The 71311-nt window shown below is 48.8% G+C and overlaps 2 protein-coding genes across 4 annotated transcripts; both read right to left on the bottom strand.

Annotated features, from left to right (window-relative positions):
* Nucleotides 1-43130: 43130 nt before the first annotated feature.
* CHST14 (carbohydrate sulfotransferase 14) lies at nt 43131-45239 on the bottom strand. The gene has a single exon (XM_060003556.1). The coding sequence runs from the start codon at nt 45036-45038 to the stop codon at nt 43908-43910; it is 1131 nt and encodes a 376-aa protein (XP_059859539.1). The 5' UTR covers nt 45039-45239; the 3' UTR covers nt 43131-43907.
* A 2423-nt stretch (nt 45240-47662) lies between these two features.
* On the bottom strand, nt 47663-71062 carry BAHD1 (bromo adjacent homology domain containing 1). 3 transcript variants are annotated; one of them, XM_060004994.1, is made up of 7 exons: nt 70768-71062; nt 55036-56475; nt 52887-53269; nt 51744-51903; nt 51264-51340; nt 50417-50517; nt 47663-49932 (listed from the first exon to the last, which is right to left on the bottom strand). In XM_060004994.1, the coding sequence occupies exons 2-7, from the start codon at nt 56459-56461 to the stop codon at nt 49743-49745; spliced, it is 2337 nt and encodes a 778-aa protein (XP_059860977.1). In that variant the 5' UTR covers nt 56462-56475; nt 70768-71062; the 3' UTR covers nt 47663-49742. The 3 variants fall into 3 exon arrangements, with proteins under 3 accessions (XP_059860977.1, XP_059860979.1, XP_059860978.1); XM_060004996.1 differs by having other exon boundaries at nt 50417-50508; XM_060004995.1 differs by lacking the exon at nt 70768-71062 and adding an exon at nt 70497-70524.
* Nucleotides 71063-71311: the final 249 nt, after the last annotated feature.

Raw genomic sequence — 71311 nt, 5'->3', positions numbered from 1 at the left:
AGAACTCTTACAATAATAAAATTACAAGTAATCCAACTAAAAAATGAGCAAAGGATCTGAATAGACATTTCTCCAAAGAAGATATGCAAATGGCCACTAGCCATCAGGGAAATGCAAATCAAAACCACAACGAGAGGGACTTCCCTAGTGGCGCAGTGGTTAAGAATCTGCCTGCCAATGCAGGAGACATGGGTTCGAGCCCTGGTCCGGGAAGATCTGACATGCCATGGAGCAACTAAGCCAGTGTGCCACAACTACTGAGCCTGCACTCTAGAGTCTGCGAGCCACAACTACTGAAGCCCGCATGCCTAGAGCTTGTGCTCCGCAACAATAGAAGCCACCGCAATGAGAAGACCCCGCACCACAAGGTAGAGTGGCCCCTGCTCGCTGCAACTAGAGAAAGCCCGCGCACAGCAAGAAAAGACCCAACGCAGCCAAAAAATAAATAAATAAATAAAATGTATTAAAAACAAAAACATAATGAGATACCACTTCATACCTACCAGGATGACTATGACCAAGAAGACAGATAACAACAATCATTGTCTAGGATGTGGAGAAACTGGAACCCACATACATTGCTACTGGGAAACATCCTGCTGGTTCCTCAAAAGTTAAACACAGAGTTACCAGGGTATATACCCAGGAGAAATGAAAACATATATCCATACAAAAACATGTACATGAATAATGTTCATAACAGCTTTATTTATAATAACCAAAAAGTGGAAACAACCCAAATATCCATCAGCTGATGAAGATAAGTAAAACTCCATACAATGGAATATTATTTAGCAATAAAAAGGACTTTATTACTGATACATGTGACAACATACATGAACTTTGAAAACATTATGCCAAATCAGTCACAAAAGACCATATATTGCATAATTCCATTTGTATGAAATGTCCAGAACAGGTAAATATATAGAGACAGCAGATTGGTGCTTGTTTAGGGAGGGAATTGGGGGGGAAATGGGGAATGACTACTAATGCATACAGAGTTTCTTTTGAGGATGATAAAAATATCCTAAAATTGATTGTGGTGATGGTTGCAGAACTCTGTGAATATACTAAAAAACATTAAATTTTACACTTTAAACAACTGAGTTGTATTTAGAAAACATTGAGCAAATGTCAAATTCTATAAATTATTAAATATTTTCTTAATTGGGAAACGATTTTATAAATATAGTTACATTGTTGTTTTATAGATAAAGTACTTTTATGATAAGCTCACAGAGCATAATGCAAAATGATACCATTATTCAATACATTGGATATTGGTTGTTTGCTGAAATTTTTATCAGTATAGTACAATGATCCTGCTTCAGGGGCAGGTATAGGATGGATTTCCAACATGATGAACAATGTGTGGACTGAAGCAGAAGAAATATGCATGGAATTGGGTACTAAATAAATGTGTTTTTGTCAAGATTCTATCCACGTTGTTCTGAAATAAAAAACAGGTTCTAAACATTAAAACACACACACAAACAAGGAAAATGACACAATCAGTAAAACACGCAGAACATATTATTAAACACAGAGTTACACACACACACACACACACACACACACACACACACACACACACACACACGCTCAATCTGGCAGTCACTGCCACATCTAGAGACAACTAGACAAGCTCTAGTGGGGAAGGCTTACCAGTTTCCCCAAGGAAAGGAACATTTCCTGATTAGCCATCTCCACTCCCCTCCCCCGCACCATTTGCATCCCTAACCTAGGTGCACACCAGGTTGTCTTTCTTCTTCCAGGGGGTGCCCCTGGGTTTTCAGGGTAAGAGGGGAGCCAAGGGCGAAGGACAGTTTATGGGGTACGGCAGGGTGCTCAACCCAAGGAGGGCGGCCTCAGCAAGCAGCACTGCCACCTTGTGGCCGGGGATGGTCCTACCTCTGGATAAGGCCCCAGAGACCCTCAGTGGGGCTCCTTCAGACTCCTCAAAGGAACACATTTGGTAACTCAGCAACATTCCTTCAAATTTCATTTTTATTGCTTTCTTAGTATAAAAGTAATTCATGTTTGCCTTATAAATTTTAGAAAGAGGAAATAAGGAAAAAGAAAATAATAAAAATTACCTGTAAACCCAACCCCCGGAGGTAAGCAAGGTAAGGCCACTTGGGTGTATATTTTTCCAGTTTTTCTTCTAAGTTTTTTTTTTTAAGCAAAAATGGGATTATATAGTATATACAGGTTTTTTTCATAAACTAAATATATTGTACAAATATCTTTCCACTCACTTGTTCAACATTGTTCTGCAACATTCTTTTTTTTTTTAATTAAGGAAAATTCCAAAAATGTATGAAGGTAGAGAGCCTAGTATAATTGGCTCCTATATACAAATTACCCAGCCTCAACTATTGTCAACACATGGCTGACCCCACAACATTTTTGATGGCTGCATTATATTCCTTTCTTTGGCTGACTGGGCCATAGTTTATTTGACCAACTCCTTATTGTTGAGCATTTAAATTATACCCAGTTTTACACTAACATATTGTTATACTGGGGTGAACATCTTTATTGTTGAATCTTTACAGAAATACATTATTTTCTTGGTTAAATTTCCAAGTCAAAGGTGATATGAAGTTTGTAAGGTGTTTCTTTCTTTCTTTTTTTGATTTTAATGTTTATGTTTATTGCCTTTTCTTACTTGGAAACAGAGCCAGGACCTAATGAGCACTGAATATTCCCAATTAATTTAACAAGCAAGCAAAACAACCCATATATATTTTTGTCTTGATATTATCCACATATATTGTAAGGAGTTTCTTATATCACCCAGACACTTTCCAGAAAGGCTGAATTAGGAGGCTTTTTAAATATAAAAAAATTGAGGACCTTCTCCTCATACCATAGTGAAGAAAAATTGGTAGAGAAAACTTACAATGATAAAAAAAAATACCTACTATAAGTTCAGCAATGTTTAAAGGGGAGTTTTATTTTTATTAATCACAATCACACCTATATAGTTTTCCTTCAAATTTTATTTTCAAAATTGCAAAACCACAGAAAAGTTGAAAAAATAGTACTATGAGCACCCTTACACTCTCTACCAAGCTTTAACAATTTACCATTTTGCTTTCTCTCTATATATGAATACATTTTTTGAAAATAAATTGCAAACATCATGCCACTTCACCCCTAAATTAGCACTATTTAGCATGCATCTCCTAAAATAAGGGCATTTCCTTATATAACTACAAAACCACTATCACATCTAAGTAAACTAACAATAATTCCATAACATCATCTAAGTCTACAAGAAAATTTCCCCAATTGTCCCCAATTATATCTTTTTATTTATTTAATATCTTAAAAAAATCAGATTCAAAGTTCATGAATTGTTGTACCATTTAATCTAGATTAGTCACTACTTTTTCCATGACCTTGTCCTTTTGAAGACCACAGGTCAGCTTTCTTACAGAATGTTCCACATTCTGAATTTAGTGACTGTTTCCTCCAACTGTTGTTCAACTTGTTCCTCTGCCCACTGTGTTTTCCACAAATTGGAAGTTAGGTCCAGAGCCCACAAAAGAGGTGGACTATAGCTGATTGCATTATTTATTGGTCCTGATTGTATTCCATCCTTTCCTCTGAGGTGCCTGGCATATATAGTACTCAAGTATTTGTTAGATAGATGAATGACTTGCTTGCATCCTTGTGCAGTGATTTTCAAGAGACAGTGTATGGATCACTGATGATCTTGAAGATATTTTCACTAGACAAGTGCAAATGAGGAAAATAAGGACTCTGAGTTTTCTAAAAAGCCAATCATATTTCATTTCAAAGACTTGTTACTTCACCTTACAAATTACTTACCAATTCCAAAGGGAAAAACAGTAACATAACAGTAGAGAAACATAGTCGTCACCATTCTAACTGTGTGATCAAAGTTAACATCTCTCAACATAGGACAAACCAATGTCATGTGCTTCTTGCTGTGATATACTGAGAAAGGACACATTATTGCTGTGGTATTCTTGGCAGAAATGCATTACTTGAATATACTCATGAGGAAACATCAGACAAATTCCAACTGAGGGACATTCTACATAAAAACTAGCCAGTACTTAAAAAAAAAAAAAATCAATGTCATGAAAGACAAAGAAAGGCTGAGGAGCTGTTCCAGTTTGAAGGAGACTGAAGATACATGACAACTAAGTGCAACATGTGATCCTGGGCTGGATCCTGGACCAGAGAAAACAACAGCTCTTAGAAGAAGAAGGAGGAGGAGGAGGAGGAGGAGAGGGAGGAGGAAAGAAAGGATGAGAAAGAGGAGGAGGAGGAGGAGAGGAGGAAGAGAGGGAGGAGAGAGGAAAGGAGGAGAAGGAGAAGGAGGGAGAGGAGGAGGAGGAGGATGGGGGAGGAGACATTATTGGGACAATTGGCAAAATTTGAAGAAGGTATGTAGACTAGATAATAGTATTGTACCAAAGATGTTAAATTTCCTGATTTTGATAATAGTATTGTGGTATTTCAGGGTTAAGAGATGCCATATCTACAATTTACTCTCAAACAGTTTAGATAAGAAATGTATGTATCTAGACTATTTTCTCTCTGCACATATGCGTGTGTGTGTGTGTGTGTGTGTGTGTGTGTGTGTGGAAAATGACAAACCAAATACAGCAAAATCTTTAGTAATTGGCAAATCTGAGTGAAGAGTTTATTGTACTACTCTTGCAACTTTTCTGTCTCTAAGTTTGAAATCATTTCAAAGCAAAAAGTAAAAACAAGCAAAATCTATTAGTAATCCTTCAATGATGTCCTTACCATATTTTTAGAATTAAAGAGTTTGTTTATGAATGAAATGATGGTGATGGTAGTTGGTAATTATTATCAATGAACTTCCTGGAAAAGTGAAAAGTTAGCCACTTCCTGTTGGCCCCTTCTCCAATGTTTTTCCTGGTAGAAAAAATATCCTAAAATGTGAGAAGCACTATTTTAGTGTGTATCGCTGAAAGAACGGACTCCTGCCTTCATACAGAGGCAGGACACACTGTGTCCTCAGTCACGAGCCAAGACGAGCTCTGTGGAGGCTTCATGGGGCCTGAGAGACCTGCACACACACATCTTCTTGGGCACTCATCCACGGTACACATCCTGAGTGTCTCTGGAAAGCAAAGTCCAGCCTCTCTTGGCATGCCACTGGCTGTCTAGCCTAAGGTGTGATGGGATGCTCCAGAGCTGACCAAAGGGACAGAGTTAACATTATTGGCTCTTTCTCAAGAAAGCAAGGACAGAGTGAGAAAATCATGGCAAGTTACAAAGGCAGGCTCTTAATTAAGCCCTCAGCCCCATGGTGCTTGGGCCTTGATGGAAGGGGTAGGATTTAGCTAAGCCAGGGGAGAGGGTGATTATCTTCCCTTAATACACTCAGTAGGTGCTCAGAAAGTGGATATGTTTTCATCATCAACTTCAGGAAACAGAGGCAGTTGAGACTCTGGATCAAACCAGCCCTCGCTTCCTTTACCAATTCTTGGTGGGAATGTTTAGCTGACCAAAGAGCATCCCTGGCTGTGCTGGGAGGGTAGGCACGCTCTCCTCCACTTCCATCATCCCAGGACGTCCTTGGAGGATGCAGGACCCTCAATGGCAGGTGAGATTAAGAAACAGGGCTCCAAATTGTCATTATATACAGATGACATGATACTATACATAGAAAACTTTAAAGACTACACATAAAAACTACTAGAACTGATAAATGAATTCAGCAAGGTAGCAGGATACAAGATTAACATACAGAAATCTGTTGCATTTCTTTACACTAGCAATGAAATATCAGAAAGGGAATGCAAACAATCCCTTTTAAAATCACAGGAAAAAAATAAAATACTTAGGAATAAACCTCACCAAGGAGGAGAAAGACTTATATGCTGAGAACTACAAAACATTAATAAAGGAAATTGAAGATGATTCAAAGAAATGGGAAGTTATCCCATGCTCTTGGATTGGAAGAATTAATATTGTTAAAATGGCCATACTACCCAAAGCAATTTAATGCGATCCCTATTAAATTACCCATGACATTTTTCACAGAACTAGAATGAATAATTCTAAAATTTACATGGACTCAAAAAAGACCCAGAATTGCCAAAGCAATCCTTAGGAAAAAGAACAAAGCAGGAGGCATAACCCTCTCAGACTTCAGACAATACTACAAAGCTACAGTAATAAAAACAGCATGGTATTGGCACAAAAACAGACATATGGCTCAATGGAACAGAATAGAGAGCCCAGAAATAAACCCACACACCTATGGACTATGAATCTTGGACAAAGGAGGCAAGAATATACAATGGGGAAAAGAAAGCCTCTTCAGAAAGTGGTGTTGCAAAAGTTGAACAGCCACATGTAAATCAATGTGTTAGAACACACCTTCACACTATACACAAAAATAAATTCAGAATGGCTTAAAGACTTAAATATAAGACATGACACCATAAAACTCCTAGAAGAGAACAAAGGCAGAACATTCTCTGACATAAATCATACCAATGTTTTCTTAAGTCAATCTCCCAAGGCAATAGAAATAAAAGCAAAAATAAACAAATGGGACCTAATGAAACTTACAAGCTTCTACAGCAAAGGAAACCATAAACAAAACGAAAAGACAACCTATGGACTAGGAGAAAATATTTGCAAATGATGCGACCGACAAAGGCTTAACTTCCAAAATATACAAACAGCTCATATAACTCAATAACAGAAAAACAACCCAATCTAAAAATGGGTAGAAGACCTAAATAGACATTTCTCCAAAGAAGACATACAGATGGCCAATAGGTACATGAAAAGATGCTCACATCACTAATTATTAGAGAAATGCAAATCAAAACTACAATGAGGTACCACCTCACACCGGTCAGAGTTGCTGTTATTAAAAAGTCTACAAATAATAAATGTTGGAGAGGGTGTGGAGAAAAGGTAACCCTCTTAACTGCTTTTGGGAATGAAAATTGGTGCAGCCATTATGGAAAACAGTATGGAGATTCCTCAAAAAACTAAAAATAGGTTTGCCATATGATCCAGCAATCCCACTCCTGGGCATAGTCCCAGACAAAACTATAATTTGAAAAGATACATGCACCCCTATGTTCATAGTAGCACGATTTACAATAGCCAAGACATGGAAACAACCTAAATGTCCATCGACAGATGAATGGATAAAGAAGATGTGGTATATGTATATACAATGGAATATTACTCAGCCATAAAAAAGAATGAAATAATGCCATTTGCAGGAACATGGATGGACCTAGAGATTGTCATACGAAGTGAAGTAAGTCAGGAAGAGAAAGACAAAGACCATATGATATCACTTATATGTGGAATCCAAAATACGACACAAATGAACATATCTACAAAACAAAAACAGACTCACAGACATAGAGAACAGACTAGTGGTTGCTAAGGGGGACAGAGGCTGGGGGAGGGAAGGACTGGGAGTTTGGGATTAGCAGATGCAAACTAGTATGTATAGGATGGATAAACAACAAGGTCCTACTGTATAGCAAGGAAACTATATTCCATATCCTGTGATAAACCATAATGGAAAAGAATGTGAAAAAGACTATATATATATGTATAACTGAGTCACTTTGCTGTACGGCAGAAATTAACACAACATTGTAAATCAACTATACTTCAATAAAATTTTAAAAAATGAAAAAAGAAACAGGGCTTCAAACCTTTGGACAAAAAAAGCAGGAACCTGAATCTGCTCTGTGGACCCCAGCAGGCCTGCTGGACAAGAAGAATGGATTCAGCCAGACCTCCAGATGCCACTGATAACTCTGTGAGCACAAGTGAGGACACAGCTGCGAATGGGGCCCAGGCCAGGACAGGAGCTGGAGGCTCACCTGGGGACACCAGTGGGTCACACAAATTCCATCAGGCTGGGTCAGAAGTTCCTGTGCTGAACTGGGACACTGATTCCAGATTCAAGGGAGGTGTGGCGGAAGCCTGAGTCAGAACCTTGATGACAGCTGGGGGAGGGCATGGTTTGGGGCACATGTTAAGGATGGAGATTAGTGAGGTGGGGGAATAGGGAGCCAGAAATAGCCACAGAGTTGTGAAGACTGGGAAACAGGGATGAGAATGGGGATGGGAGTTGACTACCTACTAGCGTTATTGCTAAAGCTTCTGAGTGAGCTTGAGCTGTGATGAGGGTCAGGGGTGGGGCTGAGGAAAGATCTGGGGGAGACTGGGTCACTGGGGAAGACAAGGTGATGGGAGGGAGGAGGAGGGCAGGGCAGGAGGACAAAGACCAAGAGGGCAAACCCCAGGTCCGTACAGATGGACACTCAACAGGTGAGGGTGTCAGAGCCAGGAGAGTTCATGACTAGCCCCCAAATAGAGGTCTGCGGGACAGAGGGGCAGGGCAGAGGAGGGTGGGGTGCGGACATGGGGAGAGGTCAAGAACTCCTGACCTCCTCGGTGGGTTGGAGGGCTGGTCTGAGACCTGCTCGGAAGAAGGCTTGGCTCTCGTCACCAGCTGAGCTCACTGAAGCTGTTGCCCCTAGTTAACACACTGCTGTCCAATCCAAGCAACATCGGAGCGTCGTCTTAAAACTCGGGTCTAAAACATTCTGTTCCGACCTGGCAGAGCGCAGGCCCCAGGGGCGGCCCCGGGCGGCCACCCAGCCGGCGGCCCCGCCCCTCGCGGCCTCCGGGTCCAAGCGGGCGCCCAGTCTCCGCCTAGTCGGTGGCGACGGAACAGGCAGTGCGAGATCCGCTTTGGAGCTTCAGGCACGTTCCCGCCGGCTCAGCACCAGAAGGCGGCGCTGCGAGCGGACAGAGCGGAAACCTTGACCCTGGCCCGGCCCCGGGGGAGAGCGCGCGGGGCCGGGGAACGTGTCCCGGCTCACTCTCCGGCTCTCATGGTGGGGAGTCTGGGCGGCTGGCGGGCGTGAGGCCAGAGTCACGAGTAAGGGGCCGCAGCGCAGAAGGCTCGCGGAGCGCACAGGGTCCTGTCACCCGCCCGGGTTATGGGCCCCTGTGGCCAGATCCCGGAGGGGGACCTGGAGCTGCGCGGCGCACGGGAGTCACACCAGGCCGCGGCGGGGCGCGACAGCTGGGAGGTTGCTCGGTGCTCCCTGCCCAGCGCCTCCCACCAGCCTGAAGCTATGTAGGAGGGAGTAATTTGTACTCCAAAGAGGGGTTTTGCTGGTCCACTGGCGAGGCAGAACCGGTGCCTGCTGTAGCCACATCCCCACCGCCTGCGCGCCCACCTGGAGGTGCAAAGACACCCTGATTGTTACAGAAACATTTGTGTTGGAGCACTAACCCGAGCCCACAGCGCGGAGTGAGGCAGGTTCTTCCGCCAGGCGTGTACACACGCGTAATACGGCATAAAATGTGTCGTTTTTTTAAGCGCGTTACCTGAACCCAGGACTGTGCAAGGCGCATGGGTAACCCAGATTTGGATGTTTGCAGCCTATCTTTCCTCCCTGTGTCGCTCTTGAAGCAGGACTTAGCAATTCCTCTCACCCCTCTCCAAAAAAATCCACTTACACAAGAGCTTTAGTAAATCTTGTAGGGTTTTTTTTGACGGCTTACCGGGGAGACCAAGGAAAGAGGGGATTTTATACATACAGCACAGGGTGCAGCATTTCATTCCGTTAGACATCTCTTCCCTTAGTTGCCTTTTTGGCTGTTCCTCATCCACCCTTTCTCTGAGAGGCCTCTGAATCTTGCCCAACCCCAGGCACTCCCTCCAAGACCTTCCTCTGGGCTTCTGCATCTCTCCCCCTTCCTCAGGCAGAGAATAGCTGGGTAATGCCTTCCTTAACTGCTCATGGGAACACATGCTTTCAACCACACCAGACAACCTGCTCAAACAAGACCCTCTCATCACCAGCATTCACGCTCTGCAGAGATCAGCAACGGTTTTTATTTCTGAAACACATATCTTCTCTCATCCAGTTGTTCCAAAAATCCACATGGGGTTGTTCCCATTCTACAGATAAGGAAACTGAGGCTTAGAAAGATTAAATAACTTCCTCAATAGCATATGTAATAAAAGCTGAACCAGGACTTCCCTGGTGGCACAGTGGTTAAGAATCTGCCTGCCAATGCAGGAGACACAGCTCAGAAATCTGTACGTCTTCATCTTTTGTGTTTGGGGCAGTTTAAGGCTCAATTGGGAAAAGAAAAGAGTAAAATGTATATTATTTTCTGAACCCTCAGAGGGAAGCTGACCTGACCTTAGATGCCACACTCATTTCTGAAGGATCTGGGGGCACGCTGATGCAATATTTGAGATAATGTAAGTGAAAATACTTTGCAAATTAAAAAATAAAATGTAACCATGAAGTTCTATTCACATACTGTCCATGATTTCAGCAGCAGTATCTTCATCTGATACCATGGGACTCTCAAAATCAGTGTTAATGCTATGATGTAAACTTAGGTTAAGTCATATTCCCCTAAGACCTTGTGTTAAAATTCAGGTTTTTCTTTCCCTCACTGATTTTCATTTTGAATAATTTCTTACTGAAGTTTAAAATTCTGTTAGGAAGAATAATATTAAGAATAGCTAACACACAGTACTGACCCTGTGCCAGGCACTGTTCTAAGTGCTTTATACATAGTAACTCATTTAATGCTCATAACAACCCTATAAGGTAAGAGGTACTACTCCTGCTTTACAGAGCAGGAAGCTGAGGCACACACAGGTTACTCACCCAGAAACATACAACCAGTAAGTGGCAGAGCTCCTATCCCCAGTGTCAAGCACCATCCTGCTCTTTGTGGCAGAATGCCCTCTCCTCCTTTCTGCATCCAGCCCATCTGCAGATACTGTTCTCCTTTGGTATAAAACCAGACCCCAGAGGGAGCTCAATGGTCTTTCAACTCCTAAAGCACGTTGTCACTTCCACTCATCTGGCTCTTTTCTTATGCTGCCTCGTTTTGTTAGGTATGTCTACATATATATTTGTCAGCTCTCCCCACCTAGTTCTGAGGACCAAAAAAAGGCTCTAAAACGTCTTTACATCTCCCCTCCATGCCTATGACATCAAGCACAGTGCCTTCATAGTAGATGCTTAAGAAATTCATTCATCTGGTCTACACAAATTTGAGTGTCTACTCAAATTTGACAGAAATATGACAGAAACTCTGTAAGGCAGTGGAGATTGATAGGTAAGAAGACTTGGTTCCAGTTGTTGATTGATTACTACTTTCTCAAGCACAGTGTGTACTTAAAAATGAATACAATAGTTTATTCTCAACTCTGCTCAACCTGTGATCAAGATGTAGGTGGGGGGGGGGCTTCCCTGGTGGCACAGTGGTTAAGAATCCGCCTGCCAACGCAGGGGATACGGGTTCGAGCCCTGGTCCGGGAAGATCCCACATGCCACGGAGCAGCTAAGCCTGTGCACCACAACTACAGACCCTGCGCTCTAGGGCCCGCGAGCCACAACTACTGAGACCACGTGCCTAGAGCCCATGCTCCGCAATAAAGAGAAGCCACCACAATGAGAAGCCCGCGCGCCACAACGAAGAGTAGCCCTCGCTCACCGCAATTAGAGAAAAGCCCAAGTGCAGCCACAAAGACCCAGCACGGCCAAAAATAAATAAATAAATAAATTTATTTTTTAAAAAGCTGAACCAGCCTTCAAATCAAGGCCGTCAAGCTCCTTCTCCTGTCACAAGCAGCCTCTTAGAGGGGCAGTTTGAATAGCTACATCTGATGTGATGTCTTTTGGTGCATCTATGAGTATTTGTCATGGAATTCTTGCATGTGTGATGTCCCTTGCATCATTCTGTGGTTCTTTGATATGTGGACTTGAAGCAACATTTCTCAGATATAGAAATTACATCAGAAAGTTAAACTGGGTGACTTAACTATCTGTATTTATATTATTACTCAAATACAAATGTAGCTGAGATACACGGCCCCATTTAATCCTCACAACTCCCTACAAGGTTGGGACGGTGGTAAAGTGATTCCACCTCCTCCAGTGTGAATTCCTCTATAGAAAATTCTGTTGCCTCCAAGTTTAACAGTCTCTTCTGGTGCTAAGGATGAATACCTGAATGAACGTGATGTCCTATACAGTAGCTATTATCCACATTTGGCTGTCGAGCCCTTGAAACATGGCTAGTGTGACTGATAAACCACATTTTAAATTTCATTTTATTATATTTAATTTACAGTTAAAAACTGATACTTGATACAACTCTTGGAGAAATTTTAAGCCTCTTTGGAGCAACTTAGATATGTGAATCTGCTTTTTCAACTGTACCTTTTATAAAATCTAAATACAGATTAAGTATTTGTGATGAAAATTTAGTATCCAAATTGAGATGTGATGGCAAAATACACACAGGATTTTGAAGACTTATGAAAAAAGCATGTAAATAGCTCATTAATAAGTTGATGTTGATTACATATTGAAATGAAAATGTTTTGGATATATTGGGTTAAATAAAATATATTAATAAAGTAAAAAAAATTCTGACATATAGTACTTTAAAATAAAATGTCTTTCCCACAATGCCACAGATATCAGATTAATTATTAATACTATATATAAATGCTACATGTATATACTACTATAAATACTATATAAATACTTATATGGTAATATCCATGTGCCAAACATTGCTCTAAACACTTTACATAGTCACTCATTTAATAATTACAACAACCCTGTAAGGTAGGTCCTATTATTTTTCCAAAGATATTTTTAACTTGAAGTTTAATTGACATAAAATACAACACACAAAATTTAAAGTACAATTATATGATTTTTGACTAATGTATATACTCAGGTAACCTTCACCTCAATCAAGATATAGAACATTTCCATCACTCCAGAAAGTTCCCTCTGCCCTTCTCAGTCTTTACCATCCAAAGAAACCACTGTTCTGATTCCTTAGACCATAGATCCACTTTGCTTTTTCTAGAAACTTCCTATAAATGGAATCATAGAGTCTGGCTTATTTAGTATAATCCTTTTGAGATTCGCTCATGCTGAACCATGTATCAGTAGTTGTTCCTTTTATTGCTGAGTAGTATTCTATTGCATGAATACATTACAATGTGTTTCCAGTTTACTCGCTGATGGACATTCGAGTTGTTTCTAGTCTTTGGCTATTGTGAATTAAGCTGCTATGAACATTTGTAGACAAGTGTTTCAGTGAACGCAGATTTTAGTTTCTCTTGGGTAAATACTTAGGAGTTGAATAGAGTAAGTGTATATTTAACTTTATAGGAAACTACCCAATAGTTTTCTAAAGGTTGTAAAGTTTGATATTACTATAAAAAAACAGGAAACTGAGTCCCAGCCAGATTAATTAATTGACCCCAAATAGCTTGCCCGAGCATATGTGTTCTAGAGTTTCTCTAGTGGGAAATGAATTAGAAAAAGGGAACCCTGGGGCTGGGAAAAGAAAAGGTTGTGAAGTGGGAGGGAAGAGGGTGCTAAAACCTGGGGATCCAGCCCTGAGCGCCCTCTTTCTGCCCTGGCGGAGGGGCCATGTGCGGCCAGGGGACTGGGTTGTCCAGGCTGAGCCCTGAGGATCCAGCCTGGGGGGTGGCAGATGACATCCTTCTCACCACACTTCTCTGCCCCCCTGGCTCGCTACTGCTCGCCCAAACTCCCCCACCAGGAAGCAGCGGGCGGGCAGGGCTGTAAGCTGCCCTTTACACCCGGACTCCGGAGACGCACGAGGCTAGGACGCTTTGCCTAGAACGATTCTCTGCGGATCCTGAGGGCGGGACCCACTCCCTCCACCAAAGGTAGAGGGCGGGTTTCCACCTCTTGGAGGGGATCCGGGAGCCCCCTCCGCCCGTGGCGGGAGTATTTCAGACTTGGCTGCCTCTGCCGCCGCCAAACCCAGCGGTCAGCACAGCACTTGCTGGACTCTTCATGACTTTTTCTCTTTGCTCTACTAAGTGATTTTTCAGGAAGCAGCTCACACGGAGGAGTGAGATCACATTTATATCGTAAAATCAAACATCTCATCTGAATTATCTTTTGGCTGGAAAGACACCAACTTGCAGATTCTAACAATAGAGTTGTCGACATTGAAACAGGAGCGGAGGAAATAGATTTTTTATTATAGCGAGGAAATAGATTTTTAAATGTTGGCATTTGATATAGACAGCCATTTGAACCAGAAAATACCATCCAACATACAATAGGTAATTGAACAGAAAGCAAACACATTTTCATCAGTGAGATGGAGACTGCCCTTATTTTCAACCTGAAGATATACACTGAGGAGGCCAAATTTACCGGGCAACTTTCTACGTCACTTGTCCTTTCACTCTAATATTTTGATTTACTTGAAAGGAAGAAGTGGAAACGCATAACAGGTGCTCATGATGAAAAAAGATGAAAGTCAGAGGCCTAATCAATGGACAAGTTGTCCTCAGACCCCGGACGGGTGCCTAGGTTAGACCCTGTAGAGGCTCCAGAAGAGGCGAGGGCCGTGGGTTTCACTGGGGAGACAAGATTTGAGCAGAAGAAGTGATCAGTGAGCCATACAAGACGGTCTGTACCACACAGTTATGTCACTAGTCATGAAAATTCACATTTTCCTTAGACCATCATCATCCCACCAAAGCTGAATTAAAAGTTCACTGAGATCTTGTTACTTCTAAAAATTTAACTTATTGCATAGACAATACATTAACAAGGCTAAAACATCAGGAGAAATTTGAAACATTTTCACAAAAGTCTCCCTTCTAGGGCATCTCTTAGCCACCGGTTCCCATCTGTTCTCCTCCATTGTTATTAGCCTGAGTTTCTTTATGTGCCAATGAGCACATAGGAATAATCTCTCTTTTACACAGTGTAGCATACAGTTCACACTGGTCTGCATCTTGCTTTTCCCCCTTAATATATAGGTTGAGGATCTTTCTGTATCAGCTCACAGAGAGCTTCCTCATTAAAAAAATGTCTTTTCATAATATGAGAGTGTTTCACTGTATGAATGAGCCATAAATTAATTATCCAGTCCTCTTATCTATGAACATTTAAGTTGTTCACAACATTTTTGCTGTTACAAACAATAATGCAATGAATAACCTAGTATACATGTCACTATGCACATAAGTTATATCTCTAAGGTAAATTCCTAGAAGTAGAATTGCTGGGTGGAAAGTTAAATGCATTTTCAGTTTTGAGAGATATTGTCAAGTTGCTCTCTGCAGAGGTTGTCCCACATTATCCTCCTAATTTTCTCCACACCCTCACCTACAGCGTGTGTTATCGTAAGTTTAAAAGTCTTAGTGAAATATGTTTTCAGTGTAGTTTTAATTTACACTTATTTGATGAATGAGATTGTACATCTTTTCATACATTTAAGGCCCACTGTATTTCTTTTCTCTGTGTGGTCTTTTATATTCTTTGCTCATGTTTCTATTGGGTTATTAGTGGGGTTTTGTTTTTGTTTTATTTCTAAGAGTTCTTTATATAAGAGTTCTTTGTTGCATTTTGCAACAATGCAAGTTGCAAAAATTTCCCCAAATTTTACATTGTTTTATGACTTTGCTTATAGTATTTTTGTCATGTGGGGATATTTTCTTTTCAATGTGGTTAAATATACCAATCTTTTTGGTGTGTGTGGCTGCTGGAATTTAGTTATAGATAAAAATATTTTCCCACTTTAAGACAGGAGCTTATTAAAACAGCTCAACATATTATATTTTTATAAGACTATTTACAACAAGGCATTTATTACGTAAAATTGATCCCCTCCCCTGCCCCACGTTAGTACATTAGATAAATAAGAATGATATGATCAAAAGTGACTACTATTTAAAATAGAAAATGTCTGTATTCAGATATTTTTAGACATTTTTATTTATTATAGTCTAGTCATATATAGAACAGAAATTCAGTACCTTAACTAATTGTCACATTCAGAGCTGGAGAGCAGATTCAAAACTAGAGACAATGAGAAGACCTTAATTTAGGGTACATTTTCAAAAAAATAATAATAAATTAAATTTTAAAAATAAGTAAAAAGGGAATTCCCTGGTGGTCCAGTGGTTAGGACTGTGCGCTTTCACTGCTGAGGGCCCAGATTCAGTCCCTGGTTGGGGAACTAAGATCCCACAAGCCACGCAGCCTGGCCCAAAAAATAAAACTAAAAATTAAAAAAATTTTTTTAGTTAAAAAATAGGGTACATTTTCACATCAAAGAAAGAGTGTCCATGAAGGGGATTGCTGCCTATAATATATACAAAAGTATTAAAATAAATATTTTAGAACAGAATACTCAGGTAAGGCACAGTCATAGCAAACTCTGGATCCACCTTAATCCATCAAAAATCAATATCTACTTAGCAGGGGCCTGCCGTGGCAAGGCACTGCCAGGCCCTGTGGGGAATATAAAGAGATTGAGACGCATTGTTCATGTTTACCCTTCAAAGTTTCACATTATTTTTCACATATGTATATGATCATTTAGGTATTAAGGCATCTTTCTAAGGTATTTAGCTGGCAAGTCATCCAGAAACTTTGGCCAAAAGAGAACAAACATGAGTAACCATGTGATTTTTGTTACTAAAATTAAAAAAAGAAAACAGTTGACATTTCACTTCTTCTTTATCAACTTGAAGGGCCACAAGAAGGAGACCAGACTGCTGCCTCCCTCACATTGATTTATCTTGCCCTCTCTCTGTATCTGCCCCCCACAATGGAGTGAAGAGAGGTGAAGGTTGGTCATCTTGCCACTCTCTATGGCCAACTCTTTCCATCCTGGGGGTACAGTTTTATGACCATTGCCTTTCATGCAATAGTGTAGTATCCCTATAAAACATAAATGATTACACAGTCTTTTATTATTTCTATTATTTTATGCCATGCATTTTAAGTGTTATTTAATGTGTTTTGTGGGCAGTGATAATGGGTAAAGATTTGTGAAGTCTGAAAATACATCTAGATTATTTTGCATGCATTTTTGCAGCCTTATGGAAATAATTACCATTTAGAAGATAGCAGAGACAGAGAGCTATAGACCAGACTTCATGCTCCTCTTTCATAGTGTAATATATTTCTAGAAAGGGGCTTCCCATCCTGGATCTGTATTTCCAGCTCCCCTTATGGGAGGGACCACGTGCTAAATTTGCATTGGTAGAATATGAACAGAAGTCATTTTATACCATTTTCAGGCCAGGTTTAAGAAATGTGGGTGCCTTCTCCAAGTTCTTTCTTTGCTGATTGGCTGCAGGGAGTGACAAGGCCCTGGGAGATGGCAGAGCCACGTGAGGGAAGGAATCACCAGAGGAAAGACAGGTACCCACTGAGCAGGAACGTTAACACCAGACTGTTTTATGAGGAAGAAATAAACTTCTGTTGTGTTAAACCTCTGAGATGTTGGGATTTATGTGTTACAGCAGCTAGTGTTACCCTAAATAAAACAAAAATCCTTTCATTATAAGTTGCGTTTTTTTTGTAATATAACTCCAGTATGGAATGTAGATCACTCCTCTATTTCGGCTGTGTAAGTTTGGTCCCTCTGTCCTTATGGAGGTTATAATTTAGTTGACTGTTCTGTCTTTAGCCATGTTCTCATTTAGTGACCTCAATGAACAATACAGGGTCTAAAAAGAAATTTGCAGACAGACGCAAAGCTGAAAGGGATAGCATGATGTTCAATGAAAGAATCAAGATCAAAAAGTTATCTAGATTGATCAAAAGGAACAAGATGAAATTTAGGCATGCATTAAAATGATATACTTTCATAGACAGTGGTTTGAAACAGTTGTAATGATTCAGACATTATTATGAATTGGGATAGGGAACATTTGATAAGTAATGGAAGAAAAAAGGGATCATTTCTATCATGTGTAAGGAAAAAGCAGCTCTTGTGAGATGCAGCTTACTCTCCAGTTACCTGAATAAAAAATCTGGGGCAGAATGTTTTAAATTGTCATCTATATACTTTAAGTGTATATGGCTCAGACATAGAGACTTCCCTCCACTTGGAAGACCTTGTTTACTTGAAAAACAACAATAAAACACACATCAGAAAGACTGGGTTCAAAAGATTCAAACCTACAGTTTTTAAAATTCATTAGAACTCACGTTTGTAGAAAGAGGAGAACTCATTCTAAGTCAGACTCTGTCTAGGTGTCTAGGGGAAATGGAATAGAGTTCTGTGTGAAATTACCATCACAATAATCCCTCATCTTTATAGTACTCCAGAGCAGGGATCCCCAGCCCTTGGGGACTGGTACCAGTCCGAGGCCTGTTAGGAACCAGGCCCCACAGCAGGAGCGAAGCTTCATCTGCCGCTCCCCATTGCTCGCGTTACCGCCTGAACCATTCCCCCCATGCCCGCCTCCCAATCCGTGGAAAAATTGTCTTCCACAAAACCAGCCCCTGGTGCCAAAAATGTTGGGGACCGCTGCTCTAGAGCAGTTCTGTCCAGTAGAAATATAATGTGAGTCACATACGTAATTTTAATTTTTTTAGCAGCCACATTAAAAAAGTAATAGAAACAGGTGAAATTAATTTTAGTGTTAGCTCTTATTTAACTGGTCATTTCCACATATATTCCACATACAAAATTATTAATGAGCTATTTTGCATTCTTTTTTTCAGACAAAGTATTCAAAATCCAGTGTATATGTTACGCTAGCAGCACATCTCAGTTCAGACCAGCCACATTCCAAGAGTTAGTAGCCCCGTGTGGCGAGTCGCTCCTGTATTAGCACAGTTCTGAAGAGTTCATTGTCTTGTTTAATCTTCACAGAAACCCTCCACCATAGGTATTATTATTCACATTTTACAGATAATAAAACTTTTACAGGAGTGAAGTAATTACCCCAAGACACCCAGCCATAAGGGAAGATTCACTTTCTGATGGGCAGCGTATCTCAGGGTTAAGTGGGCCAGTGTGAAGTCAAACAGAACTCCGGCTTCAAATCCTGGCTCTGACATTTTCTTAGCTGTGTTACCTCAGGCACATTTCTTTCAACATGTGATTTCATTAATCGAAACCTGGTGATAATAAGAACCCTCATAGGCTATTGTGGGATTAAATGAGATAATGCCTGCAAGGTCCTCAGCCCAGCACCCACCATAGCAAGTGCTCCCTGGATGTTAATGGTTATCACCTTGACAACAAGCCCATTGCTCCTCCCACCTTCCCACACTGCTTCCCGGGAGCCTCATCTCCATTCACCCAGGGTTCATTCTCCATGTGTGCCTTTTACCAGGAACCAGGGAACCGAATGTTGGTTCTGACTCCAAGACCAGACTCATCCCAATACATCACAGCTGCTTTGTTGTCGTTTTTTTGGTCAAACATATTGTTGTCATCTTCCAACAGCACAGGGTGTGATGACTTGACAAACCACAAAGTAAATCCGGAAATGTTGAAAGGCAGCCACGGAGTCTCATTCTGAGACCCCTCCAAAGCAACCCCTCACAACGGCGGGCATTGTAGGAATACCTGTCACTTGGTTCTGGGACTGTTCCACCCCTCTTCATGCCCTTTGCAATCTGCACAGCTGAAGGGAGGAGATAGAATGTCTCTAGGCAGGAGCTGGGGCGTTCTCACAGCCTCCTCCCTGCCTGGCACCAGTATCCCCACTTATCTGTAGTGTCGTAACATGACCCCTTCCCCCAGAGCCAGGTTGAACTTCCCGCAAGCCAGTAACAGAGTGTTTTTTACCACCCTGAACGACATACTTTAATAAAATATGGGGTTGGAGTATTGAACCCACAAATAGTAATATGGTGGCGCTCACACATGCAATGCACGCTGGTTAGTGACTGCCCCCCAAAGTGCTTTCTTTGCCGTCGTAGAGCAATGGTTTCACCGAAGACAGGCTCTCAAAAGATTGACACATAATGAAGTGAATCTTAGTTCATTCACTCATTCAACAGATATTTATTGAGCCCCTACCACGGACCAGGTGTCGTGCAGGGTGCTGGGGACGCGATGGTGGGCAAAAAAGACAGAATTACCGCCTTCAATGAACTTATCTTCTAGAGGGGGATGTAGATAGAAATCAAATATAGAATTACAAACTGTAGTAAGAGCTGGAGGAGAGGGAGCAAACCGCAGAGAGATCTGATCTGGTCTGCAGGTCAGAGGAGGCTGCCCTGAGAAAGTAAGGACTGAGCTGAGGAGGCTTAGACTGTGTGAGAGCCTGAGGGGATAGGGGAGGTATATTGGCAGAGGGGAAAGTGTAGCAAGGATTATGCTGGGGTCATCTCAGGTCTAGGATAATGGAGCTGGCTATCAAGAACCTCTTTTATATATATATATAGTTGTTTTTGTTTTTGTTTTGCAGTACGCGGGCCTCTCACTGCTGTGGCCTCTCCCGTTGCGGAGCACAGGCTCCGGATGCGCAGGCTCAGCGGCCATGGCTCACGGGCCCAGCCGCTCCGCGGCACGTGGGATCCTCCCGGACCGGGGCACGAACCCGCATCCCCTGCATTGGCAGGCAGACTCCCAACCACTGCACCACCAGGGAAGCCCAAGAACCTCTTTTATACAAAGGCCCACTGTGTATCCTGCGGAAATGGCAGAGGGATTTGGGGGTTCAAGGTTGGACTCCGGAGGTTCCAAAATCATCTCTCCTATGGAATTCCCTGGTGATTCAGTGGTTAGGACTCCACATCTCCACTGCAGGGGGCCGGGGTTCGATCCCTGGTTCAGAAACTAAAGTCCTGCAAGCCACACAGCGTGGCCAAACAAAACAAAACAAAACACAAAATCAACTCTCCTAAATAAGAAAGAGAAAAATGCTGCCCCAAACTTCTGAGAGAAACAAACCGGGTGGGCAGGTATGAGAGGGTTAGGCCACTTGAACACACCATCCCGGGGCACTAGCTGTCCCACTCGGTTCAGGGTTTGCCCAGACGTGAGAAAGCTGAGCGTGGTGACAGTGGAGGAAACATCCTCCCACCCCTGCCTTGATGGCAGCAGCAGTTGAATGTCATGAGGGCCAGGGTGGTGGCCCTGGCTTCTTTTTGTCACCGGGTGGCTGGAGCAATAAGGAAATGGCAGCTACAGAATGTAGTAGGGTGGGAGAGGCAAGCACAGCGGGGGCAGCTTCAGCTGAGCTGAAGAGGGTGGATCAGAGGTGCTGGGATCTCACCCAGTGATGTCAATGTATTGGGAGCTTGTCACGAGAGATCATTGCATTTTTAATGCCTATGACTGACCTCCAGGTTGTCAGGTTGTGAGAACATAATGATAAAGCTCAAAAAATGTCCAGACTCGGGAGGTGTGTTCCTCTTCTCCCCCCCTTCTCTCTTTCTCTTCTCTTCTTTTCCCTTCGCTTCTCTTTTCTTCCTCCTTCTCCTTTTTCTTAGGGAAAAACCATGAGTTTTGGACATGTTGAGTTGGAAGTAGCTTTGAGACATCCAAGTAGTGATGTTAATTACCAGCTGGACATGTAACTCTGTAACTTAGAGGGCGAGACCTGGGCTAGAGATCTGTGTGTGAGCTCATTGACATACATGGTATTTGAAACACTGGGCATGAATGCATGGCTGCGGGAGAAAGCAAGAGAGAAAGGGGCCCAGGAAAGGTCTTGAAGAGCCTCAACATGCAATGACTGAATGAAGATGAGTCCACAAAGCAGCCAGAGCAGTAGGGTCAGAAAGTGAGGAGGGACACCAGTAGAGGGAGTTGTCCAGAAATCTAAGGGAGGAGTGTGTTTCAGGAAAGAGTGTGGTCCACAGGGTTGAATACTCCTGGGAGGTCAAGAATGGAGCCTGAAGATGCCCACTGGATCTAGTGAGTCAGAGGTCATTGGTGATCTTGGGGAAAGATGTTTCTATGGAGTTATGGGGGCTGGAGTTTAGGAATAAATAGGAAGTCCGGAAATGGAGACAACAGGTGTAAACAACTCTTTCTAGAAGCTTGATTATTCTGTTAGAGTGTGCAGTTGTGACGTTGAAATCTGTGCATTAGGATTCACTGAAGGAGGTACCATATTTCAGTGGAAAGAGAGTCATCATTTGTCCATGGGAAATCACATACTAACAGAATTGGCGCCCCCCTTAATGAATCTGTGGAGCATCGACTCTGGTGGGATTGCTACATATATCATGGCAGCAACAAGACAAATGTTCTTCACTTTGGGTATGCACCTGTAAACCTAAACAGCATGATCTGTACGTGCAGATGGTTTTGTAAACAATTACTGATATAGGGACATTTTTAGCCCATTGATCTACTAGGAACAGGAAGTGACAGGAAAAGAGACTCATCACGGTGACGGATGTGTGCATCAGAATTCCTGACTCACAGCATGCATCAGCACCCAGGTCTCAACACCATTGCCTGTGACACTTCAAACGGCACTGAGGCCACCTTAAAGCCAAGGGGGAGGGTCTGCCATGGCAACACAGGCATGTGGCATTCATTCAACTCTGACAAATGCGAACTGCGAAGGCGAGAGTGTGGGACCAGATTTTTGGAGACTGAAACATTTACTAACACCCACAGCTTTGATGCCCAAAGTCAAAGGCAGAGGATTATTTCAGTCATTTTTGATCGCAGTACTTCAGACATTTTGACCTATTTGAAGACACTGACAACACTCGCTTGGTTCTGAATAGGAATCAGCACTTTTTAAAAATCTGTGTGCATACGCCTCAAATCTCTTAACTCTAATTTCTGACACCCAAAGCACCCATTTTAGAGGAGGATACTCCTCTTTCTATTTTATCCTTTTTACCTGGAAAGGATTGGATCCTGAAAAGTTGAAATACATGTCAGAAGAAGGGAGAATGTTTGAAACTTTCAAATCAGTGTTCATTAAGGTAAGTATCTTGACGGCACATCATACTGACGGCAGAGACGCCATACACTGAGAGCGTTGGTACTCACTTAAAAATGGCTTCGGGCACATTTGAAATGTACTTATTCATAGACTGTGCATAAATTAAAGGGAAGGGTTTTCAGAAACAGTTATCTGATGGTGACAGTTATCTATGTTCAGACATCTGGTGCTTGTCTCTCCTCATGCCTGAGCTCCTCGTTGGGTTTAAGAAAGATGCCAAAGCTGCCAAAATCTCTCTTTTGCGCCCAAATTCACTTTAATAAATACTTACGTCTCCATGTCTGCGGGAGGAAGGGAATAAAGCAGGTGGGCTGAGGCAGGACACCAACGTGGGCAGCACCAGAGGAACCTGGGGTCTCCTTATTACCAGGGAGAGAAGGTGACCTCCTGCCTGGGGTGATTTTAGAATGCCTGGCAAGGACCCTCGGTGGGGGAGGGTGGGAACGATGACGGACTGCAACCACAAAACTCCCCCACCTGTAAGTCAGGAATCCCTCTAACAGGAGCTAGAGATAGAATGTAAATGCTTATGGCTCTGCAAGAGATAGTTCAGAGATTTTAATTCACCCTCAGGTGTAAATGGTGCTTCCAGAAATCTGGTCAAGCCTGAAGGAAGGAGCGTGGGAGAAAGACCCAGGCAGTAGGGCAAGGGCCGAGGTGTCCTCCGGGGGGCAGGCAGACAGGATCCCCATTTTGGCTTTGGTTCAGGGCTGGGTCTGACTGGGAGGGAGGCGGAGACAGAGAGAAACTGTGAGAGATGGGAGTGGGTTCTTTGTACTCTTGGGAACAGGGTGGTGGCTTGTCGGATAGTGGGCACGTCAAAAAGATACCACACTTTGGCTGCCTTCTCTGCAAGCCTCGGGCACTTCTTTCACAAGGACGCCTCCAATGTCTTTTCATCACTCCTGACAACTGCCATGTCAACACAGGACCTTAAAATTTGTTGCAGGACACCATTTTCGGGTATGCTCAGAAGGATCAATCCTGTCCACTACCTTCACTTTCTGAGAGAATCAAAGTGATAGTTGGTGGGGATCAAACCAGATTTAGGGGAAGGACCCCACTGAACTCTTCTATCCCTAGTTTAATATTATGGTTTTAGCATTTGCATATATCTTCTTAAATAACATTTAGGATCGTAAGTGTTTGTGTCAGTGTATACACAGACTTACCATTATTAACTTATAACTTTTATTTCTTTCAAAAAACACTTTTTTCTGAGAGGCAATATAACTTAGTGTTTAAGGGAGTAGGTCCTGGAGCCAGACGGCCAGAGTATAAATTCCAGCTCACATATTTGCTAGCCATGTGACCTCGAGCAAGTGACTAAACCTCTCTGTGCCTCACTTTCCTTATCTGCAAATTAGGCATGATAACTGTACCTGCTTCCTGGGGGTGTTATGAAGATGAAGTGAAATCATACATGGAAAGTCAGGCCAATGCCTGGCATGTAGTAGCACCTAATAAATGTCAGCCAGTTTTGTTGGTGGTTTAGGGTTTTGCTTCCTATATCCTTCCAGCTCCTTAAGCCACAGTTCAAGATGTTCCTCTGTCTCCTGTATTTCCTGCAAATTGGCCGCTGGTTATCTCAGGTTTTGTGATGTTCGTGGCTGTTGATGCTGAGTGCCTAGATCCATTAATTCATTGGGGATAGCGAAATGGTGACATTCTATCACTTATTTTTTATTTATTAATTGGGGTACTTTATTTTAAAAATGCTTCCCTTCCGCTAATACTTGGTTACCCAGTGGTAAAAGTCAATAGAAAGGCAAAATAAATGCTTTATTCTTTCTTTTTATTTACCAGTTTTGAAAAGAACAACTATCATTTTCTGAAGATGACTTTTTTTTAATTTATTTTTTTAAAGGTTTTTTTTTGATGTGGACCATTTTTAAAGTCTTTATTGAATTTGTTACAACACTGCTTCTGTTTGGCTGCGAGGCATGTGGGATCCTAGCTCCCCGACCAGGGATCCCCCTGCATTGGAAGGCGAAGCCTCAACCATTGGACTGCCAGGGGAGTCCCTAAGTTCACAGCAATATGAACTCAAGTTTGAACGCATTTAAGTTTTAATCAGTTACAATTATTATCCTTTTTGAAGTTAAAATTGTCCCATCTTTGGCTGGTGGGAGGCTGTTTAAGTTGGCTCCTGGGTCTTTTGACATGACTGAAGTAGACTTTGATCACTTCCTTGCTATCCAATAAAACAAGATGTCCAGGCTGATCTTGTGTACCTCTTACCCCAGACCTGGAATCAAACATCTCTCCAAGAAACTGTAGTTTCTTTTAGTAGAAAATGGTATTTCAAGACTACAGTCTGGGTACTATAGATGCTCATTGCTCCTAGGTTGGTCACTGTTTCTAGGCCTCTTCCGTTGACAGAGCTAGGATGGATAGATCAATTGATAGATCAATCAATAGACAGATATAAACTATCTCATGAGTTCCTACTGATACTTCAAATTCAGGACTAAAGGGTTTTTTTTTTTTGTTTGCTTTTGTTTTTGTTTTTTGGCCACACAGCTTGCAGGATCTCAGTTCCCTGACCAGCGATTGAACCTGGGTCAAGCAGTGAAAGCCCAGAATCCTAACCACTAGGCCACCAGGGAACTCCCCTGTTTTTTGTTTCTTTAATCTTAGGGGGTTTTATTAGTCATGTATACTTTAGTAAGAATTAGCTAGACCCTTTCCAAATTGACAGATGAGAACAAGTTCTCAAGTAAGCTTAGGCAGAAAAGGGAAATTTAGTATAAGGATACACAGAGCCCGAGGACAGAAATGCAGACAGACCTCAGGAAAGTGGTGAAACCAGGGACAAGAAAGTTATCAGGGATCAGGGCAGCCCTTCTCTATGGGAAGCTTCTTGTTTTTCTTTCATCAGATCTACTTTCTCCACTTCATCATCCACGTGGTTGGTAAAAGGTGTCCAAACACTTCCAGGAGATGGGCATTTTCCTGTGTTACAAACATGGCTACTGGGGGTGGAGACTAGGGAAGGAAAAGGAAGGGCTGTTCCTAGGCAAGAGGGAATCTCAATCACCTGGAGTCCATGTCATGAGGGGTGTGAGTGCATAAAGGCTGTGGGCACAAGGGAAGGTAACCATGCTCATGAAAAGAATACAGGATGGGGTTTTCACTTAACCTTTTCTGTATCACATCTGTATCTCTTTTCTTCCACTCCAAGAAGCCTGGTTCACAAAGACACAGGGCAGGATAAAATTAGAATATCACATAATTAATAATCTACTTTAGGACTTCCCTGGTGGCACAGTGGTTAAGAATCTGCCTGCCAATGCAGGGGACATGGGTTCGAGCCCTAGTCCAGGAAGATCCCACATGCCGTGGAGCAACTAAGCCCATGCGCCACAACTACTGAGCCTGTGCTCTAGAGCCCGCGAACCACAACTACTGAACCCGCCAGCCACAACTACTGAGCCCGCATGCCACAACTACTGAAGCCCGCTTGCCTAGAGCCCATGCTCCACAACAAGAAAAGCCATTGCAGTGAGAAGCCCACGCACCACAACGAAGAGTAGCCCCAGCTTGCTGCAACTAGAGAAAGCCCGTGTGCACCAATGAAGACCAGCACAGCAAAAAATAAATAAATTAATTAATTAATTTAAAAAATATATAATAATCTACTTTATCTCACTTCACACACACAATAGTCTCAGAGTAACATTAATACCACCACTATCAATGTAATTACTAAGAACAGTTAAAACTCAGTTTTCACATATGTTCTCCCCATTCTCCCATTTTTACAGTTGTCTGTAGCTACACTGTATGAGCATATGGCCTTTGTGTCCTATATTTTCTGTTTTAACCCTCACTCAGTCTTAGTTCTATGAGTAGCCCTTTATTTAATGCTCACACCAGTCCTTAGGTTGATGTTTTTCTAGTCATTTTTATTGTCTTAATTGTGAAAATTTAAGAATATCCATCAAAATTGTATTAGTATGGTTCTCCAAAGAAATACAACCAATAGAATGTGTGTGTGTGTGTGTGTGTGTGTGTGTGTGTGTGTGTGTGTATTTATTATAAGGAATTGGCTCAGGCAATTATGAAAGCTGAGAAGTCCTAAGATCTGCAGTTGGCAAGCTGAAGACCTAGGGGAGATGATGGTGTAAGTTCCAGTTCAAAGCCAGCAGGCTCAAGTCTCAAGAAAAGCTGATGTTTCCGTTTGAGTCCAAAGGCAGGAAAAGACCAATGTCCCAGCTTAAGGTAGTCAGGCAGGAGGAGCTCCCCCTTACTCTCAGGAGGGTTGGCCATTTTTTCATTCAGACCTTCAACTGATTGGATGTGGCACACCCACATTAGGGAATGTAATCTGCTTTAATCAGTCTACCCATTTAACTGTTAGTCTCATCCCCAAACACCCAGAATAATGTTTGACCAAATAGCTGGGCACAGTGTGGCCCAGGCAAGATGACACACAAAATTACCCATCACAAAAGTAGAGGGCAGGAAGACTTTTTGCTGCCCCTAAAATCAATAAGTCATTCATTCTGCCTGCTAGTTCACAAGGCCAGACCTAGTAATGGTGCTGGTATTATATGAAAGGTTGCCATTTACAGAGCATTACATGTATTATACCATGTAAATCTCCAAAACAAACCATAGTCTACAGATCCAGAAACTCAGGCTTCGAGAACTAAAGCAGTTTACCCAATGTCATACAGACAAGTAATGAAGTGGGGATTTGAATACAGATCTCCTTGATTTCCAACCCTGTGCTCTTACCACTATGCTAGATCTCCTGGAAAGAACACAGGCTTATAAGGATAGAACGCGAAGTTTTTTACTCTGTGGCACACAGTTCAGCTGAGTGATATTTACATGTGTTCCAAGCCTCACAGTCTCTTTAAGTATCCTTGGAAAAAAACAGGTTTAAAATAGTAGATAACTGAGAAAAGAATAAACCTGTCATGACCATTTTTTTTTTGGCCATGCTGTGTGGCTTGTGGGATCTTAGTTCCCCAACCAGGGATTGAACCTAGTCCCTTGGCAGTGAACGTGCCGAGTCCTAACCACTGGACTGCCAGGGAATTCCCATGACCAATTTTTAAATTTGCTTACTACAATTTAAAACTTCAGGAAGCTCATTTCTCCATTTCTAGAGTTCACACAAAATACCAAATAGTGGTATGTGGATTGTAAAAGCTATGATACTTAGAATTAAAGCAAGAGAAAAATAATTTTTGACAAAATATATATATAAAAGAGCATACATAAAATATATGTACAGTTCAAAGAGAAATAAATACTCATGGAGGCATCTTTCTACCTGAATTATATCTACTAATTTCTACTACTTCTGGAAATTAGAAGTAGATGGAAACATTTAGTACATGTGTTTATCTGCAGGAGAGAGTCAAAATTGCAAAGCTGATTTAAGAGCTGGTCTGAACTTCCTAGAGACTTGTCTTTCCCAAAATGGACTCAGAGGAACCCCAGACCTATGAAAAAAGGGATTCTATAGTCAAATAAGTTTGGAAGAGCAGTGCGTATTCCCCTGTCTCCACCTTCCACTCAGATCTACAAGGGACACATTAACATATCAGGAAAAAAAGCCCTGTAGTAATCTTTTAAATCCTGTGTAACACTGGATTTCCCCAACATATTTGACCACCAAAACTTTTCAGGAGGCCTGTTACCACCTGAATGCAACTTGTATTCCCCTGGGGAAATGCCAGCACAGGTGCCCACTGGTGACAGGGGCATGAATGGAAGCTTTCCTGACCAGTGATGCTGATGAGAGCACAGTCTGAATGGTCAAATACCTCTAGACTCCTGAGAAAAGTAGAGGTTCAGGAGTTAGTGGGGAATGGGAACAAAGTCATAGCTACTCTAGTCAAAGAGACGGGCAGAGACGGGAGCTAGCACGAGATGAGCAAATTTGCTTTGCTGCTCCAAGTCAACATTACCTTCAAGTTTGCAACTTAGGTGGTGGTTTCCAGGAAGCCTATGAAAAATAAAGCACAAGATCCTGTTATTTGACTTGTGTTTTAACCGGTAAGAGTCTCTGTCTTAGTTCAGGCTACTGTAACAGAAAACAATAGACCACAGGCTTAAACAACAAACTTTCATTCCTCACAGTTCTGGAGCCTGGGAAGTCCAAGTGCTGGCAGATTTGGTATCTGCTGACGGCCCTTTTCCTGGTTTGCAGATGGCCACCATCTCGCTGTGTGCTCACATGGCAGAGAGGGAGAGAGAGAAAACTCTGGTCTCCATCCCATCATGGGGGGCTCCACCCTCATGACCTCACCTAAACCTAATTACCTCCCAAAGGCCCCACTTCCTAATACTATTACATTGGGGATTAGTGCTTCAACACATGAATTTTGAGGGGAGTACAAACATTCAGTCTATAGCAGTCTCATTAGCAATGATTGCATTAGCAATTATTGTATAAAACTTTGTTGTCCCATTATGCAACAAAAACAAAAGCAAAAATAGACAAATGGGACTACAGCAAACTTAAAAACTTCTGTGCAGCAAAGGAAACAATCAGTAGAGTAAAAAGGCAACTTACAGAATGTGAGAAAATATTTGCCAAGCATATATCTGATAAAGGGTTAACATCCAGAATATATAAAGAACTCATACAACTCAACAAACAAACAAACAAAAAAACAAATGACCCTTTAAAATGAGGAAAGGACTTGAATAGATGTTTCTTCAAAGATGATATACAAATGGTCAACAAGCACATGAAAAGATGCTCAACATCACTAATCATCAGAGAAAGCAAGTCAAAACCACTATGAGATATCATCTCACATCCATTAGGATGGCCAATATGAAAAAGGAAACTCACACAAACAAACAGAAAATAACAAGTGTTGGCAGGGACGTGGAAATACTGGAATGCTTGCACACTGTTGTTGGGATTGTAAAATGGTGCAGCTGCTCTAGGAAACAGTATGGAGGTTCCACAAAAGAATAAAAATAGAACTACCACATGACTCAGCAATCCCACTTCTAGGTATATATCCAAAATAATTTAAAACAGAATCTTGGGACTTCTCTGGTGGTCCAGCGGCTAAGACTCCATGCTCCCAATGCAGGGGGCCTGGGTTCCACCCCTGGTCAGGGAACTAGATCCCACATGCCACAATTAAGAGTTCACACACCGCAACTAAAGATCCTGCATGCCACAACTAAGACCTGACGCAGCCAAATAAATAAAAAAGTAAATATTTTTTAAAAAATCAACAACCCCCCCCCAGAATCTTGAAGAGCTATTTGCACACCCACATCCATTTCAGTATTATTCACAATAATCCAAATGTGGAAGCAACCTAAATGTCCACCAACAGATGAATGGATAAACAAAATATGGTATATACATACAATGGAATATTATTCCACCTTACAAAAGAAGGAAATCCTGGCATACGCTACAACACAGACCTACCTTGAGGATATTATGTTATGTAAATAAGCCAACCACAAAAACACAAATGCTGCATGATTCCACTTATATGAGTTATCTAAAGTAGTCAAATTCATAGAAACAGAAAGTAGAATGGTGCTTACCAGGGGCTGGGGGGAAGGGAAACAGGGAGTAGTTTAATCAGCATAGTTTCAGTCATGCAAGATGAAAAAGCTGTAGAGATCTATTTTACAACAATGTGCATTTATTTGACAAGATTGTATTGTACACCTAAAAAATAAGAGGGTAAGTTTATGTTATGTGTTTTTTACCCACACACAAACAAAAAAAAAACGCTTTGTCTAGGAACCTCCTCAGATGCTGCTCGGAGTAATATTCCTCAAGCAGTATCCTCCAGCCAGGCCCCGGGAGACTTATTTTCCAAGCTTCTTCTAGAAAAGGAATGTAAAACTGAGTTTTCTGGGTACTTCAAGAGCCAGAATGATGGAAGAGAAACCATCCTGACCTCAGGGAGTCAGGCAGGGCAGTATGGGGAGCTGTATTTGCAAGTATGGACACGACAGCCCAAGGTACACACTGCTGGGGTGGGGAGGAAGCTGCCCTGAGGAGGGGCAGAGCTGGGGCCAAGAGCCACTCTACAGACTGGTGTGCGGCCTGGAAGCAGAGGAGGGTCACCAGGACAACTGGAAAAGCCCCCGCAGCAGTGGAAAGGCAATGTGAGCAGCTGGGACTCTTAGAGAGGGAGCCTTTAGTTCTGGGAATGACACTGCTAGAATGAATGGGACTCAAGAGTCCAACAAGGGCTACACACCATTTTAAAATGCCAACACTGGTAAATTGCTTGATATTTAATCCTCAAGAGGGTCAAAGTTAATCACCATTTTTGACTCCTTTGAGACAGATCTTAAAGTTGAACCCTTTGACACTGTAGGTTTTCAAATTTTTAGGTCTTACTACAGGGAAAAAAAAAAGTATATATACACACACACACACACACACACACACACATATATATATATATACACACACACACACACACACACTTTTTTCTGTAGTATATATATACATATATATTATATATAATTTTTAAACTATGGCACTATAGAAAACATGACTTAAATGCCTTCCAAAGTAGATTGGGAAAGGAGGAATATTTCATGTATACCAGATGCTCAGCCCGGCCTACCCCGTTGACTCCATGACAGGAGGGCACCCCCAACTGCCACCCATGATTAGTGCTTACATCACGAGGAAGCCATATCTTGGGAAAGTCAAACTGTCCAAAGCGCTCACCGGAATAACACCACCCACACACTTCAGTCCTCGCAATATGGGAAAGTGACTTTGAACAAATCAAGGAATCATACACTTGACATTTCTAGAAATTACTAGGTAATTTGCTATTTAATCCTGTATCCGGGAAGCCTTTGAAAAAGAGTCACTCTAATGCTTGAGACCCTAACTCAGTTACTCTTCAAAAGAAAAAGGGGTAAGCTAGAGAGGGAAACATGAAGAGTTACCAGTAAGTGCCGGAGCCCAGCATTTCCCACCCTTGAGGAACATAACCCCCTTAAAGGAGAAGAAAAATTGCCCAGCTCTCTGGTGTCCACTTGTTACTCAAGTAAGTACAAAACCTGAAGCTGAGGAGACTTATGCTAATACTTATTATACTGATGTAAAAAACAAAACAAAATTACAAGTTCAAACAAAATCACAACTAAAAACCATTCAAATTAAAGTCATTAATTTTATGTGATAAATGATATTGTGTTGCTACACTGAATTCTGCCCACCTGACTATGGTGCCGACCGCAGGACGCAGGTTCTTTGAGTTCACCTTATTTCCTTCTACCAACTTCCACACCATTTTTTTTCTTTTTTGTTTGTACTATCATCAGGGAACAGTTCTGGTGGAGCTGCTTGCGTCACCTCTGCTGTAAACGCAAACTTGGAAGCTGAGATGACATGGCAGTACTGGATTATAAGGTAGTCATTCAAACCATCAGGAATGTTATATGATAATTCGTGTAGGTTAGCATCAAAGCTGAACATTCAAAATTAGAAGATGTCCCAGAATACATCCTTGTGTCTTAAATATTTTGACAAAAACTCCCAAAGCCTAAACATGAGGCTCTTAACTTTTTTTTTTTTTGCGTTACGTGGGCCTCTCACTGTTGTGGCCTCTCCCGTTGTGGAGCACAGGCTCCGGACGCGCAGGCTCAGCGGCCATGGCTCACGGGCCCAGCCGCTCCGCGGCATGTGGGATCTTCCCGGACCAGGGCACGAACCTGTGTCCCCTGCATCGGCAGGTGGACTCTCAACCACTGCGCCACCAGGGAAGCCCGAGGCTCTTAACTTTTTTGTACCACCGCTCCCTTTGGTGGTCTGGTGAAGCCTCAGAATAATATTTTGCATAAAAAATGATAGGATTGCAAAGGAAACCAATTATATTGACATTTGGTTATCAACATATTAAAAAATGAAAATGTGGTATTGATATATGCTTCTTTATGAATATATTATTCACAGGATCTAGTGGCAGATCTGGTAACTCATAATTTCTAGGTAGTGATAAATGTAATTGATAGTTTGTGATATCTTCAATAACTGTAAAGTGGTATTAAAAAGTGCTATAGGGCTTCCCTGGTGGCGCAGTGGTTGAGAGTCCGCCTGCCGATGCAGGGGACACAGGTTTGTGCCCTGGTCCGGGAAGATCCCACATGCCACGGAGCAGCTGGGCCCGTGAGCCATGGCCGCTGGGCCTGCGCGTCCGGAGCCTGTGCTCCGCAACGGGAGAGGTCACAACAGTGAGAGGCCCACGTACAGCAAAAAAAAAAAAAAAAAAAAAAAAAAAAAGTGCTGTATACATTACCAAATGTAAAATAGATAGCTAGTGGGAAGCAACCGCATAGCACAGGGAGATCAGCTCTGTGTTTTGTGACCACCTAGAGGGGTGGGATAGGGAGGGTGGGAGGGAGACGCAAGAGGGAGGAGATATGGGGATATATGTATATGTATAGCTGATTCACTTTGTTATAAAGCAGAAACTAACGCACCATTGTAAAGCAATTATACTCCAATAAAGATGTTAAAAACTAAAATAAAGTGAGACCTCTTGGAAAGTTAAAAAAAAAAAGTTGTATTAAAAATATCTGTGGGCTTCCCTGTTGGCACAGTGGTTGAGAGTCCGCCTGCTGATGCAGGGGACACGGGTTCGTGCCCCCGTCCGGGAAGATCCCACATGCCGCGGAGCGGCTGGGCCTGTGAGCCATGGCCACTGACCCTGCGCGTCCGGAGCCTGTGCTCCGCAACGGGAGAGGCCACAACAGTGAGAGGCCCGCGTACCGCAAAAATAAATAAATAAATAAATAAATAAATAAATATATATATATATATATATATATATATCTGTGATTTCTATAAATGACAAAGTCACCAATTTTACTACTATTTCATAAAACTATGAATTTATAATATTCTATATATCTCAGAAGAAGTTAGAGAAAATAAAGATGTAACTTTCCCTCAAGTTCTTGAATTCTGTCCACAGACCTCTAAGGGGTCCCAAGGACCCCAGTCAAGGACCCTTGCTCTAAATCTTACCCAAATAAAATGGTTACAATTATGCACACATATTCAAGATTCACTGCAGGCTTAGATGATTAAGGAGCTGCCCGGGTACATGGATTATCCATCTCTCTCCCTTCACAGAGCAACTGGCCAGGACCCAAACCCAGCAGACCTCTGAACCTCTGTGGCACCATACCATGAGAAGCTGGACTGTCCTGGCATGATGATGTTCTTACCTGGATCTTCTCCTTTCACCCTCTTCTCTTTAAAGATTCACTGCAGGGTGAGATGTGTATCCTCCCCTTAGCTCTCACGAACTCCTCCCTGGGAGGAGCCCCACATTCTATAGTGCACTTGTGTGGCTTCCAAGACAGCAGGAAAGGCCCTAAAGAGATTCTGCTAATCTCCTATGAGGAAGGGAGTAACCACACAGAGCACAAGGACCACCTTAGTCGTTAGGCAACTGGTCAAGAGGAAGTAGGGCCAGGAGACCTCCTGAGCAAGAGACACCCAACCAGTCACGTGGTTGCCCTCTCTACACACCCTCTGGCTGGGAAGGGCTGAAATGCCCTAGGATTGCTAGGCAATAGGAAAGAATTCACTGATGATGGTACCCGGAAGACTGTTACACCCTTGGTAGTCGGTGGCATGTGGTATGTGTGTGTATGATGTGCCCCATCACTTCCCCTGGAGGTCTAGAAGGGGGCAGAAAGAGTCAAATTTCTAAAACAGCTTAAAGGGGCTTTTGGGTGTTCCAGCCAGGCTATGAAGGCTAGCGTTCACCACAGTATGTTGAAGGTGCCCCTCCCCTGGGGTGTCCCTCTTCTTCCCGTACTATTCTGACTTCCTGTCAAAATCTGCTCTCCATTCATGGTCAAGGCGCTAAAAGGGACTGGTAAACAAATCCATCATAAGAACCCAAGGGACAAGACTTCCCAGCTGCTCCCTGCAATGTGGAGAACGAGCACAGACTGAGAACCAAGCTCTCTGCGTCAACCCCGGCTCAGCCTCTCAGTAGCTGTGTTGTGACAGCCCTCTCTGAGCCTCAGCCTCCGTTTCTGTAAAATGGAGCAGTAAAATCCGTCAGAGAGTCACTAGGAGCGTCAAGCATGCAGGCCAACCTGAATCTAACCAGGAGGAGACCATCCGAAAATCCAAATTGAGGGACATTCTGCAAACGACTGATTCGAATGCTTCAAAATGTCAATGGCATGAAAGACCAAAGAGGGGGAAGAAAGGTGGGAGACTGTTTTAGATGAAAGCAGACTAAGAAGTCATGACAGCTAAACACAGGGCATGATCCTTGATTTGGTTCAAAAAAGAAAAAGTCAAAAGACATTATCCAGACAATTGGGAAAGTTTGAATATGGATTTAATACTGTTGTATTAATGTAAAACGGCTTAGGTTTGATTGTGGTACTGGGTTACAGAGCAGAATGCCCTTTTCCTTAGGAGATACATGCTGAAATATTTTGAGAGTGAAGTATTACGACGTCTGTAGTCTATCCTGAAATGATTCAGCAAAACTTATATACACAGAGAGATAAAGCAAATGTGGCAAAATGTGAAATGATGAATCTAGGTCTATGGGTGCTAACTGTACTATTTTTTACAACTTTCATGTAGGTTTGAACATTTTCAAAATAAAAGATAGGAGAAGAGGTATACAGACATCTCTTCACAGAGGGCCTGGCACAAGGAAATAGTTAATCAACTATGATTGTTTGACCTTTGCATCTACAAAGGGATGATTTCATAAACCAAAAGAATGACTATAGAAAATGGAATGACAGGCTCTGGCCCGGGATGGTGGCAGGACTCCGTGTGCTGGGGCCTTCCTGCTCTGCCTGCCCCTCAAGGGGTGATGACGGTGTCCCTGACACAGAGCGAGAGCTCCTCCTCTCACCTCTGGGAGGAGGACATCCTGGCTGGCCCAGCCCAGGCCATCGGCCGTGTTCACAGCCTGGCCTTGAGACTTCTCTGTGGAAGGTAAGAGATTAGAGCTGGAAAGGACACTTTTAATCCCAGGCTTGATGGCTGCAGCCTCCCAGGTGAGGAACTTGGAGAGCAGATGGTACCTTTGTGAGAATGAGAAAGAGGTGCTCCTTCCTCTGGGAGACCCAGCCCATGTCCAGGCACTGGCCATCCAGTCGCACACAGCAGCCCTGATTAATCCCGTGTATGTAATATTAGCTTCCATTAATTGAACGCCAGGCATGTTCTGTGACTTATTTTGAAACCTCACAACTCTTCAGGACAGATGTTATTTTGCTCATTTCAATTGTGGGGGAAAAGGCTCAGAGGCTTGTTCGCTTGGCCCAGCTAGTAAGTGTCTGAGCAAGAGAGCAAGCATCTGAATCTAGGACTACTGAGCTCTCATCCCACTGCCGCTCCCCAGCCTTCTGTTTGTGCAGAGTTTTATGCCATGTCGAACTCCGTTCCTCGTGTGGTCTGCAAGTCCCCATAACTCCACAAAGTAGAGAAGGTAACAAGTGAGGAAACTGAGAGAGAGGGGACTTGCTCCAGATCATCAGAGGCACGTGGCACAGTCTGGAATGTAGGAATCGGGTCACTCTGTGTCCTTAAGGGACTCCCTCCCAAATAACCATTGGAGGCTGTGACCCACCTCCTCCGGAAGCCTGAATGGGTTAGGAACAAATGAACATGGCCCCCTTTCACCTCTGCTTTAGGGAAGCCATTTGACTGTTGAAAGTTCCTCCCTTTGGGGAATTCACATGGTCACACTTTGACTCCCAGGCTCCTCTCTCCGTTTTACTCTTCATGACATCTGTCCCTCACCTATGTTCCTGCCAGCCTGCATGGCACCCCTTCCCTCCTATATCTCAGCAAGCCCAGGACCCAGCCCTGCCTCAGCTGCTTCCTCCATCTCCCAAACCTGTGCTATTGTTTCCTTAGTGGAACATCTCTCCTCCCTTCCAGGCTTCTCCTTTTATGAAGCAATATGCTAACCACCAGATAGATGTTCACTGTGATTCTTGATTTCTCTTCCTACAGAAGTTCTTCTTCCTCTATTCCCCTTGCTGCCCATCTATCCATCCATGTACTTCCTCATCCATCCATCCACCCATCCATCCATCCAACTACTTATCCTTTTAGCCATTCATCCTCCCATTCATGTATGTACACACACACACTTACTCACACATCTATCCATCCATCCATCCATTCATACATCCATGTATTCATCCATCTAATCATCTGACTTTCCACTTATTCAACCTTTATTGAGCACCTACTATGTGCTACAAATACAAAGAGAAACAAAGTCTGGCCCTTGTCTTTGGGAAACTCCCGGCCTATAGGGCAGGGGTAGACAAGTATCACCATGGGTTGAAAGCTCTCCTAGAAGTATGTATTAGGGACCATGGGATTTCAGAGGAGGAAGGGGCTAACTGGCCAGTGGCTGAGAAAAGCCTCAGGGAGGGCCAGGCATCTGAGCTGTGACTCTGAGTCCCCTTCTTTGTTCTCTTCCTCCTCTGTGCCCATCGTTCCCCCAGTTCTCCATCTATTCATTTTGTTATCTGTATGTACTTGGGCTGAGGGCAGTCTCAGTGGATAAAAATCGAAGACTCCGCCCCTAAAGTTGCACAGGTGCTGGCTTTTCCCTCCTGGCTTTCCTGCTTTAGTTAGGCCAGTCTTCTGTTTCATCTGTCAGACCAGGTCTCTTTTTATTGCTGGACACTTGCACCCAGGCACCACCACCCCCACCTTCCAGGGGATGAGCCTGCCACTGAATCCAGCAGTTTCTGTAGAAGAGGCTCATTATAGCTCCTCTCACTGGGAGGCAGGGAGGGGTGTGTGTGTGAAGGAGGTATGCCTGGACTTCCAGGGATCAGCTGGCGCCCGGTTTGGCTTAGCTCCTCAACCGGAAAGCCTTGCCCCATTCCCCCCACCCCTGCCTAGCCAAACCCACTGTTCTTGGGCCTTCCTCCAGGGAGCCTGTGGCCCTCAGCAGCACTCAGGGGCCAGCCTGGACCCCAGCTCCCATGGACTCCTCTGTTCTGATGGCCCCTCTGGTCACAGTGCCTGGACTCTTGGGACTCTGCTGGGGCTCTGGTGGCGGTTTTAGGGGCAGCTCAACTCGCCAGGGCTGCAGATGGAGAAATGATCCAGTGGATAGTTGATGACTTCCTGCCCCCTGGGCTGCTGTGAGATTGAAACCTGGCTCCCTCTAGCTGCAAACAGTCACTGAAGTAGTGGCCCAGCAGGTCTGGGGGCACTGCAGGGCCAGTGGTAGGAGTAATACAACAGGTTCCTCCTTCCTGAGCTCCTCAAGCCCCTCATGTTTTTCTGTCCCCCAAGCCCCACCCAAAGGCTGAGGCTGGCAAAGCTTTCCTGCTGGAGGGTTGAGGGGCAGAAGAAGACCTGGCGTGACCTTGGTTCTCCTTATCTCCTCACAATGGCACGATCAGGACTAATGCTGTGATTCTCTTTGTTTCTGTGCGGACTCCTGTGCAGAGGGGTCCAGGACCAGGCAGTATGAAGAGCTCAGTAGGGGGATTCTGCAGAACACCTGGTGCTCCTGGGCGTGAAGATCCCTAGAAGCTCCCTTTAGGGGAATTTTGCTTCCCTCTCAGGCTGCCTCTGGCATTTAAGTCCAGCTGGATGATAATGTTGGGAGGAAGCCTAGACTGTATCCCCTGGGAAGTCTGGGGCTCTAGCAGCCAGACTCAATTTTGGGGTGAATCTGCTCTCAGCTGAAAGGATGTGAGCCTATGAGAGATGGGAGCTAAGCTAAGGTGATCACCAATATCCACCCAATTAATCACAGTGACACAAACCAAAGATAATCAAAACCTGCAGTGAGTTGGGTAAACTGCAAAGAAAACATCCTGAAAATGACAGTATGGGCATTTGGGCACGATGATGGTACATGTTTTCCAAAGCCCAAAAAAAGAGCAGGGTCAGCAGTCCTGCTATAAAGCCAAGGAATGACCATGGGGAAGAGTTTAGTTCAAGATCCCCCAGACATCTAGAGGCTCTTGCTAGGCTAACAGCTGTTTTCTGTTTGTTGAAAAGGTCGTTATGTCAACAGAACCTATGGGACCAGTGCCCGTAAGCTGGAGTAGCCAAATTGGGTCTGTGAGGCAGCCGGGGAGGTGCCCTGCTCACATCTCCTTTCAAGAGAACCTGCTGTGAGAAGTGTTATTGGCGGATAGTCCCCAGCCGTTGCACCTTTCAGTCTGCTTCAATGTTCATGTCCCCCATTTCTGCCCAGTGGAGGACTCCTCCAATAGGCAACCTTTGCCGCTAGCCTTGCTGAGATTTTTAGAGCTGCACTGTAATCTGAGACTCTTCCCACCCAATTCTTCCTTCCCGCTCTCCTTTCACAAGTGTCAGGAGACACTTCCTGCCTATTCCTGCTCCCTTCCCCCTTTATCCTTCACAGCTGTTTTCTCCTATAAATCTATTTTATTTTATTTTTGGCTGCATTGGGTCTTCGTTGCAGTCTTAACCACTGCGCCACCAGGGAAGCCCCTCTTCTGTAAATCTCTTGCACGTCTAATTCTGCCTTGGCATCTGCTTCTTGGAAGACCCGACTGAACATCTACTATATTCATGGTCTAGGGCTTCCCTGGTGGCACAGTGGTCGAGAATCCGCCTGCCAATGCAGGGGACACGGGTTCGATCCCTGGTCCAGGAAGATCCCACATGCCACGGAGCAACTAAGCCCGTGAGCCACAACTACTGAGCCTGCGTGCCACAACTACTGAAGCCCACGCACCTAGAGCCCGTGCTCCACAATAATAGAAGCCACCGCAATAAGAAGCCTGCGCACTATAACGAAGACTGGTCCCCACTCGCCGCAACTAGAGAAAGCCCACGCACAGCAATGAAGACCCAACACAGCCAAACATAAATAAATTAAATAAATAAAATTTTAAAAAAAGAAACAGAAATACTATATTCATGGTCTGGATCTACTGGAAAGTAGATTCTCAGGGTGGGCAAATCTGGGGAATTTTATAATAGCTGGAGAGGTCTGTGGAGTGTTGGGAAAGAGGGTTGGAGAAGGACACCAAAATTAGAGAAAATGAACAAGATGCTTATCAGCAAATGCAATGAGCTGGATAATTCGTGATGCATTCGACGGAGCTGGATTTTCATCTCAATGCCACCACCTCTTTGGACAAGTCATTTAGGATTACTTTCTTCATCTATAAAATGGGAATACTTTTACTTACCTTGCTGGGCTGTTGTAAGAAGGAAGAGGATGATGCATGTAAAGCACTTCACAGCACGGCTGGCACAGGTGCTCTCAATTCAGAGTACCTATCGTTAATTCTTATTTCCCTTTAGGAAGAGAAAGAATTTCTCTCCTCTTGTTTGAAGCCAGGCAGGGACTGGTTCGATAAATAAAAGCACTGGATCCATCCTGGGAGGGGGCCCGCAGGCTTGGTCCCCTTTCAGCCTCTGGGAAAGGTGAGGGCTCTGTATTTGCCCAGAGGGCAGGTCAGCGACTCCATTTGGACCTTGTTGCTTCCTGCAGAGGGTCCGTGCGGTGGGTGTGGGACAGAGGTAGGAGGGGGAAGGGGAGGGGAAAGGACCTTAGAATCTAAGGGGAGGTGGTCTCTGGGCGGTAGCTTCAGACGCCTCCAAAGATGACCCAGAAGTGGAGCCTGGAGGTGGAGTCAGGACCCAGACCTGGAGGGCCGGGCCCCTCTGGGCTCCTCCCCTCTCCTTGTTCATCACCCTCAGCTGAGAGAAGTTAAGCTGCTAGCCTCATCCCCCTTGCCCAGGAGGACTCAGTTGTCTGGGGACTTCTTCAGAGTCACCAGGCAGTGGCGTAGGGCTTGGCTCCTGGGGATGAGGGCAGACCCAGTGAAAGGGAGAATCCCAAGAAGAAAGAGCCCAGGCATCTAGTCCCGAGAATGCCCTTGCCCCGCTCCTGGTGACCCAGAGGCTGTCACACACCCCCAGCTCTGGCCCGGGTGCCCAGTGTAAGGCAAGCCCCACTAGGGTTAGCTGGACCCGCACAACTCTCTGCCACCTCCGTGGTAGCTTCTTTTAAGAAGTCCATTCTCCTGAAAGGAAAGGTAGATGACAAATTAAGTCCCTCAGGGGCTGATTCGAGGGAGAAGAACGACGGTAGGTTGCAGTTCACCTCAGGAGGCCCTCTCCCTCTTACCTCAGACCTTCCTCCCCACACCACAGGTGTCTGGTTCTGGCTGTCAGGGTGCTCTGTGGCCTGGCACCCTTTTCCGCCTGGCCGAGAGTAGCCAAGAAGCTAACCACATCAAGCACTTCATCTGTCTCCCACTCCTCCAGGGCAGGGACTGGTAAATGTCAGCTGAGCTGAATTGGGTTCTCTGCAAATGAAGGAATGAAAGAACTGCAGAGGGAGAATGTGTGCAAACACCCCTAAATCCACCCCCATTCACCCTTCTCACCCTTCATCTTCCTTAGCCTTTCCATCCCCTCTTCTCTCTCCCCTCACCTTCCATATCTCCCTCTCTCTCTCTCTCTTCTTTCTCTCCCTCTCTCTCTCTCTCTCTCTCTCTCTCTCTCTGTGTCACTCTCCACACACCCCCCATCCCCATAATTTGGGAGGCACACGGACCTGGGTTGCACCTGCTCCCATAATTGGGAGGCACACAGACCTGGGTGGGACTTCGGGCAGGATACTTAACTCTCTCTGTGCCAGTTTCCACGTCTGTAAAACAGGATGACACCTGTAGAACCGGGCTGTTGTGAGGTTGAAAGGAGATGAAGCAGACACAGCAGCTGGGCTCCAGGCTGCAGGGCTTTGGGAAGGGGGACTGAGTAGCCGCTATGGGTCCGGAGTGGCAGTTCCCAGCAAAGGAGGAAGAAGCTGGGGGCGGGGTGGGGGTGGGAGGCTCCTGAGGGGCCAGAAGCTCAGAGAAGATCTGACTGGTTAGCAGAGGAAGTGGGTCATGGGTCAGAGAAGCCCTGCCCAGAGGAAGCTCCGCTCTCCAGTGCTGGGTGGATGCAGTGTCCTGGCTTCTCCCTTGTCCCCACTGGTCTCTGAGGGATCAGGTGTTCAACTAGCATTTCAGAGAACACCTATGGAGCCAGCTGCTGGGATGGGCCCTTTAACTCATTTTGTCTTCATTCTCACAGCGATCTACGTAAGATAGGCATTATTATTCCCACAATACAGAGGAGCACACGGAGGCTCCGAGAGATAGGCAGCTGGTGAGGAGTAGAGGTGGGACTTGATCGGTCCAGAAGACTCCAAGCACAGTGCCGTCTCTAATACAGCGAGATGTGCACTTTGGTTCTGCTGGGTCATCGACCTCCTGCCAGCCCCCTGGGCTAGGTTCTGGGAATGTCACGTGAACAGGACAGACACGGTCTCAACTTCCCACAATTCACATTCTTGGTGGGAGAGAGTGACAAGTAACTGGATAGATACAGCAGCGCATGGTAGGTGCTATCTGAGGTGAAATCCCAGGACCTGAGGATCAGGTCCTGTACAGGGGATCAGTTAAGGCCTCCTGGTGAGTCATGGCAGAGAAACATGAGTGACTATAGGAGCCCCCTCCCCCAAATTTGGGGAATATGGTTGCTTTACTCCTCCAAAGTCAGGCCAATAGCAAGGCTAGGTGTAAGTGACATTGGCAAGGAGGCTCTTCCCGCCTCCGTCCCTCACCCCCTCTGGCACCACTTCTCACCACAGCCCCAGGTCCCTGAAGTACAGCAGTTCCCACTGGGGATGTATGAAATAGGACTAACAGAGAAAAGCCAGCTCTGACCTTGAATCTCTCCCATGGGCATGGCTGGCACAGCCTCCTATTCTCCATCTCCTGGTGGGTCTGGGATCTCTGGAGAGCAGTGGGGAACGGTCACACTGAGGCCTGCCCTCTACTACCCTGACTGTATTCCTCCCACATTGCCCACAACTTCCTCTGAATCTAAGTCAGCAAAAGACCGCCCCTCACTCAACCTTCTTGCCTTCCTTATAATTCTCAATGCCAGGAATAACCTCCCCTTGTTCGCACGATGATCCCCCTTTTCATCTGAGAGCCTCCTCAGTCAAGAAGTATTCCTGCCTAAGAGGAGGAATATCTCTTACCTAGCTTCAGGGAATAATCGTGTAGATGTGCTCTAGACCTGGAGCCATTCCTAATGGGGCTTGCCCTTTGGTGGCATCCCAGAAGCTGAGTCAGTGATCCGGTATGGCTTATGGGAAGCTCCCAAAGGCTCCATGGTATGACGATGGCCCACTGCAATAGCCCTAGCAAGTTACAGCTTGTCTTACCTTCTCTACCTTCAAGCTCCCTCTCCTGACCTGGGGAAAGAGACATCAGGGGGTCTTGGTGGACACACAGGAGCTCAAAGGGAGAATCAGAGATGTTGACTTTGTATACAAAATGGCTTTATTAAAAATTCAGCTATTAGGAAAACAAAGCCTTCTCAAAGGTTCCATCAAAAAAGTACAAATTTTAAATAAATGCATCAGAAAAGTGGCAGCCAGATACATAGGCCACAGTCACAATCCTGGGGGATGGGAAAGAGTGCCCAGAGTCCCAAGAAGAGGCTGGGCACAGGGGTCTTTGGATGCTGCAGGGCCAGGTCCTGGAAGGCCCCTTTCAGTTTTCCTTTCCTTGGAAAAAAGGGAAAGAACCCGGCAAGTGTAGGAAATTCTAAGTCTGAAGCGGAAAGATACAAAAGTCATTTAAAAAAGGCACGACTGCTGACTCCAGTCCTGAGGCACATGGAGTGGATGAACGGGTGATCAGAGCCACAGGGCCCCCGGCTGTGGTCATCTCCTGATTGGTGCCTCCTCTGGGTTTGGCTACAGGTTAAGTTAAGGTGGCTCAAGTGGACTGCACAACCCCTGCAGGCAGGGCCGTGCAGCCAGTCTTGAGAAGAGGTGTGTTGCTACACTAGCAAACTGGTATCTAGCCCTGCCAGGGCAAGAAGGATCACACTGGCTCCCAAGAAATCCCCCTATGGAGAGCACCAGGCCATCTGTCTAACCCTGGCCTCTGAAGCACTGTGTGCACCCACCCTGGATAAGGAACTTCCAAGGGCAATTCTTCCCACCTAGGCATCTGGAGAAGCCCCAGGCCCCAGAGCCAGGGTTTCTCTCTATGGCAACACAGAAGGTGGCATTGTCAAAACCAGTCCCCAACAACTGCTGGCCCACACCCATGGTCACTTATGACAGGCCTCCCTGGTGACGTTAGGCAGTGGGTAGGCAAAGAGGGAAAAGTCCAGGATATACTTAGGCAGCACGTCCTGCAGCAGGGCCCGTGGGGCACTGCACAGGTGGTAGTGCAGGCTTTCGGGGCTGGCCGGCCGGTACCAGGCCTGGCGAGCTGGGAATCGGACATGGGGCGGTGCCCGCACCCACTCCAGCACCTGGTTGGCATCTGCCTCCAGTCTCTCATAGGAGCCCACAAAGTCGTAGTGCACGGCACAAGGCTGGCACAGGTGGTACACGGGCATCCAATGCTCGTTCATGCGCTCAGGGTCCTCATCCACCAGGTATCTCAGGAACTCGGGGAAGGTGACATCGTCCCCCGCAGGGCTGGGCCCCGCTCCAGCCCTGTACCGCCTCACTATCTCAGCCCCATAGCGCTGCTGGTACTCTCGGATCTCGCCAAACTTGTTGCGGTAAGCAGAGAGAAGGCGTTCCAAGGGGTCCCGCACAAACAGGAACTTGAAGTAGTGCTGCAGGCGGTAGCGAATCTCATCAGGCCTTAGGTCTGCCAGGAACACCAGGTCGCTGCGGTGGTCCATCTTCAGGCGGACGTCCACGTTGTCCAGGACGCCCGCCAGCACCTTCAGCACCCGCTTCCAGTTCGAGCAGGCCACCTTGGGCACGTAGCAGTAGAGGAAGCGGTAGCGGTCATTCACGAGGATGTGGCGCAGCAGGGTGCGCCGCTGCCCCACCGGCAAGTCCCAGGGGTCCCGGGGCATGCCTGGTTGTCCGCACACTGCTCGCAAGGTCCGGTTACGGACGTCCTGCCTCACCTGTAAGTCCGAGTCCCCCGCATCCAGGGACAGCCTCCCAGGCCTGGGGACCGTCCCACGCCAGACCGCGTCCTCGCGGTTGGGAGGGTGCAGGGGAAGGGGCTTCATCTCGGCCAGGATGCCACGCTCGATCATGAGCAGCAGCCCGCTGGAGGCCACGATAACCGCGAACATCAGCATGGACGGCAGCAGCAGGGGCGGCCCGCCCAGCCCGGCCCGGGCCCTGCCCAGTGGGGCCCGCCTCAGCGCCCGGCCCAGGGGCTCGGCGCCATTTGGGGCCGCCAGCGGGGTCAGCGGGCGGGGGAACATCGTGCTCCCGGGGCGGGGGCCTGCGCGGGCCCGGCCGATCCGAGGGCTGCCCGGGAGGCGGGCTCGGGCTGGGGGCGGGCCCGAGGGCTTGGGCCCGCGGAGCCGGGATGGGGTAGGGGAGCGGAGCGCTGGCGGGAGGCCCCGGCGCGCGCGGGGGTAGCCGACTCCCGGGCTGCGGCACCGGAGCGGGCGGCGGGCAGCCGGCGGGCGCGGCGAGGGACCTGGGCCGGATGTCCCGCCCGGCCGCTCTCCGCCCCCGGCCCCGCCGTGACACAGGCGCGGGGGCGGGCCCAGGCCGGGGGCGTGGAGAGGGGCGGGTACCCCTGCAGCGAGGGGGCTGGGAGGGCGCGTGCGGACCCCCACCCTGGAGAGGGCGCCTGAGCCAGGGCCGTCCCGGTCCTCCTCGCTTCGGGTTCAAAAGCTGCCGAGGCCCCGAAGGCAGGAAAGACCCAGGCCGCGGTTCCCTCTCCCGCGCAGCGCGTGCCCTCAGGGAGCTGGAAGGAGAGGACCTGCACGCAACGCCCTGCCGCACACTCTGGCCCGGCCGAGCCCTTACTCCAACAGCGGGTCTGGAGGCAAGGGGCTTCCGCAGTGCCCTCCACCGACTCCCAAATTTGAGTCCCAAATTTCTGGAGGTCTTAATTGCTGTAAGCAGAGTCCCCAGTGTGCTCCCCCTACCCGCCGTGTCCTGGCCACTCCAATAAAGAGGAACTAGACGGCCAGGCACTGACAATGGCTCAGCTCTATGGTGACCCTTAGATTTAAGACAGTACCTAGTGGTTACAGTGTTTATCCACTGGGGAATGCTGGAATGTCTGGAAATGGAATCTTCTCTCCTCTGTCTTCCCTCTTCAAGGCCTGAAGAGGTGGGACACTCTGGTGAGGGGCCAGTGACAAGTTGCTGCCACGTGACCACTAGTGTGGTCAGCACACATTTTGAAGGGTGAGGAGCTGGGGGCACAGAGCAGCAGCCTCCTTGCCTGGAGTCAGACGTGCTCACGGGCACCGGGCTGGCCACGTGGACTAGAGACAGACATGGGGAATGCCTCGGAAGTCAGTAGCCAGCCTTTACTGATCTGAACTGGGCACCTAGCTAAGTGTCCAGACTTCACCCTGTTACATGCGGGGAGCCCGTGAGGCTATGCAACAGTGTCCACATTATTGAGGCAGGTGTCATCTGTTGTATTCATTACCTTCTTTAGTGGTCACAGTCACCCAGGGTGGTAGGTACTATGCGCATCCCCGCTGCACAGCTGAGGAAACAGGCTCAGGGAAGCTGAGACTTTGTGTGAGTTGGTCTGATTCTAAATCCTAAATTCCTAATCATGATCCTTCAGAGATGAATGGAGCACAAACACGGAGGGAGAAAGCAGCTGACCCCAGAACACACTGTACTGAGGAGGTGATGGAACAGGAGATGCCACAGGCTTTGAGTTTAGCAAGAATGGAGTTACCACTGATGAGAGGAATTCAGAGGATGAGGGCTCCTGAAGGATGAGATGAAGCTAAAAGACTCACGCATGGCCCGCCCAATCCTAGCAGTGTGAGCACAGCACATGCGCAAGGGGAAAGAATGGGAAACCTGGTGGCCTTCCAGCTCCTCAGGACAGGCTCCCTACTCTGTCTGAATGCTGGGGTGCATCTCAGGACACCATTCACTGATTTAGAAGTCTCCATCAGGGTTTAGCCCTCACCTAACTGCTCCTTGCTTCCAATAGCACTGAAGGTAGATTTCTGGTCATGGGATTATTTCCACTGAAATCTTTTATCTTTTTTCTTTTAAACGGTAAATACGTCTTCTATACTAGGAGAGGAAAAAACAACTTTGAGAAAGTTTTTGGTAACTGCACCACATGTGCTCATTTCTCTGAGCAGTTTTCTGTGTTAGCAGTCACAGTGAGGCAGTCTGAATACAGGAATGGCCACTTACTCTGGGGGAGTCCTTAGACAAAGTACTTGTCTCCACACCAGTTTCTCGTCTGTAAAATGATGGGATACTGCCCATCTCATGGGACCCTTGTGGACAGCACACTGATGGCAGTGCTGCAGTATGTCCACGATGCTGCCTGTGCCACTAACAAGCTCTATGGAAGTGCAGCTGCCCAGATGTCCTTACAAAATGCAGGAGCGGGTTGGGCAGCATATCTGCCTCCTAGGAACCCCGAGAGCCTTAGGTCCACCCCACCTTGAACACAGTCAACACTGAGGCTTTGGGGCTAGGGCTAGGTTGACTGAACCAAGCGTCCAGGCCGTCTGAGCCCTTGGCCTCATGATTCAGCCTTCAATTCCTCAGCAAGGAGTGCCAGTTGCAAGATACCAAGGCCCTCGAACAGTTTCTGCTGGCCAGTTCTCCAGGGGCATGATCCAAGGTGATGAGGCGGTATCTTCACTGCGCAACCACTTGGAGACCAGTTCCCAAGGATTTCACTCAGCCCACCACGATGCGAAGAAGTCACCTCAAGTTCCCATTCCCTCTGTCTCCTCTCCTCCCGCTGTTTCCCCGCACATTCCTGTGCTCTTTGCTTACTGACCTCAGTGAGCCCTTGCACTGCAGTGGTTAAGAGTGGTGAGCCCCTCTGCACCCACACACAAAAAGATGACACGACACACAGGAAATGGTCCTTTTCTAAATCAATACAATTTCTCAAATTTATTATTTTTTTTCTTAAAGAAGTACTTCTAATCTCTGTCAAAAGGGAGGTGAGGAAAGGTCCTCCCTCCCTTGTAAACACTGAAATACAGATCTGAGAAACCAGGGTCGACACACACAAAAAGTGCATTTTACAAAATATCAACTAAAATATATTTTACATGAATTATGCTTCCATTGAAATTCTACCAGCTGCATTTTCAGGTTCGAAAAAATATTTCCACATCTAAGAGATTTCAAAAGCATTTAAGTTGTGGGCAGTGGACCCTGCCTCCTGGGAGACGAGGGGCCTGATCTCCTGCTGGGTGAGGCTGGGCTCCTTGGCAGCAAGGGCCCAGCGCCCTGGGAAAGAGCAGGCTCCAAGGCTGGGTCTCCAGAGCCACCACGGCCCCACCCCACGGCCACTCTGCCAACCTCTCTTACTGCCCCGCCCTCCTGGACTGATGATGCCTTCCTCCGAACAGCTTATTCAATACAAGGGGACCCAAGTTCCTTCCCTTCAGGTTTGGGGTTGGGCTTCCCAAGTGTAAATTCACCTCTGAATGGTCCAGGCCTCACCCAAGCCCAATGACCAATCAGGAGCAGCCATCTGCTCAGGGACAGCACAGGGTTGGGGGATCGCTGGGAGTGCCCTCAGGATTCACTTCCACCTCCCGCCCAACTGTCCTCACCCAGTGCCACCTCCTCAGCCTGCAGGGTCTGTCTGCCCCTCCCTAGGGGAGGGGGACCCAGTGCTGCCCTCCTTGACTCCTGTCCCCAGGGTTGTGGCCTGTGGAATCACTCACGAGCATGTGCCCAGCGCCGGGCCCAAGCCACACTCCCTCTCCCTACCAGGCTCCTCTTTGGTACAAATAGGAAAGAACCAGACTGCTCCAGCCGCTACACGGAGTGCCCCAGGGCCAGGGCCAGGGCCTAGTTCTGGCAAGGATAGCAGGGGGCTGAATCTCCTAATCTACTCTGGGGAGCAGCATGAGGTGAGAACAGGGCCCCTGGGCAACAGGAACAAACTGAAAATGCAGGTCCTTAGCTCCTAGAGTGAGAGGCTGCAGCTCAGCAGGTCTGTGGACTGATACAGTGTTGATTCTCGCTGGGATGTAAATTAGTGCAATCTACAAAAGACTAGGGTAAGAGGTGGCAGGGCAAGGGGAGCCACAGCACTCCTTTGGTTTGATTGCAGGTGGGTGTGGCTTGAAAAGTCATGTGTGAAGTTCTGCAAGAGGTTTCCTAAACCTCTAAGTGTAAGGCAAGAGGAAAAGTCTTCAATAAATCAGGTAGCAATTTTCCTTGCCCCCTGCCCCCACCCCCTCCCAGCTCCCTTCTGCTCTCCCAGACATGACAAACCCCATGTTGATCAGTTAATTTCTGGGAGGCCAGACCTGCTGGGTGGCCTTCACCAGGAGGTGGACAGGAAGCTGACTCCCACAAGGGGGCCACACCCATGACTGTGAGGGCTGGTAACTTGTCCCAGCACCAGGGGCTACTGCAGGGGCAAAGGAGGAATGCCAGAGAAAGGCCCCAAGTCCAGGAAGAGAAAGTCAATGCTCTGGGAGCCAGACTTTGGCTCCCTAGGCCTCAAAGGAATGAGCTCGGAGCTGTGCTAGAATCTGGGAGAGCCTGGTCCCAGGCTAATGGGGAAGCAGCGGGTCACAGTGGGTGAGGTAAAGCTGGCTCCCACTCCCCCCTGAAGGGCCCAGGGGAGGACAAAGAAGGGCCTGGTTCCTGAAGGACCTTCCCCCAATCCCCCCAGGGGCCATGACCCTGAGGCTTCGCCCAGCCTCAGGGAAGACTGCTTCTTCAGGAGCCTCTGCCCAGGGGACCACAGAGAGGTGCCCTGGGCCAAGCTGAGGGCTCTGATGCTTTTCATATACCCTGGCCTCCCCTTCCCTCCCATGGGGCCCAAATCCATAGGGGCCCCTGCCCTCCCCCCACAAGAGAACCACAGGCCAGCCACCTCAGGCTCCTGTGGCCCCTTAACCAAGTGCTGTGCTTCAAGCAGTGCCCCCTGCCCTGAGCCCCACTTGCCCGTGGGCAGCCCCAGTGTGGGCGTGAGGGGGCTACTGTGGGTTCTTGAGGATGCGGCCATGGCGGAAGTCATAGACATGGCGGCAAAGAAACACCAGCTCAGGGTCCGTGTCCTCGGGCACTGTGCGGTGTGGCGGGGTGGAGTAGTCCGCAGAGGGGGGCACCAGTGCTGTCTTTCGGCTGGGGAGACCCTCGCCTCGACGCTTGGCCATGGCACAGAATCTGCAGTGACACACCATTCGCTGTCTTTACCACAGCTATCTTAGCAGGAAGACCAATTCCTTCCCTACCCTGCCCAGAGGGCTGGGACACCCCCTCCCACCTCCACAAGGGCAGGTGCTGCCTCCATCCCTGTCCTGGGGGCCTATGCCCTCTCTGCCAACCATCTTCTCTGTCACTGGGGAACCACACCTACCAGGGCCTCCCTCCCAATCACCTGTCAATTCTCCTTGACTTTTTCTGAGAGCAGTACTCTAACTATCCCCGACTCTGCAACTCTGCCCCAATCACTCTGCCTCAGAGGGGGAACAATTTTTCTTTCTTTTTTTTTTCCATAAAAATTACATGATGGAAGCAGACTGTGGGAAGAAAGTTCTAGGAGGTCAGGCCCAGTGAGTCAGATCCCCTTGGGGATCACAGGCAGCACCCAAATAGCCCTGGGAAGTCTGAGGGGAGAGGCTAGCCAGAGGTACAGGGCACCACCCACCTGCAGTACTCAGCAAAGGTCAGCACGTAGCACTTCTCTTCAATGCAGGCCACACTATTCTGGTCCTGATGTCTCGATGCAAAGACTTCATTCTGCAAAGGCTCAAGGGGAGGGAGGAGGAGGTTGGCTACCAGGGTGGGAAGCACCTAGCTCCAGGAGCAAGGCAGACATTAACCACTCTGCTGGGACTCCTGACCTGAGATAGACAACTCCAGCTAGTGCCCAGGAAGCTAGGGAGCTTCCCTGGAATTTCAGCCTAACTGCTCCTCATCAAGCAGCCCAAGGCATTCCTCCCAGGTCCTGTCCTACTCAGGAGCAGCCAAGTACCCGCTCCAGCCTCTGACTGACATCAGCCTCCCGACCCCCACCCCAGCCCAGGGGAGGAGAGGGGAATTGGTGTGCATTCTCCCATTTAGATGAAAAGTCCCAGAGAGGGGAAAAAAAGTAAAAGGGAGCCCAGACCGGGGGTGGAGCAACCCACACACGGCTTGGTAGATAGCAAGGGGTGTCAGTAGAGACTTTTCTCCCCTCCCTCTCCTGCTGCAGACAGTAAAGGTGTGCAGTTCCACCTCCCCTTTCCTGTCGCCAGGAAGACACAACTACTTGCTCCCATTCTGGCACCCTGCTCTTGGGGGCTCCCTTTCTGCCCCACCTTTCAAGACAAAGGTTACTATTCCCTTCAAAACATGAATTGGGGCAGTGTTGGGAAAAGAGGCTAAAACTCAGGCCTTTCCCCAGGTTCTCTGGTGTCCAAGGTAATGAGTCCAGGGACTTGAATGCCCAGGCTGCCCCACCCCCCCATACCACGTTCTCAGTGCCCCAGCCTCTCCCCCGCCAGGCAGCTCACCTCGTGCATGCTGGGACTGCGGCCTCCCTGTAAGTGCTCTGGTCTGTAATACCACAAGAGGCTCATCATCAGCTCTCCTAGGGGGGAAAGAGAAGCAATCAGGGCTTGAGCTGGCAGCTCCAGAGTTACTTAGATAGGCAGGCGGGCTGGCCACCTGCCCTGGAGGCTCATCCAACTTCAAAGCCTAGGCCAATTCTGCAGGCTCTGGCCACCCCTATCCCCTGCCTTGGGCCAAGTCTGGCAATTCAGTGGCCTAGAATGCTGTTAGGCATGGAGGAAGGAGGAGGAAAAGGCACTGACAGGTGAGGCAGGGTGACAGGCGCTCAGGCCCTGATGGCTGGAAAGGTTAATGAGCTGATCCAACCCAAGCACAAGGCCGTCTGCAGCCCTGAGCACCAGACAGACGCTGGCTTAGTGGAAGGCAGACTCTGCCAAGGACGCAGGACACTAGTGCCAGGTCCAACTCTAGACAAGGGGTACCTGATTCCGGGTTCTCCCAGAGGGCAGAGATCTTGGCCACATAAGGTGTGGACGTCTTTCGAGGGCCTGACTTGAGCAGGACAGTGTCCCGGACTCGGATCGTCTCTCCATGCCGCTGCACCGCCTGGTAGCTCTTTCGGATGGCTGGTTCCGGTTCATCCTGAGCAACAAACCAATGACACAAACAAGGCTTGTGGGGCCGCATTCAGCATGCGGAGGGAGTGACATCCTCTCTGTGCTCTCCTCAGGGCAGTCAAACCGCTGAGGATGGGAGACTGCCAAAGTGGTTTGCACTCTGGCCCCTCCTCCCTGAGCCTGGCTTTCAGGGGCAGGAAAGGGAATCCTCACCGTTGGAGAAAGGAAGAGAAATGGGAACAGGGGTAAGAAAGTGGCTCGAAACTTCTGGGCCTGCACTCCGACCACCACACCCACGACAGCCGGCTCTCGTGCTCCAAGCCCCCAGCACCGGGCAGGTCCTCAAGATTCCTAATGGGCAGTCTGGGTTTGACTCTTAAACCACCATGGTATAAGCAGCAAAGCCTTATCACAGGCAAATGACTTAATCTACTGCTAAGCCTGTTTCCTCGTCTGTGAAATGAGGGTAGTTCTAGGACCACGGGGTGTGTGCGTACCTCACGGGGCGGCGGTGATGATGAAAGCGGATAATGCATGTAAAGTGCTTAGTTCGGTTCTGGCACCTAAGACGTGCTAGATACATTTCAGTCTACATTCTTTTCATCATCCCAGATGTTCCTGTATCACCAATTTTCTCTGCCTATCCCAATTTCCCCTATACATACTTATCCAAAAAGCCTCCAGGGAAGTCCTCCACTTTATAATCCGGGATGAGAGGTGAAGACACTTCAGGAGGCTTCCCTAAGAGTCGGTGACAGAGATGGCAGCCACCAGCTGTGACTGACTGTGCATTCCGTGACTCCCCAAGGCACAGGGCACAGGATCAGTACGGGTTGGGGGAGCAGGCCGGGCCAGTGTGATCAGTTCCTGGGGTACAACTGAGCTTGAACCCCTTGTCACTTCTCAGAGTGGCTAGAGCCAGGGGTTCCTGGGACCCAACTCACTGCAGGTCCTATGTCCCTAACCGCCACCCTCCCTTCTCCCCATCAGCTGAGAGCTGGCACTCACCAAGACATAGACGGCTTTCTCACAGGCAGCCCCAACGGGCACCCAGCCGTTAGTGCGGCGGCGGCGGCGGCGGCGGGGGCGTGGGCGCTGGACGCGAGGCTGCTTGGGGTGGCTGGGCCTGCGGGCAGCCTTGCTCCGCGCAGTGTGCCTACAGCTAGAGCCCGTGCGCAGACCTGACTTGGAGCCGCTAGGAGGCTTGGCGCTCTGAGGGCACGCGCGAGCTACCGTCTGGGGCTCCGAGGTGGGTGTCTGAAGATGGGGGACAGGCTCTGCTGCAGGTGGCACGCTGGGCACAGGGCATCCCAAGAGGGGGTGGGCAGGTGAGGCAGGGTGGCCGGCTTCTGGGAGAGGAAATTCCAGCTGGCCCAGGGACCTGCAGCCTTCTGGGAAAAGGAGAGAGGGAGGTCAGGGCAGGTAAGGATAAGCAGGGAACCCCCAGTCCCTCTGCTTTCAGAGCCTTCTTCTTTTAATTCTAAGCGTGAACCCAAAGGCCACTGAGGTGGCAGGTGGCGTCAGAGGCTGTTAAGGGAGATGATCAGTGACTGGCCAAGGGTTTTTCTTGACCTTGGAGACTGGCCCACAGACATCTCCATCTCCTCTTCTAGCCTGAGAGAAGGGGAAGTAATGGGAATGGCATCTCTAAGCTCTGACTTAATCTTCCTTCTCTAAGGTTTCCACCGTACTTAGGAGCAGGGGATCTGGAGTGAGACCAGGATATGAGTCCCAGATCTGCCACTTACCAGCTGTGTGACTTCAGGCAAGTCACTTTACCTTTCCGTGCCTTGCAACAGAAGTAGTAGTTGTGAGTACCATATAGTGTGTCCTAGGTGTTTTCCTATCAACATATTAATTCTTCACATCCTTACAACAACCCTATGAGGTAGGTACCATTTACCCCCATTTTACAATTAAGGAAACTGAGACACAGGGTGGTTACTGGTTTGTCCCACAGTCACGTGGCTGAAGAAGTGGGGAGAACATTTCAGTCTGGCTCCAGAGTCTGTGCTCAATTAACATGCCACATGGCCTCCCATATATAAAGCACTAAGAACAAGCGCCTGGCACATGGTGCTTACTGGTGTCCCAGGGCAAGGGGCTAGGGGTCTTGGGTCCCACAGTTTAAGTGACTAGACTTAGAGAGTGGTACGGAAGAAAAAGAAGAGCCTAGAAAGAAGCTTGTTCTCATTTCTTAGAGCTCCAACTCATGCGAGAACCTGAAACAACCAGTCTGGCCAGAGTCAACCAGTTTATAAAGTTGTTTTATGGACCCCTTCAAGAAGGGCTGTGCAGGGGAGGGGAGAGCCCTGAGAAGGCCTGGCCCCTCACTTCACCAGCAGCAGAGCAGACCTGCTGGCTAGCATGGCTCTGGTCACCTCACTTCCACCCAGGAGCCAGGAAGGGAGCCTGGAGAGGCATGTGAGGACACTCCTGCCAGTCTGGGGAAAGAGAGATCACTTAGGGATGTCTCAACAACTACAGCACGAGACTCTCAGGTGTCTGGATCTTGCCAAGAAGGTAGACACCAAAGCCCAGGCCCTGATGGCAGCCTGTCTGTTCTCAGAGTGTGCCCACCCGGTCTGTACCTAGCAAGGTGATTCTAAGTCTGAGCATTACTTCTCTTTCAAGGCCTGTATGGCCAGGACGAAGCTGTCCTATTGCAGCTGGTACCACCTACGGGGCCTGGTACCCACCACCCCTCCCCTGAATGCTGAACTCGGTTGGCATGCAGATGGTCTGGGTTCCCGGGAAGTAAGGAATTCTAGTTTTCCTCGAGGAAGGCAGAAGGACATGGGAAGAACTTGGCAAAAGTGCTAATTTCAGCATCTAACTTGCTACTCAGAGTCTAAGAATGGGCATCCCAGTGGAGAGGGAGGAGAGACACACCCTGCCCACTTCACCACCACAAAGCTACCTAACTGCCATGCCGAGAAACCTCCATAGACAGTGGGGACGGAGCAGGGCTGCTAAGAGCTAAACACGGGCCTCTTTCCTGGGAATCTCCTAGGCTGGGGGCACAAAACTAGAGGAATCCTCCCTTCTCAAAACCCCCGACTCTCCCACGCGGTAGACAGACGCCAGTGCGCCCCACCCTCCTGGGACACTGCTTCTCAGAGACTCCCTGGTGTACCCCACCTCCAGGAAGGCATACCTGCTGCAAAAGGCATTTTGTAGGGGCAGCCGCCACAGGTAGTGCCGATGTGGGTAAGAGACGGGGGCAACATTTCACAGATGCTGTAGCCATTCACTCCAGTATCCTCACTGGAGCAGTAGCGAGAACCCCATGGAGGGTGCTGGAAGTGGGTGCCCGTGGCGGGCACTGAGCTCGGGGCCAAGAGGAGCCCCGCGTTAGCTGCAGCCACTGGGGACAGCTTGTCCTCGGGGAGCACGGAGCAGGAGGGGTAGCCCCCACACCGCAGCCCGGCCTGGCTGCAGTACAGGTAGAAGCTGCGTAGCGCGGTGAGCTCAGGCCCACCACACAGGCCACTGTAGTCGGCGGGGTTGCCAGGCATCGGTAGCGGGGAGAGCTGGGGTGCGGGGAAAGAGGGCTGGTGCAGTTCCTGCTTGGGGGCAGGTGACTCCTCGCCTGGGCGCCCGGGCTCCGGCTTCAAGGCTGCTTGCCCACCCATCAGTAGGGGCAGGTGAGGGCGCAGCCCCAAGGGGCTCTCTAGAGCCTCGCTCAGGGGCTGGTAAGGTGGCTGGCTGGACGGCCCACGAGGGGTGGCAGATGGCCATGGCTCCTCGGGGTGTCCTTGCCAGCCGGGTGGGCCTGCAGCCTCCCCAGAGCCAGCCCCCTGCCGGGCCTTGGGATAGTTCTTGCCATTGACCTTGGCCCACTTTGGCCTCGGGGCCCTCAGTGCTGGTGGCTCAGTGGAGTGCCCATCTGCTTCTGGATGGGCACGAGGCGGCCGCAGGGGTAGCTCCCGCTCCTGGCTCAGCTTTAGGAAGGCAGCTGCATTCAGGCTGGCCAGTCTCTTGGGAGTTGGATCGCCATCTCGGCGGGCCCCTTCATCCGGTGCTGGCTCTGGGGACAGGTCCCGACTTCCTCCGAGGTCCCCCAGCCGGGGCCGCTTCTTGGAGGAGGCCCAGCCTCCAGTGGCCCGGTCACGGTCCCGGCTGCGGTGGGGGTCTCCCCCTCGGCTGCGGCGGGTGCCCATCAGGCTGCTGGTCTCTTCCCGCTCCAGCAGCAGGTTATTGAGGGCCTCAGCGTTGAGGGAGGCCAGGCGCCGCTTGCGGGGCTGGGGGAGGCCAGTGTCCTCACTGGATGGGGCCGGGCTAGGGGGCTTGGGCAGGTCGGGGGGCAGCTCATCAGCCTCATCTGCGCTCCGTGGACCAGCCACATTCTCCAGGCGGGTCAGCAGCACTTTGCAGGCCTTGGGCTTCTCGGGAATTAACGGGCGCTTCCGCAGTGGGTAGTTCTTGCGGCGCCCCATGAGGTGCCCTGGGCTCTCAGGAGGACCTGGCTCCACACCCTCTGCCCCCTGCTCCATACTGCTGCCTTCCATCTGCAGGGGCTCCTGGCGGCCCGTGGGGCCCGAACTCAGCATGGAAAGAGACTTCCTCCGAGTGTGTGTCATGGAGTACCTCCAAGCTGCAGGACATAAGGCAGGCAATGAGAGAAGCCTGCCCTGGCCTGCTTTCTCCCCCACTGCAGCCCATCCCGCATCCCCTGCAGTAACTCTGGCCTGCATCCCCTGCAGTAACTCTGGCCCGCATCCCCTGCAGTAACTCTGGCCACTCACTCCATCTCCAGCTTGGATGTTCCCGGGACACCCCTTTCCAGAGTGCAAAGGTCTAGCGGGGTCAGGCTACCAGCAGCTGTGCAAGGACTGGCTGCCCCACTCTCCTCTGAACCAAGCCCCTGGGGACCCTATGGAGCAATGCAAACCCCAGAGCTGGAAGACAGAAGAAGCTGGGGGCAAAGCTCTCGGTTGTCTCCACCTGTTCTTCTCCCACTAGATACTCATCGTAGGACAGGAGGAGACTGTCCTGAGGACATGGATCCAGGATAGGGGCTTGGGTGGTGGGAGCCCACCAATTCCTTCAAAGACATTATCAGTCCCCTCCCCCTTCTCGAGGCTTCTGAGATTGGCCACAGGAGGATAAGGAGATGGACAGCGAGGAGCTGAGATGAGGAACCTGCCTGCTGGGCCGTGGAGGAGGCAAAGTCCACCTGTGAGGACACCTGCCTGGCACATACAGTAGGACAGCCATAACCTGGGTATTGCTGGAAAGCCCCCTCAAGAGTGAAGGCCTGGCTGTGAGGAGCCTGTGGGGGGAGGTCTCAGCCAGCCCGTGGAGCCAGCCCCACCTTAGTTCAGATTCCAAACGGCCCAGTGCCCGTGCCTGGGGGAGGGATGTCAGTAAGGCTGGGGCCAGCATTCCCAGGTAGGAAACCCAGGGACCACACTCTAGACCTGTGGTACAGCTTTAAAGGCCCACCAGCCACTAAGAGCTGGGAAAAGAAAGTACCAAATAGAAGAACTAACTCAGGCGACAAACCCAGGCAGCCCTGTTAGTCCTGCCTTATTCCTCAGGACTCCCTCCTTGTAGGCAAGATGCCAGGCAGGGGGCAGGATGGGGGTGAGTCACAGGAAACCCAGAGCTCCAGACAGAAAATGCCTGCGACCAGGCATCATCCCTTAACTTTGCTTAGCAGACACCCTCCCCACCTCCAACATACCTGGGCCCCCCGGGCACCCCCGTAAATGAAAAAGGCAGCAGGCTGTGTGCAGGAAGCTGGCACAGCCCAGGCAATGGAGAGCTGAGGGGCAGGGTCGGGGGGACGGACACTGCCGGCATCGGTGGTCAGAGACTACTATGCTGTTCACTCCCTACCTACACCCCAACAAAGCAAGATGCTGCTGAGTAAGGTGTCAGACGGAGCTCTGCCCTCCCCAGCACTCTGGGACCCCTCCTGCCCAGCAAGCTTTTCAGCTTGATTTCTCCGCTGCTATTGTTATTCACTCTCGCTCCACCAGAGGAGCTGGGAGCAGTCCCTGCAGGGCCAGGATTTAACCCTGAAAGTCCCAAGCCTGAGGACTCCCAGGGAATCCAGAGCCCTTCCAGTAGCTCCTGTGGCCTTGGGCCAGTGGCTGGGGTCACTGGGTACCCTCTACCCTCTCTCCAGAGACATGCCACTAGTTGAGAAAGAGTGCTCCAAAAACCAGGCTGAGGGCAGCAGGGGTGTCCCTCACCCCTGAGAAAGAACTTGGAAAACTGGAAAAGGGAGGCGGGGTGCCAGGCATTGCTCTGGCCACATGCGGGGACCTGCATACCCAGAGACTAGGCCCCAGGCAGGACAGAGAGTCACAGAGGCAAATCCATTCATTCCTGAAGCACAGACTGGAGTGCTCCTGAAAAACCTCAGGCATCTGCTAGGCTACCTAAGACGCTTTCTTTCTTCTAATCAGGGTGTCCACCCATCCCTGATTGCTCAGCACGCTTATTAGCCCTCAAAAGAATCCCAATTGCTTATAACCCCAGGCCCTTCCCTCAAGGGCAGGGCACCCCTGTGCCAGAGGTGAAGGAGCAGGAACAAGGAGAAGCACATCTGTATTTCCTAGGGAAGCCTGCGCCCAGCCCTCCCCCACCCCCAAAGGGCCTGGAGAAGGAGGACAGTGAATAGACCACACAGTTGAGCAGGGGCCAAAGCCCCTCAACAGGCCCCAAGTTACCAGAGGAGTCGGGCCTGGGAATGGCCGGTGGCCAAGGCTGAGGTCACCTGGGCTTATGGCCTTTAAGGACATGGACACCAAGCAGAGTAAGGAGGAGTGGATGGGAAAGAGAAAGCGAACACAGGGAGGTGTTTCCAAGCCTGGCCAATGAAGAGCTCTTAGCAGACCATGGTCGTCCTTGGTCTGCCCTCGCTTTCCCCCACCCTCAATTTGCTGGTAGACTTGCTACATGGATGGATGGCCCAGGGATTCTGGGATACTTGGTCCCACTCAGTCTTTCCCTTGCAATATGAAAAAGATTCGGAGAAAAGCCTTCCACTTTCGGGAGTCTGTCCCCAGAACCTGGGAATTTGTTTCTGGCAGAGTATCTCACTCCTTCACCTCCCTCTTCGTCCCTCAGGGACACCCACTGTCCCTGAGGCTGATGATCCCAGGAAGCTTCTAAATCAAAGGGTGCAAGTCACATTTTCAAATCAAGCATATTGGGCCTCCTGCTAGCCTCCCTTGAATTTGCCAAATCCCATCACCCGCAGAACTCCTTGCTTTCACGTGGTGCCTAAGGCAGCAATGTCACTCACGCTCCTGAGGAGAGGCTGGGGACTCTGCTGCCTAGCGCACTGCACTCCAGGCTGAAGAGAGTCAGTGAGTCATGCTTTGAAGCCAGATGGACGTGTGAGAACTTCGGCAGCAGCTTTTCCCTGGGGTGGGGCTGGGTGGAGGGGCGCCCAGCCTGCCAGGGCCCCTCCAACCTGCAGGGGTGGCCCAGCTCAATGGGGGAAGAAGATCCCGGGAAAGCAGGAGGCTTGGTTCCCATTCCAGCTCTGCCAACCATCCTGCTGTCCTGTCCCTCCCACTTACACACCAGCTCAACCAGGAACTTTCTGCCACTACCAACAGACAAGAGTGCCCTGCTTCTCTCAGACTACCCTCCTCTTCTCTGGGAAGCCCTGTCCTCCCAGGGGCAGGTAGTTCAGGCACCCTCGGGAGAAGGTTCCTAGGAGGGACTCCCCAGGGCGTCTTAGAGCTCGCCTAGACCATGTCAAGCAAGCCCTCACTGAAGAAAACCAGTCTGAAGCACAGTGGCCGGCTGGTGGTCCTCCGAGCCAAAGACCCAATGAATCAAAAGTTGAATCCAAAATCACAAGCCTGACCAGGGCTGGGAGAAGTCATCTCCACAGAAATAGAAAAGGAGGGAGGCCTTGTCTTTTGCCCTCAAGCTGCAGCAGCACCTTATACGTAGCCCCCACGGCCCACCAGGGCAGGTGGAGGACACCCAAGGTACTGTGTGCAAGAGCAGGTCAAAGGCCTGGAGGAGATGGGCTGTGGGCACCAGAGGAGAAACGAGGGCAAGGGTGGGGGCCTGGATGAGCAGGTCGAAACCAGATCACTCCCCCAAGCAGAGGCTGCCCTGGGGCAGAAAGAGGCCCTCAGCCTTGGCCATGGCTCTCCCTAACTTACCCAGCTCTAGGCCACACCCACACCCCCATCATTAGGGGTTCAGGACCCAGGGCTCTGCCCCACTGCTCTTCCTGAAACCTCTCTTACCCACTGCACTTGAAATTATGCTTTTCAGGCTTTTTGGTTTATCTGTAATGGGAGGGAGTACTTGGGGTTGGGGGGGGCGGTCTTAGGTAAGAGCAGACCAGGTGGTCCCCTGGGTGAGGGTCAGGAAGGGCCCTGACCCAAGCCACCTCCCTCCAATTACCCCTAAAGCCACACAGTAGGCACCGAGTTAAGTAAGCACTGCCCACTTCTGCAATCTCTCTTGGAATAAAATAGCCCCCTCCGCCACCCCTCAACGGAATAATACTTTTTCACGAACACTGAGTTTCTTGACTCTGCTATCAGAGAAGAAAAGCAGGAAGAGCACAAAGGCAAGCTCCTGTTCTTTTAAATTTAGTTGATGTTACTTCATGGAAAAACAGAGAGGTGAAGCTCCTGAAATTCTTGTGATAAAGCCAGATAAAGATGCGGCTGGTATCTCTTGAACCCCCTAGAGCCGGTAAAATGGCAACAGCCAAAGCTTTAAGTCAGCCAGACCTGGATCCAGCTCTGGCCCATGAGCAACTTACCTAACTTTGCTGAACTTCAGATGCCTCATCTCAAAGAGACACATCAGAAAGAACTTTACTTAAGAGTGGTGGTGAGAATGACACTAGGGACCAAGCAGGAGCCTAGCAGAGTAGGAACCGGGCAGGCCAACATCCTGGGGATCCCCCTCTTTCAGACCCACAGACAGTGGAGGGTGGCCTGCCCTCAGCCCTCGAATCCCCACATTAGGAGGAGTCCAGAGCCACCGGGAGTGGTGAGAAATCTGAAAACGCAGCCTGTACCTGACCCCTGCTCTGCTACCGTTCCATTGAAAACACCCGAGTGTCCACCCCGGGAAACGCAGCCGTGCCACCCTTATCCCACTCGGGACTCAGTCTGGGGTGAACTCTGGGGGGCTCGGTTTACAATGCAGCGAAGAGGGCAGGGGCAGAAACTGTATCCCACAGACCCTGAATAACAGCTCCACGCCTCCAAGAAACAAGAAAGGCGAGATCTTCAGATGCTAAAGGCCCAGGGGATGGGGTCAGAGGGCACTCGCTCTGCCTGCTGCTGCCATCTGACTGCAGCTTCAGTGCAGGCTCCCAGAGAGAGCAGAAGCCTTGGCTCCAGCAGCTCAGAGCTCAAGCCCCAGGGTACTGCCCCGAAGAGAGGGCCTCCCTGGTGCCCATTCAGCCTCACTTGCTGTGGGTACTCAATTTACTCTGCAGTCAGGCTGGGACCCTACAAACACCTGGGCAGGAAGCACGGCGCCTGACCAAAGGGAACTGGCCTGACCCGTCTGGATGCGGCTTGTTTTATAGACTGCCCTCGGGTCGTGGCCATCTGAGGAGCTGGGCCCGCCTGCCCCGGAGGCACCAAGCCTATCTCTGGCCTGTCGACCACCTGCTCCTCACACTTCACACTGGGGGCTCCCAGGAGCCCAGAGAGGCAGGAGCAGCAGTGCAGGGCAAGGCCCACCCCCACCCCACACAGGGTCCGGTGCAGCCACCGGCCCAGACCCACAGCCAGGCCCCACCTTTGGCTACTCCTGTCCACGCTGAGCATCCCAGCGGGAGCGCCCAGACACACGCGCCCAGAGCTACACCTGAGCATCCAGAACCTCCACGTACTGCTGGCTCTGGACCCAAAGCCAGATATCACACCTCTTGTTAACATCTCTGTGGGGAGGGAGGGGACTCAGACTATGAAATGGACCTCTCCATTTTACATTAGAATTGCAATTAAGTACAGGAATATAGTAACAGTAGAGTTGGTGGAATCTCCTTCACCTTCTCACTGGAAACAGCCAGTCCCTAGTCTCAGGGCAAGGCCCTTCCTTGCAGGTAGGGGGGCTGAGAGTGAGGGAGACAAGACTTACCCCTGGGACCTGTAAGTCAATATATACACACAGACCCCTGAGTGAGGACAGTGGGCAGAGAACACTGTATTTTAGTCATACCACAGTGCTCTGCTCTAAGAAACTCAGCCCTGACAAATTAGAAGGTAATCACATGCAATACAAAACTAGTCTGTAGAGGCTTCCTCTAAGGCACATGTCCCTACTGAAGGCAACCTACCTTCCCCCAGCTTCTTCCCAGTGCCCAGCTCCTGTGTGCACCAGGCAGACCTCTATGTGCAGGTGTCGGTCCAGCTAAGCCAGAGCACCCGTCGCTCGCTCCCAGGCACACGGCACCTCTTGTGACCTTTGCTCATTCAGCCAACCTTTGCTGGCCCCTCGCCACAGCTCAGCAAGGCAAGACCCACACGGGGCTGGAAGCCACTTCGTGCCACTGCTAATCCGAAGTGTGTTTGGTCAATGGCTTGAACTTCTCTGAGCCTTGGTTTCCTTACCTACACAGCAGGGTTGTTACGAGGATCAAGTTAAATAGGAGTGTGTGTCAACTGCCTAGCAGAGTGCCTGGTATACAGCAGGCGCTCAACACAAGCTCATTCTTTCCCCATACATGTCAAGTATCACGCCAAGTGCTGAAGAAAAATGCAAAGCAGACTGAGGAACTGGAGCTTGGGCTGGTAGGAAGACAGAGGGCAAGACAGCGTGACAGGGCTGTGACTGAGGGCTCGGAGCTCGGTACAGAGAGCTTGGCTCCATGGCAGCTTCCCAGAGGGCACATTTGAGCCAGGACTTTCAGACTCTTACTGAGGGTCTACGATCTACTTCTTGCCAGGTGTACTAAGCCCAATGGGAAATGGGCAGCACTTTGAGAAATGTGCTTCCTAAACATTTGGAAAGGGCGGGAGACAAATGCAGCTTTCCCGACTCACCACCATTGGCTCCATACAGGATTACTCCAGGCTGGGGGACAGGGAGCGCCAGGCTAAGGCTCCCTCAGACCCTCCCACCCAGACTCCACAGTGCACAGACCAGGCCAGAAGCAAATCTCCTCCTGGAGCAGGACCCATTTGCTCCCGGCAGTTAAAGTGTGGAAAAAATAAAGCAGGAACAGGGACAGGGAACCTCAAGGCTCAGCAACAGGTCAACCAGGAGGAAACCTCGTGTACTGATGCACCGTTCTTCAAAAAACGCAACAGCTCACCAGCCTGCTCCGGGCACCTGCCCAGGAGTGGCAAAGGATATGTGCTGGTTCAACCACCAGGACACTCCAGGAACCAGTAACTTGGATTTCTAAGATGGCGTGCCAAGACTGAAGGTGCAATCTCTTGTCCTGAACACAAGAAACTGGCCAGCCAGGCCAACATGGGAGCTCTGCCCTTAGCCTCCCCAGCAAAGTGCTGATGTCCTGAATGAAACAGCCATGAGGAACAAGACCCAAGACCAGGGCTTCCCAATACTCCCACAGCACGAACAGAAACACAGGCAGCCAACCTGAATATCTCACGCCTAACCAATTAACTGTTTAGTAACACCCTCATTATGCAAGCTCTGCAGGGACAGGCAGGCTCTGCCTTCCTTACCAATAAATCTTATCCACAGGGCTTAGTAAGAGCTTACTGAACAAATGAAGATCTGGGTGCCCACCTGCTCCATCCCATATAACATTTCCACCCTAGACTGATGGCCCAACTTACAGCCCAGAGAAACTCTGACCTCCAAACTATCCCTCATCCCCAGGAGTCCACCTTGCCTCTTCAATATAATCTACAGTTCAACAGGCTACTTTAGGAATTCTCTCATATTACACAGCACAACCTTCTTCCACGACTGTCCTCTTTCTTCTCTCTCCCAACCTGCCTAGCTATCTCAGGAGACTATTCCTCTCGTTCCACTTACTTCTTACAGTCACCGTCACTCTCATTCATCCTTGCCACCCCCCACTCCCGGTGGCTGATATCATCTCACTCTAACGTGGAGAAAACAGAGAGGCAGAAGAACTTGCCCACACTCCCACACCATCGAGGGCAGAGGCGGGGTGGCTGGTGTCAGTCCCCAAGCCCACGCCCCAAACCGCAACACAGGACGGCTGCTGAGTCACAGACCAACATTCGAGATCAACCTGCATGTGCAATTCTGCTTCTCTGTGCTGTTTTAATTATTGGCATTAACACATTATTAGTTTTTCCTGATTTTTCACGACAAAAGAATTGAAAATGTACTACGATTAAGAGCCATCTATATACTGGCCAGGGAACATAAACATAATTTTACAAACTGTTTCTACAGAAAAGTCTCTCAAAGTTCCCAATATGCTCTTAGATGCACTTCTGAAACAAACCCATTTTATATCCTCGAAAGGGGTAAGGGCTGCAAAGACATGTTTTCTTGATTTTAACAGTCAATCCAGGAAAGGAGTCTACAGACTGCCCCCCCACCCCATGCATGTAACCACGTCTCGAATCAGATGAAATCTCCATCACGGACTGCAATGAAGACAGAAATTTGGTCATCACACTCCAAACAGCCATCTTAATATTTGAAGATGTATTACCTGACCTCTATGGCTACCTCTTTGGGCCAAATAAGTCCAAGTCCTTCCAATTTTCTCTGACGATTATCTCTTACAGTCATTTCATCTATTTTACAATTCTTTTCTACACTTTGTCCCAACTGTGTGAACGCCTCCAGGGACACCCCTCACTACTGAGGAGGGCCTGCTGACCCTGACTATAGTGGAATCGTGACTCCATCTTCCATTCTGGCATACACATCAGGATATCCTGGCATCAAGCAACACCCTAATACCTTTGCTGTGGTATCTGCAAAGATGCTCTAAAAACTAATAATTCACCTCTAGGGAATTCCCTGGCAGTCCAGTGGTTAGGACTTGGCGCTTTCACTGCTGAGGCCCGGGTTCAATCCCTGGTAGGGCAACTAAGATCCCACGAGCTACAAGACACAGCCAAAAAAAACAGTAATAATAATAATTCACCTCTAAACCACCTGGCCGGATGAGAATGTGATTAACAAACTGAATTTTCCCCAAACATTTAGACAGGCAGCTGCCGTTGAAGGAGGGCTACCCCTCTCCTCTGCAGGTAGGAAACTGAAAGAGCTGCATGTAAGGAGGGCTGGGGCCCAAACAGGCACTGAAGATGGAAGGGAAGTATGGGGTGGTAAGTACCACTCCAGGTGAGACCCTGGGGTCACAAGAGGCAGAGACACACCAGGTGTCTTAACACACCAGGTGTGTTAAAGCCCCCACCCCCATCCCGCAAACCTATTGGAACAGAAACATAAGAAAAAAGATGCAGACCTCAAGTTTCTGCCTGGCATTGATCCTGTTAACTAAGACCAGTCACTTGTCATTTTTTCATTCAGGTAACGTGGTTATGGTGCCTCAGAAATAAGCTCCTATTTCAAACCTCAGAGAGGCTGAGAGACAAACCCATTCTCTTATTCGTGGTGCCTGCAGAAGATCTCAAGGGCAATGTTATTATTATTGTTATTATTACTGGTGGGATGCTGAGACAGGTTAATAACAAACCATCTTTGCAGGTGTTTCCCACTGGGAAAAATGGAATCTGGATGAAAATGCTTCCCGGGACATCACACAAAGTCCTGGATGTGACTTTGCCCTGAGGCCTGCTCACCAAACCCACCACAGTTAGATCCCCAGCCGCTAGACCAAGTCACCTAGGGCAGGACACCAATACCTCCACTGCACCCCAGGGCCAGGCTAGTACTCAGCCACTCTGCAAAGCCAGCTCATTGGAGCCAAGGGCACTTGTCTGGCCCTGAGCAGAGCGCCTGCAGCCTCAGCCTCACGGCCACTGCTGCTGTTACTTCTCCCTATTAGCCGGTTTACTGCTCATTAGTGGCAGTACCAGGAGGTGAGCAGGGGAAACATAAAGGAGCTGAAATTCAAACCAGTCTATTTTACTACAGTTAGGTGTCTCCCCTAAAAACAGGCAGGATTTCATCATCCAGGACCTCCCTGTCCCCTTCTCCGGGGAGGCAGAAGCAGCCTGAAGGGTGAGGCGCTGCAGAATCTCAGAACCCAGGTGCCAGGAGCCTATGCTTCTAATCATCACAGGCTCTTGACTAAATGCTGTATTGTCCACCTTTTCAGGGTTAGCACGCACTTCCAGCCATGAGGTGGCCCATCATGTCAAGGCCGGGGACCTGCAGAGCAGGAGCACTGGGGCTGCCCTCCGTGTCAAAGCACACTCTTCTTGTCCCTCCAAAGTCCCCAACACAATGGCAAGTTCACAAAGGAAGTGAGTTCTGCCAGACTATGCTAGCAAATTCCCATAAATACTGGGGCTGGGGTAGTATTGCTTATGTAAAATGCTTCCCCATTGAAAGATGCTGCTTTATTTACATTCTTCACAACCCATTCATAAAAAGGAGGCCCTTTAATGTTGGGGCTGTTCGTATAATGCTCCATAAACCCGGCAGCTTCAACTGGCGGCCTTAGTTCAACACAGGCAACTTCTCAACTCCAGAGACATTTTCCCCTTAAGCTTTTTTTTTTCTCTTTAATGACACCTTGCGACAGGGCGCTGAGGCCAGATGTTGCCGGAGCAAGGCCAAGAGGAGTAAGAACAGATAAAATGAAAACACACAAGTCCTCCTGAATGCTGGGACAGAGGTGGGGAGGAATGAAAATAAAGAAATCGAAAATCTCCACAGAACTCCAATGTGAACTCTGTATGCTGCGAGGCTTAATTCCTTCCAGGTTTACTGAAACTTCCTTTATGGATGTCAAAACGCTCCCCAACTTACACCTCTATGTACCAGAGACAGTGTGGAGGGGATTTTTTTTTTTTAACCCCAAAGGAAAAGATAGAAAAAGGCTCTTTTTGGTTTTTAATCTGCATTGTGGGTGAATTAAAAAAGCAGAAATTTTCTCTGCTTCTTTGTAAAAGTGTTCCAGGAGCTGCTAGATTCAAGAGGGGCACAATTTGCTTAGAGTGGAGCAACTCAGACCATCCTCAGAACGAGAGGAAGGGCCGTGTTCTAGGACACACAGCACAAACAGCCCAAGCAGCTGAGAAGAGAGGCCAGGAGATGCATTATGAGGTAACCTGTCTCCTACTACTGTAGAAGCAAGGAGGAGAGAAGTAGTGCGGATTTTTTTTTTTTAATTGACGGGGGAGCGGTCTGCATTGCCATGGCAACTGTGAGGGGTGGCATTCCTGCTTGGAAGGGAAATGCTGGTCCATTAATCATCAAACTGGGGCACAAAAGGGAGGTTTGGGGGAAAGGGGATGGATGCGGAATTTATTTTTTCAATGTCTAGACTCAAACCAGTCACCAGTCCTCTCTCCCATTTCTCCCATGGCCCAGGGTTGGTGGTAAACAAATACGGAAGTTCCAAGAGAGCTGGGATCATAAGCTCTCCTTTCTGATGGGTCCAGTGTGGGACTGATGGTGCCTCCCATATCAGCGATGCCTCTATAAACAACTCCTCCAACATCAGTCCCCAAAGCCCTGTCCACACGCCAGACCCAGGAATCTTCCTTTTCTGTTCTCAGAACCGTGTTTTCTCCCCCATTTACACCCAGGATTGAGAAGGGATAAAACATATGGATTCATTTAGCACGGACAACAAGGAAAATTTCATAAGAGCAGCAAAGCCGGGTAGCGAGAATGGCCTGGTAAGGTAGGAGGAAAACAGGATTACAGTCCTTTTCCAATTCATGTCTATATGGTATCATGTGAGCAATCCACAGGACAGACACTTCACCAGCTGGAATATCAGAAGCAATCATTTGCTCCCCACGCTAAAGCACCCCAAATACACCCTATGTATATGCCTTAAAAAGGTCAGAAACCACCAAGAACTCCTATACTAGCATTTCTAGGGAAACAGAAGGGAACGTTTCCCTTCCGCTCCCACTCAACTAAGCAGCCAACTGCATTTATTCATTCAATAAAAACGATGTGCACAGCACTATACCAGAAATCCTAGAATACTCACACACACACAAAGGTTTAATACTCACACTGTCCTTGTCCTTAAGAAACTTCCAACTGACAAAAACACTCAAGAAGACACCATGTTATAAAATCCAGGGTCACAATCTCAGAGGCAAGCAACGCTGGCCTGGAGTGGTCTGAGATGAAGGATGAGAGTAGGGTTCAGGCAGGAGAAGAAGAAGGCAAGGGGCTCCTAACTGGGGACAACTGGCGAAATCAGCAGGAGCAAACATGCAGGGAGATAAACATGCACAGTGCAGCATGGCTAGGGGAGAGCCTTAAGGGAGACTGTCTAGGATGAGACTGCAGGAAGAGGGGAGTCACTGCAAGTTTGTGGGTAGGGGAGTGACATGGGGAAAGGAGTGCTTTACAAAGAATGATCTACCAGCTGTGTACAGACTGGATCAGAAGGGCCAGAGGAAGCAGGAGGGACAGGGAGGTCATGATAACAACATAGGCCTGACATGGGAACAGCAGGGCAACAGAAAGGAAGAAAGGGAGGGAGATATAAAAAAGAGAGAAACTCTTCATTGGCTAAACTCTCCAGAGCAAACCCTCTTAAACACTTGATCTGACTGACATGAGTCTCCTTCCAGGTAAGAGCCTGTCAAAGAGGGAATTATTGTTTTGGCCATTCTCCTTTAGGTTCTGGTGGCCAGACAGGTCACCCCCTTCTGACTGCCACCAAAAGAAATCACATACATACTGGAGAGCCCCTCAGGAGACATAAAGACCTTGAGATGCTGCATCATCCTCTGGATCTTAGACATACAATTAAATTCTCTCAGAAAAACTTTAGTCTCCTGCATGAGGTAATACCTCCCTTTCCCACAAGCCTCAACTCCACCCAGGCTGGGGTCTAGACCCTCTTGGGGAGGGGGATGGAGGGTGGCTATGAATTAACTCCATGCTCAGACTAAGCAAGGGTGACAGGCGGTTTTCCCAAGGAGGGATTACAGTCAACCACAGCTGGGAGCAGCTCATAACCAAAACCTTCCTGGGGTGGGACCCAGATTTTATCAAATATATACATTCTAAACACCTTAAGTCTCCCTGTTTTTATGGTCCCAACTCTTCCATTAAGTATGGGATCACAGGAGAGGGCACAGGAGCTCTGAGTGGGTTTTTACATATGCAAAAACAGCATCCAGCTTAGAGCTGGTAACTGGTGGGGTCAGAAGCACTCATGGCTTAAGCCACTGGTTCCCAAATGTCCTCTACTTGGCCAAGGACAGTGGTGTTCCTCCAGGACATGTGGTCTCTCTGGGGTCCTTTTCTCCTTTTTGCAGAAGGCATGGGGGTGGAAAAGGTGGGAGGAAAGTCTCTCAGGTGATAGAAAGGAAACCTTTTTTATTTAATAATTAAATTCCTGCCTGGGTTTATAAACTCAGCTTCTCATTTCTCTGTGTGAGTACCTTCTTTCACTAGTGCTGAAGGCAGTTGTCCATGGATTGCTGGAGCACTTCTGGGAGGTATTTCCTAGTCCCCAGTCCAACTGGTCTTCTGCCCTCTTAAGACTAATGACAATGGACGACTGGGAGATGTCCCAGGTGGGATTAACCCTCTCCCTGTGGACAGAGTCTTCTTGCTGAAACCCCTCAGTCCTGGCAGGCTCTAGAGCTGCTCACCGGACTCTCTCCTGGTAAGTCCAGCAACCCGGTCGCCACCGGCCAGGCCCACCATGTGCACACCCCCACCTCTGTCCCTCTGCCCCACTGGGTCGACCCCACTCTTCCCAGAACAGCGAGGTGATCCGAGGCTGGAGCCGTGAGCCAGTGCCGCAGCTCCTCCCGGCGGTCGTCCCGGCCCCCGCAATCCCCAGGGCAGAGTCCGGCCCGGTCGCCCTCCCCTTGGGGTGGGTGGCTCGGACCCGCTCCCCTCCCCGACGCCACCACCTGCGCCCGCTCCGGCGCCGCCTTTGTCCGGCGCTTCGCCGCCAAGCGGGCCCCTCGGGCCCGACCTGACCCGGCCCCCGGCCCTGGAGGAGAGGCGGCGAGGCAGGCAGGGCCAGGCCCGGCCGCGAGCACTGGGTCCCGCTGTCACTTAGAGGCGGTCTGACAACTTCGATCCCCCGCCCCACCTCGGACTCGGCCGCTGCTCCGCACGGTCCCCGCCGGGCCTCCCGCGGCCCACACTCGCTTCTCGAACCGGTTCCCTTCCCTCTTCGGCGCCTCCCTTCCTTCCAGTCCGATCGGGTCTGGTCTACACTACCCCCCGCCCCGGTGTGGCCCCCATCCCCTGCCCCCCATCCAGCAATAACCGGTCAGCTCCCTGCGCGGGAGGGCGCCCCCCACCCTGTGCTGGCGATCCCGCGGCGCCGCCCCCAGCCGCGGCCCCTTGCCTCGGGGACCTCGATGGGGGGAGGGGGCACGGGGGGGCGGGGGCCTCGCCGCCCGCGCACTCGGAGGCGAGCCGGCTCTGCCTCGGCGGAGAAACGACCGGCGTCCTCCCGCCCTCCGCCGCCCGGGACGCCCGCGCCGCCGCCGCCCGGCCAAGCTGCCACACTGCGGCCCCCACCCACCCCGCCCCCGGCCTGCGAAGCGGGCGGCCCCCAGGGGCTGTCACCTCGAGGCGCTCCGCACTCCCCGATGGCGGGACCGTGGCGCCGGACCCGGGGGAGAGAGGCGGCACGAGCGAGCGGGCGGCCGCACCTGCTTCGCGTCGTCCGTCCGTTCGTCCGTCCCTTCCCGGGCTGGCGGGGGCGGCGGCGCGGCGCGCTCGGTGGGGCGCGCTGACGGGCGACCGGTCCTCTCCCCTTCACTCGTCTGCCTCCCTCGCTCGCTCCCTCCCGCTCGCTCGCCCCTTCCCCCATCCTCGACCGCGGCCCCTAGCTCACCGGGACGGCGGCGCGGACGGCGCGGCTCTGGGCTCCCGCAGGCCCCGGCCGGGCTGGAATCCGGCGGCTGGAACCCCCCGGGGGCGCTCAATTCCCGGGCTCCACGCTGCTGCGTCAGCGCCTCCTCCTGGGGGCCGGGGCCGGGCGGGCGGAGCGGGGGCCGCGGCCGGGCGGGGCCGTCGGGGGGGCGGGCGCGCCTGGCCGGGGCGGGCGGACGGCGGGGGCCGGACGGGCGGGGCAGGCAGCCGGACGGGCGGGCGGCGGGGGCCGGGCTCCGGGATCCGCTACGCCGCTCGCGGTTCCCCCACAAACTCCCCGAGAGCGGAGCCTCCGCCGCCCTCCTTCCTGCTTCCTCGTCCCCAGCCAATCAGCAGCGCGGCCCTCGGCCAGCTCCGCCAATCAGCCGCCCCGCCCTGCGCTGGCCCCGCCAGCCAATCCGGCCCTCGGCTCCCCCTCCCGGTCTCCAACCAATCAGAACCGTGGGTCGGTCGTCCCAACGCAGGGGGCAGCACGAGGCGGCCGCGGGAGGCGGTGCGGGGAGTGG

Source organism: Delphinus delphis, chromosome 2 (assembly GCF_949987515.2).
Source record: "Delphinus delphis chromosome 2, mDelDel1.2, whole genome shotgun sequence".
NCBI lineage: Eukaryota > Metazoa > Chordata > Mammalia > Artiodactyla > Delphinidae > Delphinus > Delphinus delphis.
Note: the sequence above shows the minus strand (reverse complement) of the source record. Positions and strands in the feature narration are given on the sequence as shown.

What these genes read in the sequence shown, in the direction of transcription:
- CHST14 (XM_060003556.1), bottom strand. Translation starts at nt 45,038, where the DNA reads ATGTTCCCCCGCCCGCTGACCCCGCTGGCGGCCCCAAATGGCGCCGAG.
- BAHD1 (XM_060004994.1), bottom strand. Translation starts at nt 56,461, where the DNA reads ATGACACACACTCGGAGGAAGTCTCTTTCCATGCTGAGTTCGGGCCCC. An exon ending in CTGGGAGAACCCGGAATCAG is followed by an intron (nt 51,341 to 51,743) that starts GTACCCCTTGTC and finishes TTTCCCCCCTAG; the next exon opens with GAGAGCTGATGATGAGCCTC. An exon ending in ACCTTTGCTGAGTACTGCAG is followed by an intron (nt 49,933 to 50,416) that starts GTGGGTGGTGCC and finishes GTGTCACTGCAG; the next exon opens with ATTCTGTGCCATGGCCAAGC.